Raw genomic sequence first — 69863 nt, 5'->3', positions numbered from 1 at the left:
ACCCTCTACAGTAGCGACCACGCCGCTCGCTGGAACTATAAGGACGCCGGCGCGATCTCCGCAAGGCCAAGGACGACGCCCAGGGCGACGGCCACGCCAGGCACCATACCCCACAGTGTACTTTTCACAGTGCCCGACCATTGCACCCCCGCGATTCGGGGAGAAGACGACGACTTCTACGATTTCCTGTGCATGTACACTGCCCCTCCTTGTGCCTACAAAAGGAGGAGGCGGGCTTTCCCTTAGGGATGAGTTCATCCAGCACAACACCCAACACTACTCACAGAGCACACACGCTCTTCTGATTCCCGATATTGGCATTTGCCTCAATCAACTCCTCCTCCAGCAGAGACCTGGGAGCTTCCCTCCCTCTCTCGCCTCGCTTGTACCCCCTACTACAAGCACCCCCGGTGCAAGACAGTACAGTGCTCTCGCACACCCCCTTTGCTGGACGTACGGCCCCGCGGCCGGTACCAGGATAAACTCGTGCGTGACTGTGTTGCCTCTTGCATCAATCATCTAGGACGAGGAACACGCAGCATCATTACTAGTTGGGTCCAGACCGCAGGGTCAGGACACCGACAGTTGGCGCGCCAGGTAGGGGCCTCCGCTGCGTGGCATTTTCTCTTTTGTTCCCATTTGATCTCCAGGGATGGCGAGCAGATCCAACCCATTTCCCATGGGCGCCTCGGATCCGCTCCCAGCGGGATACGTGATTTGGTTCGGGAGTCTTGAGTTCTGGGCAACCGGCAACGGTTACCTCATGGAGCTCCTCTAGCCCAGACGCAACCCCGACGCTCCAACTTCACCAGCCCGGCGCAACAGGCGCTCGGGCCAGCACTCGCGACAAGCGCGTATGGAGTGGCGCAGGGCGGCACGCCTCAGCCCCCCACGTGGGTTGAGGTTGGCATGTCACAGCTCAGCGTCGCGGCCAACGGGGCCACCGCTTCGTCATCACATGCCCCGGCGTCATCTGCGCCGGCACCATCATTGACTGTAGCCCCAGTGCCTTCCAGGGGGCACGACTGTGCCATCGCCCTTTCCCTTCGGGATGAGCAATGCTGCCACCTATGCCTTTTCATCCAGCACCAACTTCACCGAGTATGAGGATCTGCCGGGTCATCACCTCCTATCGATCCGCAACCTCATCGCATCATCTCCTGATGACTCCTACCCCGAGACGGTGAGCTCAATCGCCGACGACATCAACTTCTTCATGAACAACTTCACGGCCGAGGAGGCCGAGGACTACTCCGGGGTCTGTGACCCCGACGCCTTCCGTTCGTTTCAGCTCGCGGCGGTTTACTACCTCACCTGCTCCGAAGACTCTAGCGAGGGGGATTACAATCCTACTCGGGAGTGCTTCATAGCCGAGCTCGCGGACGGGCAAAACGACAACGCCCCTGGCAATGACGGGAACGGCGGGGCAGACGCGGAGGCAAATCAAGAGGTGGTGCCTGTCACGACCCCTTCTTCTTCGTCAAGCTCGGCGGCGCGGCAGGCACAGCTGGCGCAACTCAAGGAGTTTCAAGCCAAGCTCGATGAGCAGCGTCGGCAGACACAGGAGCTACGCACCGCACTCGAGCAGCAGCGCACCACGCGTGGCGCACGTGCCCAAGCGGCGGGACGCGCTGCCGGGAGCGGATCCTAGCCGATGACAATGTCGACAAACCTCCGAAAATGAAAACGGCCGGAGAAAAACTCGTCGCTGCAGCCTACCTACTCCAATCAATGCCCAAGCCATCGACGACTTCGGGTCGCAACCTGCACCGCGAGGCACAGGTGCTCATCGAACAGGCTGCTATGCAGCAGACCGAGAGCTCTGCATCTCGCATGCGCTCGACAGCACCGAAGCCCAGAGGTACAGCACGTCAGGGCCACGAGGCCTCAATGCACACTCCACCATGAGGGAGGGGAAAGGCAGCCGCAGCAGACGGTGTGAAAGCACCCTCGGTGCATGACCGCATCGGAAAGACTCCCGCAAGGGAGTGACTCCACAACACGCGCGGACACGCCGGCGACGGCGACGCCTGCAACATCATTAATGGCAGGAAGTACACCCCTCAACGGGGTGGCCACTTCGACTCCGAGCACGACAGGGGCAAATCACCGGAGCCTTCGGGCACCTGTGTGTTCAGCCGGGAGATTCGTACCGCTCCCTTTCCCCCGCGATTCCGACAGCCCACCACCCTCGTCAAGTACTCGGGAGAGACCGATCCCGCGGTCTGGCTCAACGACTATCGCCTAGCATGTCAGCTGGGCGGTGCGATGGACGACACGGTCATTATCCGCAACCTCCCCCCTTCACCTCGCTGATGCCACACGAACGTGGCTCGAACACTTGCCCGCGGATCAGATCCACGACTGGGCCGACCTAGTCAAGATCTTCGTGGGCAACTTTCAAGGCACTTATGTGCGCCCTGGGAACTCCTGGGACCTCAAAGGGTGTCGGCAGAAGCCCAATGAGTCCCTGCGCCACTACGTGCGGCACTTCTCCAAGTAATGCACTGAGCTTCCCAGCGTCATCCACGTCGAGGTCATCAACGCCTTTCTCGAGGGCACGATGTGCAGGAACCTGGTGCACCCAGCGTCACCCACGTCGAGGTCATCAACGCCTTTCTCGAGGGCACGACGTGCAGGAACCTGGTGCACGAGCTTGCACGAAGCCGTCCCACCAATACTAACGAACTGTTCGATGCCGCCACCAACTACGCCGCCGGCGAGGAGGCAGTTGGTGCCATCTTTGACGGCAAAGCGAACAAGCGCAAGGAAGATGCGCCCGCAGAGGGCAGCAACGCCAAGACCAATGCCCCCACCAAGAAACAAAAGCGGGGGAAGAAAGAAAAGAAGTCGGCCCCACCGAACCAGCACGGATCGGGACAGGCGGAGGACTCCGACGAGGCCATCGTTGCTGCTTCGAACCGTAAAGGACCTCGAGGGCCCCCTCGAGGTGGTGGCAGCCTGTTCGATGATATGCTCAAGAAGCCATGCCCTTACCACAAGGGCTCGGTCAACCACACCCTCGAGCAGTGCGAGATGCTCCGGAAGTACTACAATCGTGTCGCGCATCGCGACAAGGACAAAAAGAAGGATGCTAGCGACAAAGGTGGAGACGACGAGTTCCCCCCGGTGGAGAACGCCTTCTTCATCTTCGGAGGGCCGACGACGAACATGACCTCTCGGTAGCGCAAGCGTGAGCGCCGGGAAGTCTTGTCCATCACCAAGGCCACGCCATCCTACCTCGACTGGTTGGAGGATACCATTTCCTTTGGCCGCAAGGACCACCCCGACTACGTCCCGCACCCGGGACGGTATCCACTTGTTATCGACCCCATCATCGGCAACACCCGCTTCTCCAAGGTGCTCATGGACGGAGGCAGCAGCCTCAACATCATGTACGCCCACACCTTGGAGCTCATGGGGATCGGATTGGACAAGCTCCGTCCCAGCAAGTCGCCATTCCATGGTGTTGCACCGGGGAAGCGAGTCCAAAACCCTCGGCCAGATCGACCTACCCGTCTGCTTCGGCACGGCAGCCAACTTCCGCAAGGAAGTGTTCACCTTTGAGGTTGTGGGGTTTCGGGGAGCCTACCACACCATCCTTGGCCGTCCCTACTACGCCAAGTTTATGGCCATCCCCAACTACACCTATCTCAAGCTGAAGATGTCGGGTCCAAAGGGTGTCATCACCGTCGGCTCCTCGTTCGAGCACGCCTACGAGTGCGATGTCGAGTAAGTCGAGCACGCGGAGGATCAAGCAGAGGACGAGGCCCTCACAGCCACCCTCGACAAGATGGCAAGCAAGGCCTTGGACTCCACGCACCGGCACGTGGGTAGCTTCAAACCCGCCGAGGGTGTCAAGAAGGTGCCCCTCGACCCGAATCACCCCGGCGACAAGGCATTGCATGTCAGCGCCACCCTCGACAGCAAATAGAAAGTGGTGCTCATCGAGTTTCTCTGCACCAACATAGACATCTTTGCGTGGAGCCCCTCGGACATGCCTGGCATACCGAGGGAGGTCACCGAGCACTCCCTTGACATCCGCCCCAACTCCAAGCCGGTGAAGCAGCGCCTGCGATGCTTCGACGAGCTCAAGCGCCGGGCGATCGGCGAGGAGCTGCAGAAACTTCTGGCGGCCGGATTCATCAAGGAGGTATTCCATCCCGAGTGGCTAGCTAATCCTGTATTAGTAAAGAAAAAGAATGGAAATTGGAGGATGTGCGTAGACTACACTAGTTTAAACAAAGCATGTCCGAAGGTTCCCTTTCCTTTGCCGCGTATTGATCAAATCGTTGATTCAACTGCGGGATGCGAACTTTTATCCTTTCTTGATGCTTATTCTGGTTACCACCAAATCAAAATGAAAGAGTCCGACCAGCTCGCGATCTCTTTTATCACACCTTTTGGCATGTACTGCTAAGCCACGATGCCTTTTGCCCTCAGAAACGTCGGAGCTACATATCAGCGGTGTATGCTCCACGTATTCGGGGACCATCTCAGGTGGAACATAGAGGCATATGTCGACGACATCATTGTAAAATCCAGGAAGGCGGACGACCTGGTCGCCGATCTCAGGATCGCATTCGATTGCCTAACGGCTAAGGGGGTAAAACTCAACCCCGAGAAGTGCGTGTTCGGAGTCCCTTGAGGCATGCTTCTGGGCTTCATTGTCCCTCAGCGGGGCATTGAACCCAACCCTGAGAAAGTCTCGGCCATCACTCGGATGGGACCGATCCGGGACCTAAAGGAGGTACAGAGGGTCATGGGATGCCTAGCGTCCCTCAGTCGATTCATCTCGCGCCTCGGCTAGAAAGGCTTGCCTCTGTATCGGCTCACAAGGAAGTCCGAACACTTCTCGTGGACCCCCGAAGCTCAAGAAGCCCTCGACAGACTGAAGGCATCACTCACTCATGCCCCCATTCTCACACCACCCATAGACAGCGAGCCCCTCTATCTGCACGTAGCTACGACGACCCAAGTGGTCAGCGCGGTGATCGTTTTCGAAAGACAAGAGGAGGGCCATGCTCTGCCTGTCCAACGGCCGGTGTACTACATCAGCGAAGTGTTGTCCGAAACCAAGACACGCTATCCGTAGATCCAGAAGCTGCTATACGCGGTGGTCTTGGCTCGGCGCAAGCTGCGCCACTACTTCGAGGCACATCCCGTCACTGTGGTCTCGTCTTTCCCTCTGGGAGAGATAGTCCGCAACATGGAAGCTGAGGGTATAATTGCCAAGTGGTCCATGGAGCTAATGGGAGAAACTCTCACCTACGCCTCTCGCAAGGCGGTCAAGTCCCAAATCTTGGCCGACTTCATCGCTGAGTGGACGGACACTCAGCTGCCCCCGCCGCAAATCCAAGCTGAATGCTGGACCATGTACTTCGACGGGTCGGTGATGAAAACCAGCGCCGGCGCCAGCCTCCTCTTCATCTCACCCCTCGGAGAACACATGCGCTACGTAATACACCTACACTTCCCTGTGTCCAACAACATGGCGGAGTACGAGGCCTTCCTCAGTGGCCTCCGCATCGCCATCGAGCTCGCCGTCAAGTGCCTCGACGTACGCGTACGCGGTGACTCTCAGCTAGTCATCGACCAAGTGCAACGTAGTACGCCGCCTCGAAGACAAGTTCGACAGCCTAGAACTCAACCATGTCCCGCGCAAGTACAACGAGGATGCCGATGAACTAGCCAAGATCGCGTCGGGGCGGACCACCGTCCCCCCGAACATCTTTGCTCGCGACATCACCAAGCCCTCCATCGATTTCAAGGATCTAGCAGAACCGGGCCCCTCAAACACCGAGCCCCCTGGGGGGAACACCTCGGCGGATGAGGCCGAGCCCATGGACACTGACTTCGAAACCTCCTCCATGGACGAGGCCGAAGCAATGGAGATCGACGAGGCCCCGCTTCTGCGAGACTGGCGCACCCAGTACCACGACTGGATGATTCGAGGGATCCTACCCTCGGACCGCGCTCAGGCGCGGCGCCTCGCTAGGCGGGCCAAGTCTTTCATCGTGATCGACAGAGAGCTATACAAACGCAGTCCCTCGGGCGTCTTGCAATGCTGCATCCCGATCCCCGAGGGCAAGGAGCTAATCCGTGACATCCAAGCTGGCATCTGCGGTCACCACGCCGCGCCGCGCACCCTCGTGGGTAATGTGTTTCGACAAGGCTTTTACTGGCCCACCGCGGTCGTCGACGCCACCGACGTCATGCGGACCTGCGAGGGTTGCCAGTTCTACGCTCGAAAGACGCACCTCCCGGCCCACGCTCTATAGACCATCCCCATCATCTGGCCGTTTGCGGTGTGGGGATTGGACCTTGTTGGCCCGCTGCAGAAGGCGCCTGGGGGCCTCACCCACTTGTTGGTGGCAATCGACAAATTCTCCAAGTGGATCGAGACTCGACCCATCGGCAAGATCAAGTCTGAGCAAGCTGTTATGTTCTTTACTAACATTGTCTTCAAGTTCGAGGTCCCGAATTCGATCATCACCGACAAAGGCACCCAGTTCACGGGCAAGAAATTCTTGGCGTTCTGCGACAGCTACCACATACACGTGGACTGTGTGGCACACCCGCAGACGAATAGGCAAGTGGAGCATGCCAATGGCATGATCCTCCAAGGCCTCAAGCCAAGGATCTTCAACAAGCTAAACAAGTTTGGCCGGAGGTGGCTCACGGAGCTACCCTCGATTATCTGGAGCCTGAGGACGACCACAAGTAGTGCCACGGGCTTTACCCCATTCTTCCTCGTCTATGGCGTCGAGGCCATGCTCCCCACGGACTTGGAGTATGGGTCACCAAGGCTCCAGGCATATCAAGAGCAGCAGAACCGGCAAGCCCTCAAGGACTCGCTAGATCTAGTGGATGAAGCTCGAGACGTGGCGCTCCTAAACTCTGCGCGCTATCAGCAGTCCCTGCGAAGATACAAAGCGAAGAGGGTTCGACACCGAGACCTCAACAAGGGCGACCTGGTGCTGAGGATTCGACAGGACAACAGGGGCCGCCATAAGCTTTCACCACTGTGGGAAGGCCCATATATCATCGCCGAGGTGCTCAAGCCCGGCACGTACAAGCTGGCAAACGAAAACGGCAAAGTCTTCACCAATGCTTGGAACATACAGCAGCTATGTTGCTTCTATCATTAGAGTTCCAAGCTATTTGTACATCGTTTGTACTCGTATTTATGATTTCTCGAAATAATAAAGGAGTATGCTTTACTTGTTATTTTTTGGGAACCTTCTGGACCCTCGGGGGCTCGGATGTGCACGAACACTGAGATACGCCTGGCTTTACCCTCGGCAAAGCCAAGCCTCCCTCGGGGGCTACTACGGGGGGAACCCCCGAATGTCCCCAAAAATCGCCAATGTTTTTTTAAAAAAAATTCCGTTTCTAAGTTTTCTTGTACACTTGGAAAAACAGACGCGAGTCATAAGCAACTATGGTACGGGGCTGGCCGAGTTGCGGGACCGCCTACGCCTCCGGGATATGACATCCCCCTCACCACCCTATGCCTAAGTCGCTTATGAATACGAAATTCCTCGCAGAAGTTTATCTAGCTCGCATACGAGAACACGGAAATAGAGTAAAGAAAACGAGGGCTCGAACGCACAAGGCCTCGAGGGGCCACACTGTCGATTTACGATAACGGATTTCTTAATCCAAAAGTACTGTTATGATAAAGTATTAACTTATTTACATGGGCTCCGAGGCCCAGACTTCCTATAGGTTATCATTCCCCCCTTGTGGGTCTTCAACAGCATCAAATTCGGCTATGGGGGGATGTCGGCTTCAAGCTTCCCGGCCAGAATGGTGGCGAACCCCTCGACGGTGGCGTTGGCGTCATCCATGATGGCCGACGCGGTGTCCGGGCTGGCGTCATTTGGGACCACGTACCCCGACGACACTCTCTGGAGGTCCATGATGTAGTGCGTCGAGGCCACGGCGAGGGCTCGTAGGACACCGAGGCGGAAGGTGCTCTTGGCGTGCTCGGCGATCCGGCCACCTAGTGCTCGCAGGCAGCTGATCACCGAGCTACCAGACACGGTGCCGTCCCCCTCGAGCTCCTGGCACATGCTCACAGCGGTCCGCTCCAAGTCAGCGTAATTAGCCTGCGCCGCCATGAGCGCGGTGTTGACAGCTTCCTTCGCCGTAGCCTCGTCCGCCGCTTTCTGCCTCAGCTCTGATCAGAGGAACCGAGATAAGCCGCGATAAATTAGAATCAAACGACAGCGAAATCTCGAGTACTTACCCGCGATTGACCTTTGCGCCTCCTCCTGCTGGGTCCGTGCGGCATCCTGGTGCGCGGACAGGGAGTCCTCTTTCTCCTTGAGGGCGGTCTCGGCGTTACGCACTGCCGTTTCCTTATCCTCGAGGGCTTTGCTCTTCTCCTCGAGGGTCCCGGTCAGCATGGCGATGGTCGCCTTCTCGCACTGGAGTTCGACCTCCTTTCCTTGGAGCTCGGCCTTCTTGCGCTAAAGCTCAACCTCTTTCTGCTCGAGCGCAGTCCTAATGCGCTGCAGCTCGGCAGTCTGCGCCTCGGCCTCCTGAGCCTTCTGCTCCGCCGCGTCCCTCTGGACGTCGCGCTCGCTGACAGTCCGTGCCAGCTCCTCCTCTAGCATGCGCTAGCGTACTCCCAGACTGGTCAACTGGGTGTTGGCGTCGATATTTTGGAGCACCAAATCGGCGTTGTACTGCCCAAGCCAGCTCATTTGGGAGTACAACCGGGTCAACTCGGCGCTCTTTCTACACGAAATGTCCCTCAGCCGCTGCAAGCGGAAGAGCGTGAGTAAAGCACACGAAAACAAAACCGAACACAAGCGATTCCCAGGGAAAAGCGCTTACATTGCTGATCTGGAAATCTGTCATTCTATGGAGCTCCAAGGCGCGATCGAGGTGGTCCATAATCTGAGAGCCGACCTCAATCTGCACCTTCCAGACCGCTTCCTCCTCCTGCTCATTGTGGAGAAACTCTAAGGGGACCCCGGACTGGGTGATCGCCCCTTGACGGGGCCCCTCGGACGTCCCCGCGCTAAGCACCTCTTCGGAGGCCGACACGAACTCGGCGAACCAGTCGGCGGCGCTGGCCGCAGCAGCAGGGTCGATGTCCCTCGAGTCCCCAAACTCGTCGCTACTCTCCGGCAGCTGCACCACCGGCACCACGTTCTTCGGCGCCGTTTGCGCCATCGCCGCTGCAACAGTACCCTCGTCCCCGGCCCTTGCAGGCCCCGGGGCGCGGGTTTCCTCCACTTCTGGCGCCCTTGGCGCCGACCCCTCCTCCGTAGCACTCTCGACCCCAGCCCTCGGGGGCTCGAGGACGAGGGTCTCCACCTCTCTTTGGCTGGCGGGGCACTCCTGCGCGCCCCCACCAGTTTCTCCTCCTACGACCGGCTGGGCAGCGCTGTCCGCGTCGCCCCGAACGGCCTCGATTTTGACGTTCGGCCGAGTGGCGTCATTTGCGCCGTCCCGGCCGACCTCTCCCTCGACGTCAGCCTGAGCGGTTGTCACAACGCTGCTCTGGCCGGTGTCGCCCCCACTCTCCGGCGCTCGAGCCTGTTGGGCCTTCTGAGCCCCTCGGGCCATCGCCTCTTGGAGCTTCGCGGCCTCCACCACTATGTCCACCACGGGCAGGGGCTGCGGCGCCGAGTGCGGCATTGCGCGCGCCCCGGTCTTGAGGGCCTTCGTCGGCGCAAGCTGGGCCGCATCCCTGGCAATAGCCCTGGTGCTGGGTAGTCGGAGAAGAAACGCTGGAGTCAGCAGGATTGAGGCTGTCGAGTAAACAAATGCGAAGGATAAAATTAAGATCACTTACTCCAACCGGGCGCTCATGCTGCGCTTGCCCGAGCCGCTCCTCAGGGCCCGCGGCATGCTGACGCCTCCCGATGACTGGCCCGAGGGCGCCACCCTCGGGTCAGCCTGGCGCCTCGAGATCATCTGCGCGGGCATCTCTGCACTCACCGCGGACCCTCCGCCGCCACCCTTCGACACCGCGGGCACAGGTGTCCTCCTACCCGTCGCCGGCGGGGAAGACCTCTGCCCCGTCACGGGTGTGGACGATCTCCTGCCCGTTGCCGGCGGGGGCGACCTTCATCCCGCCGCCGGTGCGGGCAACCTCCGCTCTGTCCCCGCAGGGGGTGGATCCACCAATGACCCTGATGTGAGCCTCGCCTCACCCAGTGTCACTGGCATATCCTCGTCGCCAGCCCCTCAATAGACCGGCGGGGAACCCGCGCCTGTCGCCCCCTCGTCGTCGTCCGAGAAGTTGAGCTCGGCGTCCGAGGATTCCTCCTCCTCCTCCTCGGTGGACTCGGGTGTGGCGGGCCGCGGCTTTCCCACCGTGTGTGCAATCTTGCACGCCTTCTCATGCTTTTCCTTCCTCTAACTCTTCCTGGTGGCGACCGCCTCTGCCGCGTCCTTCTGCTTCATCACCGCCTCTGCGTGTAGGCGGTTGACTTCACGTTCCTCCGGGACCGGGGGCTTCGAGGTGTAACCCTTGCGGCTCACCCCCTGCAAATGCAACCAAGTCAGGATTGAGGAGTGGGGAAAGAAGTAGCACAAGTCGACAACAAATTGAAACCTATACTCACAACAGAAAGGTACCCCGCCTCGGGACGCATCTTGATCGGGGTTGTCGGGGAACTCCGCCACCGCGTTCTTCGCCCTCCGGGAAGCAACGTCACGGGGGAGCAGCACGTACGACGTCCTCGAGCCCGAGCTCGGGGCCTCGTAGGTGAGCTCAAAAAATTGGCAGGCTCCTCTCCGTGAGAGGAATCACCCTCTGCCGATGAAAGTTTGTGATGACGGCTGCCGCCGTCAACCCCTTCCTCGCTAGATGTCGTAATGCGTCGGTGAGCACCTCGAGCCTAGCCTGATACGGTGGGGGCGATACCCCCTAGTCCCACTTCTCCGGCCTCTCCCGGAGCACCTTGTTGGTGAACACCGGGTGCCGGGTGCCGGTTGCCGAAGTTGCGCCGGTAAAACCACCCTCGGATCCACCCGGCGTTGTTCGTCGTCATCCTGTTGGGGATGTACAAATTCTTCCGGGATGGGCGCAAGTGGAGCATCAGACCGCCGGCACGAGCGTACCACTTTGGTTGGCCCCGCACGTTCTCGACGAAGAGCTCACCGCGGAATAGATGGATCCATAGATCCCAGTGTGCTTCAATCCCCAGGTAACCCTCGCAGAGGGCGACGAAGACCGCCGCCTGCGAGATGGAGTTGGGGCCGAAGTTGTGCAACTCCACTCCGTAGTAGTGGCACAGCGCCCGCATGAATCTGCCGACGGGGATGCCGAATCCCCGCTCGTGGAGCCGCACGAGGCTCACGACGTAGCCTTCGGGGGGATTCGGTTCGGTCTCCTCCGGCCGCGGGGGAATCCACGCTGGCCGCTCCATGTCGTGGTTAATCCGAAGCAGCCTCTCTGCGGCTAGCTGCTCCAAAACCGCCGCGGTGGTGGTGGACCTCCCCCACGGCAACGGCTCCTGGGCTTCCGACATCGCTTTGAATCACCGGGGAACGCGGAGAAGTAAGCTCGACGGTGGCTAAGGTGCGCCCTCACTCTCTCCTTCTTCCTCTCTCGCTCGTGGCTCTGGGTTCCGGATGCAGGGGAGGTGGAGAAGGCAGGGGAGACGAAGGCAAATGGCCAGGTGAGCCCAAATAATCCCCCCTTCCTCGCTTTTATTCATCGAAACGGGCGGGTTCGCCGCCGTGGCCCGAACCCCCCGCATTGAATGCGGTAGATTTCGCTGTCGCCAATGGCTGGGCCCCACGACCGCGGAGTCCCCCACGCATGCACTTGGCAATAATTACGGCGCGGTAACCGACGGGCGCGGCGTGACTGTAGCACTGTTCCATCCGTCAGCCGCCGCCCATGTCTCTTCGCCTACCCGAGGCAGACGCTTGAAAAGGCGCGACCGCACTGCACCGCACGTACTGGGCCACATCGCCCACGACCGACGGAAGACCCGCGCGCACGACCCGCAACTCCGCGCCGTTTGCAAACTGTGACAGAATATTCCCTTCGGGGGTTCTTCACCCTCGAAGGAACCTTATTCCGAGGCCTTACTGATCAGGGGTTCGAAGCCTGGCCCGTCGAGGATTCGACAGGTGCCCCAGATCACCAGAGTCAGGGACTGCATGGATGTGCCGTACAAGCTACACTCGAACACGGAGTTCGAGACATCCTACGCAGTGTTCATGGCCAGTCGAGGGTGCCTAGCAGGGGGATCCCATCGAGGGAGAGCATCGAGCCCTCGGACCCTATCGAACGGGTCCGAGCCCCGCCTAGCGAACCTTTGCGAGCGCTTTATGTGACGTGTCCACGGACCACGAGCCGGCCCTTATCGAACGGGGCACGGACGTCCACTTGAACCACCCGATAACAGCTCACCGAAGCAGCCATAGCTCGCGGCCCGGGCATGGGTAGCATGGTGCGCTTTACCCCTCCTCCCTGCGGAAGGGCGAGGAGGGTCATAATAAAAGTCGAGGGTCCCCTGAATGCCTTCACGTAGGCCAGGGCCCGGGGGCTCCTCGCACACCGCGGCTCAGGCCGCACCCTCGAGTGGATCGACAAACGTCAGCTGTGAAGTTCCGCGTGTCTAGCCAAAACCCCCACTCTTAACGTGCGCCCGCCAGATGGTTCAACAGGACCCCGAGTCGCTGCACCAGCATGAAAAAATGCCGAGGCCGGCTGAAAGGAACGTCGGTGCTGGCTGAAAAGGAAGAGGAGCAGCCTCCCCAGTAAAGCAACCAAGCAGGGCGACGTTTATAGCCCTTGGACGAGTGCAAACACTCCTCCAAGGCCTCAGGGGCTACACCCGCGGGTGCGCTGACATGCCCCCATGGAGGAAACTTCACACATTCGAGGATCAGAACCCTCTGCAGGCCAGCTCGAATGCCCTCAGCAGCACGACGGCGACATGCCCAGCGGCGGCACCATGGTGCACGAGGCGACTATGATCTGCATAGGCAACTCGGAGTGGCCACCTCACTGCTTGTCCAGCGACAAACCCCGACCCTGGATCGGACTCCTCCAACAATGCTCCCCGAAGCTCCGTTGTGCCCCCGCCGGGCAAGCCAAGGCTACCGCGGTTAGTACCCGAGTCACACCCTCGAAGGGCTAAGCCTCTGCAGGGCCGTTGCTCGCCTTTACACCCTCGGTCACCCTCTTCGCGTAGAAATAGCAGATTTTATTGCTCTTTGCAAACAAAGATTACAAAGGATTACCGGCTTGAAGCCGTCGAAAAGTACAAACGCATTGCCACCTGCGTGGCAGTTTTCCCTGTCTTGGGGAGGAGCGAGCGCCGATGAAGAGCACCGAGTCCTTGGCCGACATTACGGTCAGGCTGCTCGGGATTGCGAGGGGTAGCCCCCAAGCCACATGGGTCCGACGGGATGACCTTCTCGCAAGCTTTCTTCTAGCGTCTCCTCCACCGAAGACCCTGCGGGGGGGCAAGCTGGCGGACAGCACCCTTTGCACCATCTCCCCGAGAGCGACGTTGTCGCCAAGAGGGACGATGCAAAGAACGGCCACCAAACCTGGCACCGACGCCATGGTCAGGCGTCTCAACGCCCATTCAGGCTGAAGGACATCGCAGAAGCAGGACCCCACAGGCCCAATGGTCTTCTGCTAATCCCACTGAAGCTGAGGGACGATAAGCACGCCCTCTCCAGCTTTTCCCCGCTGCTAGCAAGCATTCTTCTAGCCACAAAGCCTAAAGAAGCCAGGCCACCCCGTCTGGGGGCCGGCCATGAAAGGCAAAGGGAAACATTAATAAACTTAGGCGAAGCTAGAAGTAAGAGCAGAGAAGTTGGAGAGGAAAGGGAGTCCCACGACCCCTATTTATAGCTGCGTCAGGCGCCAAGCTTCAAGCCTGTCGCAGGGGGAAGACTTGGACCGCCCGTGACGGCGCGGCACCCCACGAGCGAAAGATGCCCTCGGTTACCGTGCCGAGACGTGACCGGACAAAGCAAAGCCGAGCAACTGGACGCTGAGCGGCGCAGCATCGACACTGGCCGACCGCCCTCGAACAACGCATCGCAAGGCAACTAGGGAAAGTAGGGCTGAGACCCTGCATGCGGGACAGTGCGGCATTAGCTCCGGCTGCAGAGCAGCAGGCGCCATCATGACCCTGGCCCGCTCAGCACACTGACGCATCTCGTCACCGAAACAAACAAGAAGGGGCGCGTGCCTCGGAGTACTTTCTCTGCAGGCGCACTACCCCGACTGGCGAGTTGTCACGTCCACCAGGCGAGCGCCCGGACGCGCCTGGCGGGAAGGCAACGCCGATCGATCACATCAAGAAGTAAAATTACCAAAATACCCTTTGGCCGAATCCCGTGACTCGACCAAAGGCTCGGGGGCTACTGTCGGGTACCATGATTAGGGGCACCCTAACCATGGGACTAAAATTGCTCTAAAAAGCGCAAACGCATGTTAGGTAACCGGGCCCACGAAGGCCTACAGTCTCCTTCCAATCCGGAAGAAAGGAAAGGACTCAAAGAAGTCCAATACACGGCCCACATAAACAGTGCGGCCCATCCACACTCCCCACTCGAACCCGCGGGGTGATCTCCGCCTCGCTCGAGGGCTCCCCGCCGAGACCCTCGACGGCACCCCGTGTCTCCGCCTCGCTTGAGGGTAGCGAACCTACCCTCGGGGGAGTGGATCATCTCTGCCTCGCTCGAGGGTAGCGAACCCACATTCGGGGGAGCGGATCATCTCCACCTCGCTCGAGGGTAGAAAGCCTACCCTCGGGAGAGCGGATCATCTCCGCCTCGCTCGAGGCCACCCCTCGACGGAAAGGACGAACGGCCCTTCCGCTCACCCGCCCACCGTACGGAGGCATTAAACGCCAACCAGTCCTCCAACAGCGCCCGGGTCAGACGGCGTCAGGCCGCCATTCCTCACAGTGGCTGTGACCGGCGTCCCATCCGCCAACTCCGGTCACTACTCCGCCATCCCGGACGCTGTGGCGATACTTTAGGAACCTGCGACGCAGTGCGAGACATGCTCAGCACTGCTCCAGCCACTGTGCTGCCAACTCCCCATACCTCATCCAAACTTTTCCCTCCCCGGAGCCATCGGATGGCATGGGCACGACCCTCGGAAGCGGCTCCGGCCTTGACCGGGACAAGACCTTGGCCTGCAGGACCCTCGGAACGTCGCCACGCCACGCCTGGAGGACGGTACCCTCTACAGCAGCGACCACGCCGCTCGCTGGAACTACAAGGACGCCGGCGCGATCTCCGCAAGGCCAAGGACGATGCCCAGGGCGACGGCCACGCCAGGCACCATACCCCACAGTGTACTTTCCACAGTGCCCGACCACTGCACCCCCGCGATTCGAGGAGAAGACGACGATTTCTACAATTTCCTGTGCATGTACACTGCCCCTCCTTGTGCCTATAAAAGGAGGAGGCGGGCTTTCCCTTAGGGATGAGTTCATCCAGCACAACACCCAACACTACTCACAGAGCACACACGCTCTTCTGAGTCCCGATATTGGCATTCGCCTCAATCAACTCCTCCTCCAGCAGAGACCTGGGAGCTTCCCTCCCTCTCTCGCCTCGCTTGTACCCCCTACTACAAGCACCCCCGGTGCAAGACAGTACAGTGCTCTCGCACACCCCTTTGCTAGACGTACGGCCCCGCGGCCGGAACCAGGATAAATCTGTGCGTGACTGTGTTGCCTCTTGCATCAATCATCTGGGACAAGGAACACGCGGCATCATTACTAGTTGAGTCCGGACCGCCGGGTCAGGACACCGACAACCATATACTCCCTCCGTTCCAAATTATAAGTCATTCCAAGAATCTTGAAGAGTCAAAGTTTATCAAGTTTGACTAAATTTATATGACAAGATAATAACATTTATGATACCAATTAAGTATCATTAGATTTTTTGTTAGCTATATTTTCATAGTGCATCTATTTGATGTCATAAATTTTTATATTTCTCTCTATAATTTTGGTCAAATTTTGAAATGGTTTAACTCTCCAAGATTCATAATGCACCTATTTGATCATTCATCTTGCTCGGGAAGATTTCTAGATGGTTGATCACCATATATAGTTTTTTAGAAAAAAAAAAGAAACATGTTTGTCGTTCGATGATCGCGGAATGATTGAGGTGTGCCCTAACTACTAGTTAGTAATAATTTGCGCGCAGATCGGAAACGGGCCGAGAAAGAGCAGCAGATCGAGGCAGGAATCCAGGCCCAGGGTCTACGGCCCAGATCTGCGCCCGCGCCGTGATCGAACCGCCCGCCGCCCGCCAGCCGCCGGCTTCCAACGACGGCGCATCGTCACCGGCGACGTCGTCGCTGCGTCGTTTGGTTCGGTTTGTTTTTCCAGGCGGAGGCGGTGGTGGGTGGCACGCGCACATCGATCGCATGGAAAATCAACTACTACCAGTAGAGAGCAAGTATCAAAGGAGTATCTTGTTTTTCTTTTCGTTTTTTTTTTCTTGGTTCATCGACCCGTCGTACGTCCACCGTACCGGATCTTTTTTAAAAAGAAAAGAGAACTCGCTATTTTTGAAATTTATCATTATCATGGAGTGTCATTGAGGTGCATAAAACTTTGGATCCCATGCCTATGTCTCTGAACTGCTTGCTGAGTTCTTCCTCTGCCCTTAAATATACGACGCTTAGGACAAGGTAATTAGTTAGGAGTACTACCACAATTTCGGAATACTCCCTCCGTTCAAAATTGTAAGCCGTCTTGTGATAAAAGAAAATTTGAAACCAACCCATAAAAGATCTGCCCTGTTATATTAAAATGCGGGCAGAGCCTGATGGGCCAAAGTATAGAAGTGGAAAACGACCAAAAAAGACAAACAACAAACTTAACGAACACGAAAGAATTAAACGGTGTTCACTAGAAGGCCCAAGTGCGCTTTCGCCTGCCAAGCTCCAAATCGTTTGGACAAATCTACATACATAATTTTTACTAACGATCTACAGTTTGGAATGGGCCAACTACTTGTTATTTAGCAATTAGGCTGAAATTGGATAGAAAAGCATTTCGAATGGATGCTCTCTCGATCTTCAAATATAAAGCGCACAAGATTTGAAGGATCCGAACTTCATGGCTTTTCCCTAACTAGCAAATATACACATACTCTTATGTTGCTACGAAAAATCATATAAATATATTGATTAGTATATAAAAGTATATATATTGTATACATGTTGGTTGAGTATTTCAGTTTTTCTCTATTTTACTCGTTCAAAAGCTAATTCTAAATGATCTCATATCCTTAACTCAACATAAGGTTACCCGGATTCCAATTAAAACTCCGATTGACAGGCTAGAAATCATTGCTTGCTTTAGCAATAGTAGAGGTAGAGATAATCAGCGGACGTGATGTAAACTTTTCTATGGGAATAATATCATTGGAATAACATCTCAAATGATTTTCTACTGTTACGATTTTCGTTGCTACAAACGTTCCAGAACGTACGAGGGAAATAATAAAAGAGTTTCCAAGACGAAGCTACTAGTAGAAATCAGCGCCGAGGCCGTACGCCAGCTCAGCAATCCTCAGCTGTCCCAATGCAAGTCCCAACCCAGCCGTGTCACTCTCCGCTCGCGTTCCACGGGCGTGGCGACCGTCGTGCGTCATCATGACGCCTCCCTGAGCTCACCACCATCGATCCTGGCTGAATTATTGGCGGCCCCGCCTTCCTTCTCCCTTCACCACTCACTCGCCCGGCCGGCCGGTCCCCAACCCCACCACGGCACCCGCCGCCTTATAAACCCCGGCCACCACCACACGTCCCCCAGCCAACCCACCACCACCGGATCAGCTGCTAGCTTCCTCCTCCCACATCAGGCGGCGCCAGCCGAGGACACCGTCGGAGCCCACAACCACCCACCCGAATAAGGCACCCGCACACCCCACCTCCGGCCGGCCGGAAACACCGCGCGCCCGGAATGGAGAACGGCAACGGCGCGTCGCCGTGCTGCAACGGCAACGGCAACGGCGCGGCGGCGGCGGCGGCGCCGCCGCACGTGGCGATGCTGGTGACGCCGGGGATGGGCCACCTGATCCCGCTGGCGGAGCTGGCCAAGCGGCTGGCGCGGCGGCACGGCGCGGCGGCGACGCTCCTCACGTTCGCGTCGGCGGCGTCGGCCACGCAGCGCGCGTTCCTGGCGTCGCTGCCGCCCGCCGTCACCTCCCTGGCGCTCCCGCCCGTCGACCTCTCCGACCTGCCCCGCGGCGCCGCCATCGAGACGCTCATGTCCGAGGAGTGCGCGCGCAGCGTACCGGCGCTCACCGACATCCTCCGGGACCTGCGGCGGCGCACCCGCCTCGTCGCCTTCGTCGCCGACCTCTTCGGCGCCGACTCGTTCGACGCCGCGCGCGCCGCGGGGGTCGCCCGGCTGTACCTCTTCTTCCCCAGCAACCTCCACGCGCTCACGCTATTCCTCCACCTCCCGGAGCTCGACGCCGCCGTGCCCGGCGAGTTCCGCGACCTCGCCGAGCCGCTGCGCCTCCCCGGGTGCGTGCCCATCCCGGGGCCCGACGTGCTCATGCCGCTGCAGGACAAGTCCAACCCCTGCTACAGGTGGATGGTCCACCACGGCGCCAAGTACCGCGAGGCCGACGCCATCCTCGTCAACTCCTTCGACGCCGCCGAGCCGGGCCCCGCCAAGATCCTCCGGCAGCCGGCGCCCGGGCGCCCCGCCGTGTTCCCCGTCGGCCCGCTCATCCAGGCCGACCGCGGCGGCAGCGACGGGCCGTGCCCGTGCCTCGAGTGGCTCGACCGGCAGCCGGCCCGGTCGGTCATCTTCGTCTCCTTCGGCTCCGGCGGCGCGCTGCCGGCCGAGCAGATGCGGGAGCTCGCGCTCGGGCTGGAGCTCAGCGGGCAGCGCTTCCTGTGGGTGGTGCGGAGCCCCAGCGACGAGGGCGCCGTCAACGACAACTACTACGACGCCGAGAGCAAGAAGGACCCCTTCGCGTACCTGCCCGAGGGCTTCGTCGACCGGACCCGCGACGTGGGCCTCGTGGTGCCCTCGTGGGCCCCGCAGATAAAGGTCCTGGCCCACGGGGCCACCGGCGGGTTCTTGACGCACTGCGGGTGGAACTCGGTGCTGGAGAGCCTCGTGTACGGCGTGCCCATGGTGGCGTGGCCGCTCTACGCCGAGCAGCGGCAGAACGCGGTGATGCTGTCGGAGGGGGTCGGCGCCGCGATCCGCGTCCCCGAGTCCAAGGGGCGGGAGAAGATCGCGGCGGCGGTGCGGGAGGTGATGGAGGGTGAGGGCAGAGGCGCCACAGTGCGGGCCAAGGTGGCGGAGCTGCAGAAGGCCGCGGCGGAGGGGCTCCAGGAAGGCGGCGCCGCCGCGGCGGCGCTCGCCGAGGTGGTGGAGAAGTGGACGTGCGAGGAGAACTAGAGATGATGCTGAGCTGAGTGTGCAGCTGCCAATCCATCCCATTCCCAGCTACTACCCTCCCCCTCCAGCACTACCATCTTTGGGGCCTGGCCGGCCCCATGGTTTGTCCGTTTGTAAATTATTCCAAACTTTTGATTTGTATTTTGTAACTTATTATACAACCTGTAACTATCCATGCATGTCCTTACTCCATTGGTAGGTAGGAGTAACTAATAAGGTAGCTTTGTGTGTACCAAGATGCTATTCTATTTCGCCACTTTTATTATTTAAAATCTAGGATTTGGATAGACGAATACAATCACGTATGAAACTGGGTGCAAGCGTGGCACGCACGCCGCCGTATCCCAATATTCTGAAGATTGGGAGAATATCAGGAGAATATTAGCTGGACGCATCCGTCCTTATCCTACGACCTCGCCATGATCCGTGCTGATCAAGCAGAAACTTTGTGATTAAAAGTGTCATGTGCTTGTTCTTTGTTGCCTGCACCTGCTGGTGCTGCCGCGGTGTCCAATTTTCAGAGCAGTTTGACATTTGCGAACCGTGAGCCTGAGAGAGAGAGAGCACTAGCTGCGTGTGGCTTCTTCTCCGGCGTGATGGGGGGATGCTTGTCGAGTTGTGTGCCGCCGCCTGCTCGTCGGTATAAATAAACAAGAGTTGCGTCGGCATCAGGGTTCAGGGTACAGGGCCCTTTCGGGTATCTTGTTCTGTTCCTACCGATCTTGGCATCTTGTACTGTATAAGTATGTGCTTCTGTCGAGCGTACGAGATCACACATTGTTACTGTAACACGAAGCATGGTCACGAGAGCACATTGTTTTTTTTTCTGATCGAGTTCACGGGAGCACAGGGTCATGGATGCATGATGAGTGTTTGCCTACATTTGGGCTTTGGCTTAGCGAGATATATCTGAGGATGCGAGGTAATCAAGGTCCGTTTCTCCGGCGTGTTGACGCTAAAACACACACGAGCACGTCACCTGCAACTCGCAGAGGGCTCCTTGCAGCACCTCTAAGAGATCTGGTCAGACCGGTTTGGTGGCCGGTTAGATCGATTTCGCCGAGCAGCACGACAAAGATCCAAGGAACGTTCGTCCAGGAGAGACCCATCAGGTTAGGTGCAACTTAGGTTGCCCTAGGCTCGGCAGGCCAGCTAGGGCGCCCCCTCACGTCATAGAGACGAGAGATGAACAACACATAGGGTTGGAAGAGCTTATGGTAAAGAGAAAAAAAAGTAAAAAAGATAAAAGATGTGTATTTGATCGATTGGATATCCTCAATCGGCCATTACCCTTTATATTTATAGGAAGAGATAGTCTTACCCCATTAGGAGTCGAAACCCTAATTAAATTTGTGTCAAAATATAACTCATAACTCGGATTGGGCATTCCGGACCGGTCTGACCGCCCTAGCCAACCGGTCTGATCGGTTCGGGCCTAAGTCAATTCTTCCCGGAGTCATAACTCTCTCATCCAAAGTCCAAATTGAACATTTCGTATATGCATTTTGATCCTCTAGACGAGAGCTACGCAATGGTGAACTCAAATATGCATTTTGACAAAGTCACCTTTATCGGTATGACCGGTCTATGCATACTGGGCAGACCGGTACGCCCAGTCATGCCAATTTTGATCATCAACACAGAGCTAGCAGGCTCACTGCGTGCACTTATCCGGCTAATGATGTTGTTGTTACTACATATTCGTTATTAGCACGTTTTAAGCGATGCTAATGATGTTGTTGTTACTACATGGGGTATATATTAATTGATCATTAGCACATTTGAAACGATGGTAATTAATATGTATATCCCTATAATATAGCCGCCGCAGCCGGATCGGACCCCAGATCCACGGACCGGTCGGTTCTGCCCTGTCGCGCGAGGACAAGGGCAGCGTGTCGCTGGCGGGGCGTGTGGCGCCACCGCCACCTACCGCACCCCGGCCGCGGCCGTTTCCCAGCGTCCGTGACTGGGCGTGAGCGCGGCGGCGGCGACGACGACGACAAGCAGCAAGCCGGGCACGCGCACGCACAGCAATGCAAGCGGCCAGGCCAGGCCATCACTGTGTGTGTCATGTCGTGACGGCGAGCACGGATGGCGTGAGCAACGCATCAGGAGGACGTACGCCGGGTGTGGTGCGTGGCGGCAACAACTGACTTGGTTTTCTAAGATGGAGTGATGATGAGATCATGGACATTTATTTGGTTCGAGAGGTTAGAGGAGAGAGGATGGAAGTTAGGTGCAGTGGCACAGCCATGGATGATCGATGCGGTAGCTAGGGTTTCGTTTTCACTGACGAGAGAGAGGTTGACGTCGGACGCCGGGTAAAAAAAAAAGTGGGTGTCTTGTTAATAATGGAATAATCCTCCCTTAAGTGAGAGGTTTTCTACTTTCTAGAACGTTTGGCTTCTACTAGAATCGTTTCATCAGTGTTACATCGATCAATTTGTGTCCAAATTAAAGTGATTGGATTTGGAGTGATCTTTCAAACCCTAGACGCGGATGGCGAAGGTTTTAGTGCGTGAACGTGAATATGGGGCATGATCTTTCGTTGCAGAGATGTCTTGGATCCAAATGTGTCACCGTACTCTGCTTAAAAAAAAAAGTGTCACCGTATCGTGGATGCATTTTTGGTGTCACACGGAGCTAAGAACATGACATGTTGTGTAACGCAGGTGTGCTAGGTAAGTAACACATAAAGGTTGTGTACCTCCTTTCTTGTACTTGCAAAAAATAAAAACAAGAAGAAGAAATGTCGCTTAATATTTTTCTTGTGACGCGCACGAGAGAAACGCCTAGACTATTTATGAATTATTTGAATCAATATTTTAAATAGAAGGCTATTTTATGGCATCCAACTAACGGTAAAATAGGGGTAAACATTGTCTCCATTTTGGAGAAGCAGTGGTAAAATCGTACAATAAAAAAAGATGGGGGTTGACATCACCATTGACACTAAAAACAGGGTAAGAACGCCAAAGTTTTCGTGCCGTACACGTACGCATGATGGCGAAGACCTCCATAACGCAGAACCGGCTGTAACAAAGGCCCAATTTTGTCCAAGAAACGGAGAGGCACCAGCATAGCAGCTCTTCCCTTGTCCCAAGCATCTCAGCAAGCTAGGTGGCAACAACAATGGTGAAACCATTAAGGCGCCAGGCGAGCATGGCGATGTTGCAGGACCCTTGTTTCCTTCGCAGGCGATCGATCAACGAGGAGGAAGGGGATGCCGCTGCTGACGCCCGTGCACACGCGTGCACGACGTGTGCTACCCGATTATATTGAGACCCTAGTTCCTGGCATGGATGCATGGACGGACATATAATTAAAAAAGAAAAGCAGGCAGCTAAATAAAGCTTGTTTGGTTGGTGCAGCATCCTGGATCGCTGACATAGGCCGAACGAAACTTCTGGATCTCAAATTGCTTAATTATTATTATCTTTCTATTTTTATTAATTTGTGTTATCACGTACTTGATGTCGACTGAAGTGTGTTGTTGTTGTTGATGCAGCCGTACCACGAATGTTGGTTTCCTGATTAAAAATGAGGAGATTAAGTCTTTGGTCTTGGTCATCGAGGCACTAGTTATTTCTCAGGAACATTGTTTTACTAATTCTCAACACTAGCTACAGAGAAAAAGATTACCATTCCGCTACGGTCAAACCAGTAACGATGACTAATCCAGCCGGCACAAGAAAAAAAAAACTATTATTTAATTTATTGTTTCATACCCAACCAGAATTTTACAAATAAAAGGTCGCAACAATGGTTTTCATAAAGGACAGAAGGAAGAGGACTGTGGCTAGTGTCGCTTTCACAGGGTTCAGTGCTACAAACCCTTTAGAACTGACCACACATCTTCTAGAAGCTAAGGTATAGCATTAATTTCAGAAAGTAGTTTTGACATTGGCTCCGTTTGTGATTTTTGCATTCTCCAACTTCTTAAGATTGAGCTGAGACGGGCCGCGTCAGTTTATTTTTGCTGTGCCCATACGGCTGTGTTCAAACAGGCTATCAAAGGGTGTTCTAGAAGAAAAGTAGGGGAAAAAAATTAAAACCCATCAGCAATAGGAGGATGTCCCAAGTAACCACGTGCATGTTAAATATGTTTTTTCAAGGTGCCCCTTGACTTGTGCCTAATAACCTTGCCAAAATGTTTTCTTCAGTCCAGCACATTTGCTAAAAAGTTTTTTTTTTGCAAATTTCCTAGGAAAAAAAGGCAATCAAATTTATATCTACATCTATACCTATCACTAAAGCGAGTAAGATTTTCACCTTATTTTTTGATTTACTCAGCTCGGTTTGGTTCGCTCGTATCATTGACAGGTGGACCTTAGTCTATTCCATATGCGAGTCAGACGAACCCCTATGTTCACGATTCGATAACGTAAATCCCCATAAATTATTGCATGAGCACCAATACGAATCCGATACTTATACTACGCTGTCTGTCGCAACGCACGGCCATTATTGCCTAGTCAAAATTAAAGCGAAGGAAAAGGGAAGCAAGGACGGGGAAGAAAGAAGCATATATGTGCAGAAACGCCGAGAGCCATCCACATGTCTTATTCCCATCAGGAAGCTGTTTGGTTGTTATATGGGAGAGGGGGCCCGCGCGGCGGAGGAGAGCATCCCTGTCTCGCTCTCGCGCCTTCCCTGTTGTCGACTGTCAAGCGGTCAAGCCCCTGCCCCTGATTGGAGTGGTGAGGTCCCACACATGTACACCTCTGCCCGTCAGCGTCACTGCTTTATTTTCTTCTAATTGAGAGAGAGAGAGAGACGTTGCTCTGCGTGGATCGGCAAGCTTCGACGACGTGCCTACGGTCTGCCACACGTTGGGTTGTCCAAGGCTCCAAAGCTAGCTGTTGTGAATTGTGAGTCGTCACAACACTTCCAAGCTAGCTGTGTTCGATGGAGCTAAACTGCTAAAGAGAGCCTGGCCAGAACCCTGCCCGAACCAAGACCCAGAATCTTGTACGGTATACTTTTTTCTTTTCGAAATAAGTAAGTGTACGTGCAATAAAAGAATTGGAGCAAAGAAGAGTGAAACACAGCTAACACAGCTATTTGTAATTGTTATCTATCTATACTATAAAAATCGAAAATTTTGAAAACCTTTTTCATCCAAATGGGACTCACTCTACTCCTCACGCCGGACCCGCGTATCAACGCCGAGGGAGGTGGGAGGGGGTGGAGACCCATAAAAATCGCATGTTGGAGAGCGTTTCTGCCAAAAACAAATTATTTTTTTTCACCTTGCAATTTCTACACCCGTCGCCGTACCCGCCTTAATATTTCCGCACGGGACTTCTCTTCCGCGCAGCCGCGTCGCGGCATCTGACGAGAACCCCCGCAAATGCCGAGTCCCCGAGCCGCATCTGGCAGTCCACGACGGAGCGCGCCTACACTGGAAGCCGTTGTCGTCGGGGACCAGCGGCGCTGCTTTACCAATGGTCGTGCCCTTCCTCTTCTTCTTCAGCAGCTCCGTCTCGACGCCCTCGAACTCCCCGTCGAGCCCCTACGACTCCGTGGAGTATTCGGTCGCGGCAGTGGGGAGGCTGCTATCGCCGCTTTCTCGGCAGCCTGGGCGACCGTATCCACTCAACCGCCGACAACCTCTTCCACTGCCACGGTTGATAGGTATTGATTTACGCACTGCCATGGTGGAGGAGGATTCTTATCTTTGGGCATGCCTCTGGGATAGGAGGCAGCCGCGGTGGCACGAGGGTTGAAGGGGAGCGAGTAGAAGAGCCCACGATGGAGGTAAAAAAGAGGAATGTTTTATATTTTTACATTTGTCGTCCTAGCCATGATGAGATTGTTTTGATTTACTTGCTTTCTGGATGTTGATTTATAGATTAAAAAATAGAGGATCTCATTGGGTTTTTAGGTGTGGAGTGGATTGAGATTTAGCGTCGCAGTTTACACCCATTTAGCATAGAGCTTCAGTTGCTTCAATTTGCTTATCTCGGTAGTGAAGTACTGTTTGTTAAGCATTTGCATTTATACAAAAGTTGTGCTGGATTTATAACTATTCGTGCTTGTTGGTAGATATTTTTTCTCATGCCGAATTTTATTCATAGCTACTAATCCCGTGAGGTAGCTATTATCAATTTTAGAAAAATATGATTTTTGTGCATGTTTTTTTTGTATACAAGAAATGAGATATTTTCGCATGCTTTTTAATCAAGGTGATATTAATAAAGGTGACATTTTTGGCCGAGGTAAACTATTCCACTTATTCTTTTTCTTTGTATATGCCTAGCAATGCTATAAACAATGAGATATTGAAATATTAAACTATGTAGGAGAGATATCAAATAAAAATTTAATACTACTACATGTATTCTATGAATATAACATATGTGATCAATAGTTTTTTTAAAACATGTGCGTGCCGCACGTGCTTCTCTGCTAGTTGGAACAAAAGAAAAAAGAAAAAAAAATCATCAGTACTCTGGTAAGTGCTTTGGGCCGGCGGGTTTGCCGATGGGCCATGCTCTGCTTCCTCGGCCTGGAAGCCCAACCTTTCGCCTCTGCCGCCTGCCTGCTAATTGCTTTCTTTTTTTATATATAGTTTTTCACTACACAACAACTCCAAAATGACAATGGGCGAACAGTCGGTATAAGCCATTATACCGTTATATGTACACCGACAGTGGCGGGTCTAGGGCCTGGCAACCCTGGGTTATGGTCTAGGCTCCTCTACTTTGTTTCCATTAGTCCCATATAATTAGTAGGCTATATATATTATAAAGGTTAGGCATAATTTATAGCTTACTCTACTAAATAGCCCAAGCTTCTAAAATTTTCTGGATCCGCCATTGTACACTGATGGGTAGTTACTAGGCAGAGCTTGAGTTAACGATGGACGGTTTGCGTCAATCTTATACCGACGGACGGCTCGTCAGCTATTATTGATTTTTAGCGACTGATGTCAATTGTTAATTTAGTGTTGTGGTGTAGTGTTCATGGACCTTAGCATTAAGTTTTTTTAATATTATGTTGTTTCGTTCTAAATTATAGATTGTTATTCCTTTTCTAGATACATAATTTTATTATGTTGTTTATTATGTATCTAGACGTAGTGTTTATCTAGATGCATAATAAAATATGTTTACCTAGAAAAGCCAAAATAACTTGCAATTTGAAATGAAAGCAGTATGTCAATTAAAAATATTTTGTTGTTTGTCAAACTCGCGTGTCTCGCTTGCACGAGAAATACGCAGAAGCCTCTTATGAATGATCGGTAGAATAAAACGATGCGTCTAGACACATGATCGGCAGCACCAAGGTGCCGGTGCGTGCATCCTCTCCTGCACATGCAAAAATAAAAAGGGAAAAAAAGTGGACAGAGTGCTTGCTCAGTCAACCATTGCATTATTATAAAAAAAAACATGACATCGAAGAATTCCCCCCATGCTCCATTCCTTCTGACGTCTGCCTGCCCTTGTGCCCTGCATGACAGAACAAACACCTACTTACTGCTGATTAAGCTCCTTATTAGGACGATCTAATCATGATTGGTAAGGGTCTAGAAGCAACATTGGCTCGCTTGGTCGTTGGCTCATCAGCTCATCATCACTCTCTTCTCCTATTATTACTTGCCCTCCTCGCCGCTCAAAATCTCGCGCCGGCGGCGAGTAGGCGACGGCGATGGCCGAGCCGCTCGGTCGCTCGCCGGGATGCACCGGGACGCATAGCCGGCCGGCGCAGGAACAATCGGGGAGGGGTCAAAGAATTCCATTTCCATCCGTGAGGCACGGAGTGGCGGTGGCGACGTATAGGCAAATCGTTGGCGGCAGACACCTTGATCCTTTCCGCTGCTTGTGCAAACGTATGCGTGACGTGTGCTTCTAGGGCCTAGCATTTGACCAAATATATATTTTTTGCAGAATATATATCTTGACTAGACCTGGGCATGGGCTGCCCGACCCGACGGACCCGACCCAACCCGCCCGAAAATAGCCCGACCCGACCCGACCCGAAGAGTTTGATGGGCGGGCTCGGGTCAAAAATTTTGACCCGGTATGACTGACGGGCCGGGCACGGGCTAAAAATTTTGACCCGAAACCCGAAAAACCTGAAGGAACCCGACATTTTACATAGGCCCGGCCCGACCCGACCCGACTAGCTGTCGGGTCGGGTGCGGGCTTAATTTTACGGCCCGGCCACCGGGTCGGGTCGGGCACGGGCCACTAGAAAAAACACCGGGCTTTTTTTGGCCCGACCCGAACCCGACCCGGCCCGGAGGATGCCCAGGTCTAATCTTGACTGACACGATGAAGCCCAAACATTTGGACTTGTATTTGTTTTTTTTTGGGGGGGGGAGTCTGATTTACGCTCTCGAACTATCGCAAAAATTTGATTTTCAACCTTCAACTAGAAAACTGGATAATATAGGTCATCCAACTGTCGAAACTGGGCAAATTTGACCCTTGAGGTGGTTTTGAAGGTGGTTTACATTTCTTTAAAAATAAAAAATCTAATAAGATCTAAAAAATCAAAACTATTTTATTTTAAATCAGAAAACTATGAAGTAGTACCAAAATTTTTCTAAAAGTGTAACATATCTATTATTGCTCCATTTGAATCTTAGTTATTCAAAAATAATAGGCATATTAACAAGCAACGAAATATTATGAACAAAAAAAATTAGATTTGAATAGCTGACAAGTATTGTGCCAATAGATAGGTTATATTTTTAGAAAATTTTGATACCTATTTCGTAATTTTTTGACTTAAAATGAATTACTTATGTTTAGTTTAAAATTAAATATTTTAATTCTCACAAAATAGAAAATCACCTTCAAAACCACCTAACAAGCTAAATTTGCTCAATTTCAATAGTTGGATGGCTTTTTATCCGTAGTTGAAGGTTGAAAATCAAACTGTTTGTGTAATAGTTCGAGGGTGTAAACTGAATTTTTTTTCCTATGATGCCGACTCTCAAGTAGTCTTTGGCGGTAGAGGAGCTACGGATGTACAGGCGTACTTGACTACTTGTACTACCTGCATCAAGTCAAGTCTTTCAGTGATGCGTGCTGTACCAGGTCATGGGTACCGTACCTTGCTTTGCGAAATTGACACTTGTGACCTGTCAATAAGATAGATTATGTGTCATCAGACATCAGTCTTGTACGCCAGAAAATGGTGTTATATATTTCGCTTTGGACAAATGAAAACCACAGAAGGTGACGACGTATGGATGCTAATTATTGTACGATACCTGCACGGGGCCAGTTCAACTCATCATCATCGATGTAGCCAACGTGAAAAAAAATGGTGAATGAAAAACATCCCAGTAATAAGAAATAGGTATTCGTGCATTATGGGTACAAACTGGTCAGAGCTTCTTCTTTTTTGCGAAAGGAGCGAGTTGTATTAAACCATAGGGGAACAGTACAACCCAATCCTTTTACAGAAAAGACCATTAAGAAACTAGAAATTACAACCTCCACACCAAGTTTCAGAGTCTTCACGTCTTCTTCCTCGATTCCAAACGTCCGCTGGAGCCAAAGGCTATAGCCACCGTCTGCATCAACGACGAAGTCCACAAGGTGGAGACCGCAGAGGAGGCCTTACTGCTAGGCGACGAAGCCGAGTAAATGGCCTCCGAATCACATCGGCCATCCCCGCCATCAGTGAAGACCGGCAAGACTGTCCAGCAACGACCAGCAACAGCCCACTGTCTGCCACCGCCGGCAAAGCACCCGACGGCCAGAATCCAACTCCCACAGACGGGGAAGACTGGAAGCTCCCATCCCATCACAGGGATAAAGCAAAGGGACCTCACAACACCAGCTCCGACGCCTACACAGATGCCGAAACTAATATGGAGGACAGACAAGCTCACCTGCTGAACGCCGGAGAAAAGGCCACCATGGCCACATCCACCGGAGAAGAAGAAGGTGAGCACAAAAGTGCGGAGCGAGAGCTTGATCATGTAAATCAGATCAGATATGACCATTCCTATTCCTCAATTTTAAATTTTAATAGCATGCAATGCTCTGTTGGAAAAGAAAGATTATATTCACCTTCTAGCTAGGAAAACTACTATATATTTTCCTACCTTGAAATATATATGAAAAACTCAACCCACCAAGGTAAGATCTTATGCTTTGACGTGGAGCGGACGAGAGGATTTTTTTTTCAACGCACAGATAATAAACTGCGCCACCTGACCAATAAATCCGCTCCCGTGGAGATCGAACTCTGGCCGAGAGGGCGTCAAGCGCACAGGTAGACCTGGGAATAAAAACACGATTTCATTTATAATCATCACCGAATATGATCAGACCAAGACATGAAATGTATAAAGGAGAGAGAGAGAGACCCGTTGAGTTGTGCATCACTATGTTGTGTTAGCGGCAAGCTCTTGGACACGCCACTCTCGTGCCGTGCCTGCCACACACATTGGCCCCAACTAGAAAATTAGGGCCTGAGATGAAAGTGGTGGCGTGCACCCACACACAACTGTTCGATCTGGATATCTGGATAATGCCTAATGCCTCTCACGTTATTGATTTTTTGCTCGATCCCTTTTTCTTTTCTGGAGAAACGACGTGACATGCTGTTACGAACTTATCCAAGGTGGCAGTTACCGGTTGCGGTGCCGTGTGTTAGCGGTGTACCTTCCATATTGCACCTCTCATGACCTGCCTGCCACACATTGGATGATAGGCTCCACGCTCCAACCGCCGTCGCGAACCGTGTAACACTTCCAGGCTAAATTTGCTACATACTTCCTCCATCTGAAAACATATACTCCTTCCGTTCCAAATTATAAAACATTCCAACAATCTTTAAGAGTAAAAAATTTTTATGTTTGACCAAATTTATATAATAGAATAATAACATTATTATATAAATATATAAACTAATTAAGTACCATTAGCGAAAGGGCCTGTAGCCTAGTGGTTACAAGAGCCTTGGTAGCACCTGAGGTCCTGGGTTCGACTCCATATGGGAACAAATATTCTGAGATTTAACGGCCTTTGTGCATTTAATGGTAGGCGACGTTCCGGTCGACAGTGAGGCGCATGTGACAGTCTTCGAAGATGCTCATAATAGGGGTGAGGTTGGCTCAGTCTTCGAAGATGCTCATAGTATAATCTTGGTCAAATCATATAGTACATCAATTTGATATCATAAATCTTTATATTTATATTTCTCTCTATAATCTTGGTCAAATTTGATATTGCTTTGACTCTCCAAAATTCTTGGGATGTCTTATAATTTAGAACGGAGTGAGTATATTTTAGTTTTAGTTTGTACATATACATACATGCTCTAGATCAAACCCTCTCCAAATTTACTAATCTTATAGGGAAAAAAAGTACAACGTTTATGATATTGAATTGGCATTATTAGATCCATACTCTTCTACAAACAACTTTGCCAAATATTTAATATATTTTGATTTGTCATAAAATTAGAAATGCTATATTTTGGGATATATATATATAGAGAGAGAGAGAGATATATAATTTGGGGAAAATGTATTTTGGGGGAAATTCGGAAAAAGTTCCGAGACTGTGTGCGTGCCTTTTTTTTTAATAACGTGTGGGCTCTTTCTGATTCGCTCGGCCCGCCAGCCCACCCGCAACTGGCCGCACCAAGGGAAACGGCCCGACGGGCCGCGCGGGCCAAAACGGCCCAGAGCTTACTTCCAGGCCCAACACCGGTGGCCGGCACGTAAAGCCCACTCCGTGGCCCAGCCTCACCACCTGCCCTATAATAACCCTCACCACCTGCCCTTCGCCTCTCCCCTCTTCTCCCGGCGGCGCTTCTAGGGTTCAAGCTCCTCCTCTCCGGCGGCGGTGCGCGCGCATCGACCGATCCCACCCCCAGCCCGGAAGGCGGCGGCGTGACCCGAGGTGAGCGCCCGATCCTCCACCCCCGCCCTCGCGTGACCGATCGATCCATGGATTCTCTGCTTGTTCGCGTGCGCCGTCGTAGCTGAGGCGGCGGGCTACTCGGGAGGGACGTTTGGTTCAGGAGCTCTTGTGGTGAGATCGCACCTGTGGGCGCTAGGCTGTTGGGGTTCTACTGGTGGGATCCCTCGCCTTAGCGTTCGTTTCGGTTGCGGTTTCTGGATTGCTCGGCCTGAATTTGCGAGCCTGTCCCGGATTTATTTGGCGCTATTCGCAGAAATGCTGCAAGGTCACACTGCTTGTTAGCTGTATTGTTTGTTGGTCACACGAGCCTGGAGCTTATGTGGCGTTGATTGACTAGTGCTCCCATTTCAGCCCCGTGTAGGACATCTCTGGGTATGCCACTGCCAAGACTGTGTAGCGGTGTCTAGAGCTTTTGCTTTGTTGAACCCACCGGATTGGCTCACTAACAGTCACACCACTAAAACCCATGCTGTCTGAATTACATTTTTGGAACAAGCACCACTATATTCCAGTTAATTACTGTTGCTTTGTTTGCCGAATAAAATTGGAACTCCTGAAATTTTTCAAATTTGTTAGTTATGGTTGGGTCTTGTGCACTAATTTGCGTACAATTCTCTGTGTTAGTGTTGCATGTATGCTAGGTGAGCCTGTCCTATTGGTGTAGATGCGATAATATGTCTAAGTTACCCTTTTTGAAGCAGACCAACTTAGTCAGTTTTCTTACTGTTAATATTTTGGCGAGACCAAAATGGGAATGTTGAAATGTTTACTGTTTTTCAAAGATGTAGTTATGCCTGGGATTATTAATCTGGTTTAAGTAAAACTCAAATGTGTCACTGGTGCATCTCCACCGGATGAATTCAACCTACTGGTGCACATATGATTTATTTTTGGTTTTCCCTAAATCTTCCAGATCCCCCCTTCTGTATTTTCTATTTCTTTGTGCTGTTTGGTTGCTATGCTCTGCTCACTGCCATCTGCCCATCTGTTCTGTTTTGTATAAACAAACTTTTGCTCTGTTAGTAGTCTTGTTTCAACTATTCTCCTTCAGGGTAACTATGATTGTTGCTGTGTTGTCGTGGTGCCTTGTCAAAACCAGAGGCATCGAGCTATGCTGGTGCTTAATACTTGGAACACATAACTCAATTTGATGAGGTCATAATTATGTTGTTATCTGCGTTTCTTGACCTTTTCTTGATTGTCTTTTAGATACTAGCTAATTTTAATTTGTTTGTCGGAGCGCTCTTCTGTTTGCAGTGGTAATTTGTACAGTACATGCTACACCTTTACTTGTTCCATCTTTTGCTTCCACAGTTTGTATATGCTGTTTTGATGTATTTTTCATTGTTTACAGTCTTGACTTCCATGTAATTTGTTACCATGGATTGATGTTTACCATGCAGGTGCATCGATGTGATTGTGAAGTCCACTATCTAATTTGTATATTATTAGACATTGAAATTGTTGCGCGGTGCTTTGATTGTTGTTTTTTATAGCAGGCCTGGATGAGTTCCATTTCCATCTGTCAATTGCAGATGCTTGCTTATGTGTACTAGTCTGTTTACTGGCTACCTATTAGTTATTCTTATCTGGAGATTGATTTCTTTGTTTATCTGACCATTGATTTCTTTGTGAATTTTGAAAGTTCTCTGATTTGGGCTTTTTGCACTGTCTATGTAGAAAGTCGTGTCATGAGTAGATTGTGCACCACATGCTGTATCATTGCTCCATTGTATGTTTATTTCTCCAACATTTCACACGCTGTCTTAAGCATTTAGCTGTGTACTAGTGTACTACTGATTGTGATTTAGAGGCTTATTGGTCATAGCAGATTCATCCGCTGATTTTGATGTAATGCATAGTTTTCTGCATGTTGTATGGACTGTAATTTCCCTGCAATTTGAAAAATGCTACTTTTTTTTTTTCATTTGACTGCCATTCAAATTCCTAGGTTACCACTATTCCCTATATAACTGACCTTATTGTTTTGCAACGTATGTTCATCTTACCAGTTTTTTTTTGTACACATCCGCAGGCTAGGCAAAGATGGTGAGAGTCAGCGTCCTTAATGATGCGTTGAAGAGTATGTACAACGCAGAGAAGCGTGGGAAGAGGCAAGTCATGATCCGGCCCTCTTCAAAAGTGATCATCAAGTTCCTCATCGTCATGCAGCGCCATGGTTAGTTTGTCTTTCACCTGTAATTTGTTTGGTAATATTTGAGAGCATGGATTCATGACTACTGATCTCTTCTGTAGGCTACATTGGTGAGTTTGAGTACGTTGATGACCATCGGGCTGGTAAGATCGTGGTTGAGCTGAACGGGAGGCTCAACAAGTGCGGGGTGATCAGCCCTCGCTTCGATGTTGGCGTGAAGGAGATCGAGGGGTGGACTGCCCGGCTGCTCCCATCTCGTCAGGTCCCTTTCTTCACCTTAACTGGTTTCAATGTTCTCAGCAAAAACTAGTTTTCCTATTTGCATCAGGTTAGATTTTCTTATTTGCATCAGTTTAGATTTATGTCACCATAGTCTAATCAGCTTTCATTGTTTGACATGCAGTTTGGGTACATTGTCCTGACAACCTCTGCTGGCATCATGGACCACGAGGAAGCCAGGAGGAAGAATGTTGGTGGCAAAGTGCTCGGCTTCTTCTATTGAATGAAAGTTTTGTGAAAGCATTCTCGATCGATGTATCCTGCCTATTCCTTCTTGATTACCGAAAGCACTTAGAGGGATATTTGAGCTGTTTTGGTAGTTCTGATGAATTATGCCGTTGCAAATTTTATTTCCAAATGTTATCATGTGCCACTTGGTGGATCTTGCTTGTATTGGCTGTTGTCGAATTTGCCTGATAGTATGTCCCGTTTGAAGTGGAGGAGATGTTGCTCTCGGTTCCTGACTCAGTGTGCTTGCTGCTGCGCATTAGTTGAATCGAGAGTGTTGATAACCAATATGGTGCGTTAGCTTCAGTTGAGCTTCAGATTCTGGCTGTGTACAGAGCTTACTTAGTCCTATAAATCTATGCAGTTGCTTAAGAATTCACAGTGAATTTCAGCGTGTTGTTGCACCTGTCGCGTGGATGACAAATTCTGCAGGAGTGCTTTCGAAATATGTCAATTCACATCCGTTTACTTTGTATAATTTGATTTGATCAAATTTAAAATTGTTTGACTCCCTGTGAGTTTTTTTTTTTTTTTGAGTCGGAGGGAGTAAGCCTTATCATTTTTCAGCATCATGGCATGGCACTTTGGGATGCAAGTCCCACCTTTTTTTGGGTCATTGGGTTGGCTCTGAACTAGAATGGCATATTGCGTAATTAGTTTGGGAAAGAAAATGAACTAAAATGACAAATTTAAAAAACATCAATGGGTACCCACTTGCATCCCTAATGGCATTGCCCGATCATTGTCGGCATAGAATTCTAAAGAGAGTGAGAGAGGCGGTCGATGACATCCTCCAATTTGAGCACAAGGCCTGAATATAAAGGAACGTAATGGAGTGGTAACTAATGGTCTTTTCACAGCCCACCATGACCCTTAAATATTTTAGCTCAAAATTATATAGAATTAGAGCCTGGCTCTTTTAAGACTTGGCTCTTAGATTCTCTAGACCAAATTGCAAGGTCCTTTACCACCCCTAACGAGACATCCTCGGCTTCTCGCTTGACCTGCTGGTAAACTGATTTGATTTAATTCCAGACCTGTCGATAAAGGTTTATCATTTGGAACATGGAGTATGAACTGCATAATGTTTCTACGACAACTTCTAACAATTTAGGCAGGAGGCTAAAGGAATCACACGACCCATGCGTCCACACAACCATACATCTGATGAATGTACCCCATCTCAACCTAAACCATACTCCACAGTATCCTGCTGTTGTTTAAACTATAACCTACAATTTGGTGAGAAGCCCTGTTTTTCCTACACCATCCTTTCAGTACTGTTGGCCAATTTGGGCACTTGAGCCGGCACCAGAAGTTGCGATGGAGCTGTCAGAACTCTGGATCGATCTGCAAGTTCTCCAGCTTCACGTCAAGGTCATTCCCGGTTTCCGCGATGCTGGTTGCTGGGTCTGACATGATGGTCACCGTGGCCTCAGAACTCTCACCTTCAACCTGAACCTCACTACAACAATAGCGAGTACGGTGAGCTTAGTAGATGCTAACACAACAAGTGGTAGGGAACGTGAAAACTTCTAAACTAAACCAGCAAATGGTTATTGCATAATCAGATGATGAAACAAGAACTGCATTGGGAGCACATGGTGAGATGTAGTGGGTGTTCGGCTTCACAAGATCAGAGTATCAGACTTTGAATGTGGTCAACAGCAAAAGTATTCAGCAGTATTCCAGTAAACCAAATATAGCAACTGCTAAAAAGCTAGTAACATTCAGAGTTGCACATCAAACATCTTATCTGGTAATTGGTACTGAAGCTTATTGATGAGTTAAACTTCCCATGTTAATGCTATTTTAATATGTTCTTTCTTCTACTTTTAACTCTTCAGGGTGTAACTTGGCAACACTAGGATAAACAACCTTTTTAGATCCGGCACTATAAACCCATACATTACAGCACGCTTACATGGACAGCAACCAGCCGACCACACATTACACTCCCAATATTAGACATCAGTTTTACAATCAACTTTAACATGTGAATCCATATACAGATTCATCTTGTACTTGTGAACTAGAACAGTAATCAATCGTGTTAACTGTTTTAAGAAAGTTGTGCACAAGACAATTTGTTGAACTACTTAGACATTTGACAAGCAAGTTCCTCCCAGAAAAAAAAACAGCAATCTATTGAACTGCTAGAAATTTGACAACATCAATCAATACTAGATACAGGACATCAAGTACGCAACTTTGCAAAAGTTATAAAGCAGATAGGAAGAAATAAAACAGAATAAAATGAGAGCATTATTACCTTTCTTGATTATTCTCACTGATCTTTGGATCAATATCCAACTTATCCAATGTTGCATCTAGGTCATTCCTTCTTTCAGCCTGGTTACCAGATCTGTTGATTCTGTATTGTTTGCTGGGGTCTCAAAACTCTCACCATGTTCAATGCAAACCTTGCTGCAACAATAACCAAACTTGTGAGTTGAGAAGACAGAAAGAAAAGGAAATTCAGTGACAGGGGACTATTTGAATATCGCAATGAAATTTCAAGAAATGAAATCAGTGACAGGGGGGTGGTGGGGCCCGGTGGCGGGCGGTGGTGGCCGCCGCGGTGAGCTGGGAACGAGATTTGGGGAGGACGACGAGGGGTTGGTGTGGGTGGGCCCGGGCCCAAGGGGTTTGGATCAGGGTTAACCGAACCGACCGGTCCGGTCAAACCGCCGCCCTCCGGTAGCGGTTTACCGGACCGGTTTGACCGGTAACCGGTGGAAACCGGTTGAATTCAAATCTAAATTCAAATAAATTCAAAAAATCCCGTGCAACCGGTTCCGACCGGTTTACCGGTCGATTTAACCAGTTTACCAGCCAGTTTTACCGGTTTACCGGTCGGTTTGACCGGTTTGAATTCAAATTCAAATTCAAAAGCTCCCGTGCAACCGGTTTACCGGCCGGTTTTACCGGTTTACCGACCGGTTTGACCGGTTTACCGGCTGGTTTGACCGGTTTGACCGGTGGGCTTTAATGGGCCGGCCCATTTTTTTCTTTTTTCTTTTTTGATTTAACTTTAAATCCCCGCAAACTATACTAAATGAACGATTTTTTGAGAAAATTTGACACTATTAGATTCATTGCACCTTGAAGTATTTTTAGGAATTTTTTGGAAATTTTTCATTTTTTGAATTTAAATTTAAATTTTGAATTTTGGCCGGTTGGGTACCGGACCAAACCGGAACCGGGCCGGTCCGGTTTGACCGGTAACCGGTCAAACCGGACCGGTTCCCACCGGTTTGGTGAACCTTGGTTTGGATGGTGTGGTTCTCTTGGGCCCACCAGTCAGCCAGAGTACTTCTTTTGCTAGGCTGAAGACCCTGAAGCTCTTGGAGTTGGGACCACCGGTCAGTGGGGCAGGCCTTGATGCTACTGCCTTCGTATCGTTGGAATGTGTTTGATTTTTTTTTGCAAAAAGGAATGTGTTTTGATTTGATATCTATAGTTTACAAAATACCGTGATACAAACCTCGTGATGCTCTTAAAAGTTTTGGAATTCACGTGGTACATCCATCCATTGTGCAGCTGTTGCCTGACCTATCCTCCTCTGCGCGCGATTGTCATGTAGCCTGTCAATTGTTTCTGTTGGCACCCAAAAAACCAACCACAATCATTTGCGCTCGTCTCGATTCCTGCGCTGCCTGAGCTGTACAGTGTAATGCTTGGACGAGTCTTCCTGCCGTCTGCCCTGAAAATTGACTAGGCCCACGCGCCCGACCTAACCTCAGGGGGACGGACGTCAGAGGAACCGTTTCCGTCGTGCTTTGGTAGTGCTAAAATTGTATGATCATACTAGAATTTGGTAGGTAATTAATGGCCAGCGAATCTTTTGAGGGTTATCAGATTTTTGGAGGCGTTCAGTGAGGAACGAAGCAAACACGAAATGTTCGCCTATCATGGAGTGTATGTATGTAATGCCTCTATGTTTTTAGGCACATTTCATGAGTGGCATCATATTCATTTTTTGCTTGCCTGATTTTCCGCATTGCCTAGGCCTCATAATGGGGCTTTGGTAGCGAAGATTGGGTGGGCACATTAAAATTTGGTATAGAATTAAACAGTAGACAAATCTCAAGAGTGTTATCAACTTTTGCTAAGAGTTCTTATGAGAAATGAAGCAAATACAAATTATTCACCCTATGTAAAATTTGGTGAGGTTCGATCATATATTCATTTTGGTTTCCACACATTCCGATGTATACCAAATAAACCAAATGATAGGTTTCACATATATATGTATAGTTAGTACTCTACTTAATAATAACATGTTCTTTCTTCTATTGTCTATACATCACATGATATTCTCATAGATGAATTATTTGTGCTCGTTATTATTAAAATGTGTTTACCAGGAGAAGAAGCACCTACTCCATTTAGGCACATTTCATGAGTGGCATCATATTCATTTTTTGCTTGCCTGATTTTCCGCATTGCTAGGCCTCATAATGGGGCTTTGGTAGCGAAGATTGGGTGGGGCACATTAAAATTTGGTATAGAATTAAACAGTAGACAAATCTCAAGAGTGTTATCAACTTTTGCTAAGAGTTCTTATGAGAAATGAAGCAAATACAAATTATTCACCTACTATGTAAAATTTGGTGAGGTTCGATCATATATTCATTTTGGTTTCCACACATTCCGATGTATACCAAATAAACCAAATGATAGGTTTCACATATATATGTATAGTTAGTACTCTACTTAATAATAACATGTTCTTTCTTCTATTGTCTATACATCACATGATATTCTCATAGATGAATTATTTGTGCTCGTTATTATTAAAATGTGTTTACCAGGAGAAGAAGCACCTACTCCAAAATGACTTCATTTTTTAAGAATCCAGAATTAATATTCTTCTCTGGCTTCATTTTTACCCTTTCCTTTTTATTTGAGTAAGTTTTACTAACGGTATGAATTGAAAATGCAAGGACCTGTTTGGAACCCAAAACTATGGAGATTGGGAACCATATGGTGGCAGCCAACAAACCCAACAACGTGATCAGAAGTCATTGTTGCTTCTTTGCAGCAGGGGAGCCCATTTCCTTGCACAAAGCAGTATATTTTCATGGAACTGATATCTTAGCTTCTCAAGAAACTGCGCTATAAAGCTAAATAATATGAACCAAGTTTTGGCTAAATGGCTAAATATCTAATCAAGACTAGACAAGGATGTACAAAAGGCTGTGGCACCAAATTGGCTTTGCATCTATCCATGTGAATGCTACCGTAATCAAATGAGAAAATAACTTCAGCAGCAGTGATCAACGAATACTGCTATATCTGACGCAGTCAAAGAAAAGTATTTGGGGTCGGAGACTTCTATGGCGATACCGATGGAGCAAACTCTCCCAAGAATCTGCAAACTGCAAATACAAACAAAGATCATGAGCATTACAAGGTAGAACAAAAAAAGTAAAAGATTATCAAGAACTCATGCCTCTATTGTCTTGCTTCCATATATGATCCATTTTCCCTCTTTCCAGGCAAAGCAGAGATGTTCCTCCTCAACACAACATACCTGATTACAAAGTAAAGTTGTGTGCTTATCATAAACTGGTCCGTACATGAACAGGCGTACAACTCCACCAGTAGGTTGAAATGAAACTATGAAGCATGGAGGCCAACATTCCAGTTTACTATACAGAACTATACACAATTAACTTAATACTCCCTCCGTTCCAAAGATATGTATCTAGAAAAGCCAAAATGACCTATAATTTAGAACGGAGGGAGTAAATGTTAAGAGTTGGCAAGACATTTGCAATTTCTCTTGTGCTCTCCCTATAGAACTCACAATCTAAAGTGCATATAGCATATATACTGAAGGTGAACATCGCAGATGTGAGTATTCATGAACAAAGAAATTAAGGAACAAGTATAAAAAATCAGGAGATTATATTAGAACATACAGCTGTAGCCAGAGTATACTCTTCTCGATGCAGGACTTCATAAAGTACATCAAACTGCAACGGTGTGGTTATGTTCATCAGTACTTCTGACATGTCTATGTGGCTTTCCTTATCAATCGCCCAGTTAAACACTGCAACAATGGTACACATAGATAGATCAAGTTTATGATGCAAAATAAAAAATTATTGCCGAGAATGGATGTTGTCTCGTTAAATTTAATGATGGTGGTAACAGAAACACAAGTTTGGTGTAGAACTGTTCTGATTATATGATAGTGACGTTTTATAGTGGGGCTACAGTATTTGAAGTTTTGAACACAGCAACAAATGCACTAATCTTGTATAGTTTCTTGCTTTGTGTTTCCTTCTTCCCTTCTTAACATAAAAAAATTATGCATGGAACAAGCAACTGTACCAACAGCAAAAACAGGAGGTGCAGATTGAAGAGAACGCTCAGTTTTATTCCCACATGGGCAGTTCTCAGAGTCATACTGATTCTGCTTGTCCGCATCTCTCAGGAGCTGACCAAATGATTTCAACTGAACAATCAACAAAATACAGTACTGCAATTAGTATTTTCCACATGAGGACATTAAATAAGTAAGGCAAAAATGCTGTTTACCTCCATTATTTGAATTGCACTGACATCAACGCTATGGAAAAATGTAGTGTAGTCCTTCGCTTCGGAGGATTCATTCAGACAGTTGCATTTCTTTTGTTCTCTAATGAGCAAACCAAAAACAATTATGTGCTAGACATGCGAAATCGAGAAATCTCGTAGCGCTTAGTGCTTTGTGTTCAAATGCTGGATTGTCAGAATGCAGAGAAGCATGTGACTTGTGCAACGCCTCAAAGATTATTGATACAGTTTCTGATACAATGTTCACACCTTCCTACAACAACAAAAAAATCAATTTGTCTAGTTAGTTACAATCAGAATCACCAATGGACCAAACGAAGTACATCATTTTTACTTTGATCATAACCTGTTCCAGGTATCTGTCTGGTGGTCAGCACCTAAGAAATGATGTATCACATATTCTTTTGCATAGGCTCCACTTAGGAGTTAGGAATAACAGAAGTAGACAAATAAATGTGAATGGAACAGACCTTCCCGAAAAGATTCTGATCATTCAAAATATCACTGAAAGCAATTCTTACATCACTTGGAAAAGTAGTGACTTCGTGGTCTTTCTCATTGTCCCATGTATTAAATAATTTTCGCAAAATACAGACAATGCAGTGGACTTCAACTGTAAAATGAGGCAGTACTAGTGGCATATTCACAAACCTATCATGGAATTCTCTTGAATGCCACAATGCCTGCAGTAATATTAGAAATCTTTTTAAGTAGAAAACATCTAAATAATGAATATTGTGACAGATGAATGAAAATAATTCATTACCCCGAGCGTCACATTCAATATCTGCAGATCGTCAGCAGTAATGTGAAGTACAGTGGCCACTCCACTGTCGATGGAAAAACTTTCAGTTTCGACGGTAGAAAAGTTAGAGCCGTCTGTTTGCAATGTTTTCAGCCAGTCAAATAAATACTTCATGAGTTTATGGCAAAAGAATTGAATAACATGATAGTTGCCATTTAGATAACCAAGACTAATATTTCTTTACGGTCATCACATGGCCGAATAAAATATTTATATAACTTGCTCCTATGGTCTTGCACAATTGATGCAATGCTACTCAGAAGTCCTTTTCTGTTTGTTGTTTGGATCTCATTGAAATAAGCTGATCAGAAAATAAAAACAAATTAAGAGAGATATTTGCAGTTTTACCTGATTGTGAGAGCGAGGAGTTTTCACATTCATCTGTCCTGCTGATCGTAAATTGCACATCTGAATCAGTGTCTAGAATTTTATCATCGAATAAAGATTCACCATGCAGGCTGTCAAAACCATCTTCATTGTCGACCACACGTTTATCAACCCCATCCCTCAAGTCTTCTCCTGGAGAATTATTCAACTTATCCTGTGGAACGTGAATACAAGCATTCAAGCAATAACAATATGATAGAAGATATGGGATAATTGTCAAAGTGAGATAAGAACTACACTAACCCATATATAGGCCCTAATAATAGGCAAAATGGCAGCACTGTAATCAAAAGTACAAACTTCCACGAGCTTGTTCTTTAAATAGCCCACTTCATGATCCAATAGCAGCATCTCAACATCTATAGAATCCGCCTGCATGTTTGCCAGGAAAAATCTGAACATTAATCAACAAGCATTGTGGAAAGTGAGACACTGAGATGCATTCCCTCAGTTTACTAGCAATATAAATCGAACTTCCATCTACTCTACAGATCCTAAAAGAGAGAACTTCCCCATGTTTTGATTGCATGCAACCCACAGTGAGTTGTAAATCGAAACATAAGTACCATTAAAATGCAAAGTAAGGACCTCCGTCAGGGAAAAACCCCTATGATTTTTCTCCTTTCCAGCACACTTCAGATTTGATTGCCTCAGCAATGAATCTGATACTTCATATATCCTTTCCAGTACTTCATTGCCATGATGAACACACTTCTGCCTCAAGCTGGCCCATGGCATCGCTACCTCTTCCAGAGAATTTAACAGCCATCTAAACAATGCATCCTCCTCTCAAATGCCATCCTTTTTTCTTGTAACAATCTTCTCAGCGTCCAAAGATAATACTAGGCTCCCATCTTGAACCAGAGATTTGATCTCAGAACGACCCTCACTCTTCCCTTGGTTACCCAAAGTCCTCACAAATTCCCAGCCTCTGGACAAATGATTACGAAGCTGGTCCAATGGTTTCAAAAGCCTCTGAAGTTCCCTGGGATCCAACGAGGCGGCACAGGAAGGAATGCAATATGGCAATGGTTTCTTGGACCCGCCCCTCGCTAACTTGATAACCTTGTCCATAAGGCCAACAGGGAGAGCCTTGAATGTATCGAGACAAGAAAAGGACTCCTTGATCTTGTCCAAGTTCCTTCTTCGCTTGGGGTCTTCTCCCAGCTCAAATGGCGTCCACTTCAAGGAATACTGAAACTCGTCGGCATCCAAGGCTGCTCTTTTGGGCATCAATGGCTGCAATTCCTGGAGCTCATGAATGTACTCGCCCTCACCGTGTGACCAGGGTTTACAAAACCGGTGGGAACCGGTCCGGTTTGACCGGTTACCGGTCAAATCGGTCTGGCCCGGTTCCGGTTTAGTCCGGTACCAAATCGGATCAAATTCAAAATTCAAATTTGAATTCAAAAAAATGAAAAATTCCCAAAAAATTCCTAAAAATACTTCAAGGTGCGACGAATCTAATGGTGTCAAATTTTCTCAAAAATTCGTTCATTTAGTATAGTTGGCGGAATTTAGAAGTTAAATAAAAAAAAGAAAAAAGCGACGGCCCATTAAGGCCCACGGCGCTCTGCATGCATAGATAGGGTTCAGGATAGCCTGAGCCGGGGGGTCGCGCGACCCCAGAACCCTGTCCGCCGCCCGCAGCCGGGAAGCCGCCCTCCGTGCCCGGCTAGCCAGCCGGTTAGTCCGGTAAGCCGGCTCGGGCTCGGATCAGGTCTCCGACCGGCGCGCTAGGGCGGTTAGCCAGCCGGTACGAGCGGCTAGCCGACCGGTATCGCCGGTAAGCCGGTGCGACCGGGAGAGAAGGTAAGAAGTGAATTTTTTTTAATAGAATGATTGGTTAGATGTATGATTTAGAATATTAGATGATTTGTTTTAGGATTTAGGTTAGAGTTAGGTGTATGGCTGATATGTTTTAGGTTTTAGGTAAGATTTAGGTGTAGGAATTAGGATTTAGGTAAGATTTAGGTGTAGGATTTAGAATTTTATTTATGTGATTGATATGTTTTTGTTGTCCATGTATGCAGATAGACAATGGCAGGCAGAGATGTTGTATGGGAACACAGTGAAAATCTTTATCCCGGATGGCGATGCAACTATTGTCATACGCAGAAAGGAGGAGGTGGTGCGACTAGATTGAAACAACATTTGGCTGGGCGCGGGGCAGAGGTGGTCCATTGTAGGAATGTGCCACCTGATGTGCGGGACTTCTTTCAGCGTGAGATTGATAGGGCAAAGAAGGCAACTGTTGACTGGGCCCGAGAGAGGTTGAGACGGGAGAAGGCTGCAACGGAGGGAAACTATCCCGGTGATGAAGAAGATGAGGAGGCTCAGGTATAGCGTGCCATGGATCTATCGAGAGCGGAAGCAGAGTTCCGACGGGGGAGGGGGGGTGGAACAGAGAGGAGGTGCATATGAGCGTGGAGGGGGTAGTGATTCGACGAAGGGGAATGTTATGCAGAGGATGTTTCGAAGGACCACTTTGCGAGGGAGAGTCCTATGGTGGAGGACTATAACTTGGCAGCTGGTGGGAGAAGATGAATGACGCAACCAAGGATTGATACAGGCTCCTAGACGCAGAAGGGTAAAAATGCAAAAGAAGCTATTGGTAAAGCTTGGTCAAAGTTTTTTCATATTGCAGGAGTATCTGGAAGACAGACTGACAGTCCATACTTTGTCAGCACGGTCAGGGAGACACAGAAGTGAGGTAAGTTTACTTTCATTGGAATGACACCTATGAGCTTACATTCTTGTATCTCATGATTTTCATATGGTTGCAGGTGAAGGTATCGCATCACCCACTGGACGGGATATTGATAGCAAGTACCTTGATCAGAACGAGCAAGACTTGAAGACGAGATACGTAAAGTTTCAGAAAGACTGGCCTTTATTTGGCGTCACGTTGATGTGTGATTCATGGACTGGCCCGACGAGGATGAGTGTCATCAACTTTTTGATATATTGCAATGGGGTCATGTGAAAGAACTAAGTGAGGTGTATGAACACATAGCTTGGACACCTTGTCTAGCACACACCATCAATTTGATGTTGAAGGATATAGCTCGAAGGCCTGAACATGGTGTTATGATCAAGCAGTGCAAGCGAATTTCAAATTGGTTACACAATCATGGTCAGTTGAATACAATGATGAGGGACGCAATCAGTGGTGAGTTGGTCAAGTGGAATGCCACTCGATTTGGAACCAACTACATGTTCCTAGAGAGCATCTATCGGAAACGTGATCGTTTCATACAGTGGATGGCATATACTGAGTTCCAACACAGCAAATGGGCGAATATCGAAGATGGTAGATTTACTCATGCAAGTTTTGCAAGTATGGAGTGGTGGGATGCATTGAAATATATCATCGACACGGTTCAACCAATATACAAGTTCCTCCGCTTCGCTGATCAGGACAAGAAGCCGAACATTTGCGAAGTCGTGATGGCCTACCAGACTACGAAACAGGAGCTGCGGTCTTTCTTTGGAACAAATGTTTCCACACTGAAGGAGTATATTCAGGTGATGGACGAGAGGTTAGGTGACGTGTTCATAGGCACGTATGTGGGTCTAGGTAAGCACACACGAGTCATCTATTTTTAAGTTCTATTGACCTGATGCTTATTTGAAGTGATTTATATTTTGCAGCTGCTGTCCTAAATCCGAGGTATGCATATACGATGGATCCCACTCAACAAATGTTTTGTGGACTCAAGGATACATTTCAGCGCATGACGGATCTCCAGAGCGCCGTGCAGGCATTGCAGGAGTTTGACGTGTTTCGGTAGAAGGTTGGCGAGTATGACAGTGTAATGGCAATGCGGATGGCGATGGATCCAAAGACATCCCCATGTAAGAGTTACTCCATACGAATATTGTTGTTTTCTCTATTCAAATATATTACTTACATATTCGGTTGCACATGCAGCGTCCTGGTGGATGATGTTCGGATCAAGCACTCCAAAGCTGCAGTACCTTGCCATGAGGCTTGTTTCACAATGTTGTTCATCCAGTGGATGCGAGCGGAACTGGAGTACTTTTGCCTTGCTGCATACAAAGGTTCGCAATCGGTTGTCGCACAAGAAACTTAACAAGCTTGTCTATGTCAACTACAACCTTCGTTTCCGACTTGAGGAGGTCTCCGGCCCAGCGATGCGTGAAGAATGTGATTTCATTGACCAGCTGGCCCATCTTTCTTTCGATGATGAGAATAATCCGGTGCGGGAATGGATAGAATATGGTAGATCTAACCGGGCTCCAGTTCTGGACGAAGATAATGATGACGGCGACATCCCTCTCCCGTCCCATATTGTCAGAGATCAAATAAACATGTTAGATCTATGTGAGGCTACGGGGGATGATTCCATCAGCAATTGGGCACGTAAAAATATGGGTGACACTCACCTAGGGAAGAGGAAGTTGCAGAAGGGACCTACGAAGGGTCACCCGAAGCGTCGAAAAGGCAAAGGAACAGCAAAACCAGTGAGCAGCGACACCGAGACTGATGATGGCGAAGGTGAGCGTAGTCCTCCGTATCAGGAGTCCAAGGATAGCAGCTCGGCCGATGATGATGATGATAGTGACGGTGCTGATGCTGGTGGTGGTGTTGGTGGTAGTGGTAGTGGTGCTGGTGGTGCTGGTGGTGGTAGTGGTGGTGCTCGTGGTGTTCGTTTCACAGGTATACATTGCACATATAAATGCACACATATTTGTTTTAGGATTTAGGTGTATGACTTAGGTATATTTAGAATGTAGGTAAAATTTATTTGTATTAGATGATTTTTTGCACTATGTAGTAGGTTTTAGGTAGATTTGATTTAGTATTGACTACTAATTATGATATATGGTTGATTGCAGGGGAGACTCAGTTCACACATACTACTCAGGACACCGACCATGGAGCACCGCATTCGCAGAGGAGAACAGGTGGACCGACGGACTCCGACACTCCATGGTACTCTTCTTCCTCTTACAGCGATTCCAGGCACTCTTTTCACTACCCCATTCCTGACATCAGCATGCAGCCACCGACTCGATGGGTGTACGAGTGGGAAGACCCCCATTTTTACACTATGTTAGTTCAGGAATGGCAGACAACATCGGCGTGGATGGGCAAAACTTGGCAACACTGTAAGGCTGAGCTGCTTAAAGTGCGATGTATCGCTTTGATGTCCACCGCCGAATATCAAATCGTGTCCCAAATGGGGGTCTTCCCATTCCTACGTTGAACTTTTATTTGATGTGTATAAGTGTATGCCTCCGTATTTGTATGCACACTTATTACTATTGTATTTGTATGCATGATTATAAATTGTTGCTTTGGTGTGGTCATTTATATTAATATTTGCATAGCTCATGCCAAAATTTCCTTTTATTTCACACCGGGGATCTATTTTTTAATTGTCGGAAAATTTCTTTAAATCACCGGTATACCGGCCAAACCGGCTGGTATACCGGTACGAACTGATTGAACTGAGATTTTTGAATTCAAATTTGACTTCGACCGGTACCGACCAGTTCTCGGCCAAACCGGACTGGTATACCGGTATCGGACCCCGGCGGTTTGGCGGGTTCGGTCGGTAAATTAAACCCTGCGTGTGACAAAAGCGAGTTGGCGTCCAAGAATACACTGTCGCAGACAGGCCACAGCCAGTACGCCCACGCCTTGGTGGCCTTGGCAAACTCCACTGCCCTGGTGAGCAGGTGCACGCTGCCCGTTTGGTCGCAGTGCGCCGCCAGGTCGTCGAAGCTCACCGTGAGAAAGCCGCGCAGGTCGTCGTCGGCCACCGCGCTCCGCTTGGTGGCGTGGCGGCAACAGCAGGACATCTTCGTCGGCGCCATCACCGGCTGCAGCGGCGCCGCGGCGGAACCCCGTGGCCTCCAGGGCCTCCGCGTCGGCGCGGACCCCGAGGAGCCGCTCCCGCGACGCCGCGACGCGCGCCTGGGGGCTCGGCGCCGTGAGGCCGCCGCGGCGGGAGGCGGCGGCGTGCAGGGCCGGGTCGGTAGGGTCCGCCACGGCGAGCGCGCGCGCGCACTCCGCGAGGGCCTCGCCGAGCCGGCGCGCGTAGAGGAGCGCGGAGGCCCGCGGGGCGAGCTCCGCGGCGCGGCGGAGCGCCGGGACCGCGTCGCCCGCCTGCGCGGCCGAGGCGCGCGCGTGCCGAGGACGTGGTGCGCGAGGGGCGACGACGGGTGGCGCTCCGCGAGGCGGGCCGCCGTCGGACAGGGCGCGGATCGCGGACTCGGCCTCCTTCCTGAATGCGGCGGTGGAGTCGTCCCAGTCCGCGTTGGTCGGCGGCGCGCCCAGCGCGGGACGGGGCGGCTTCCGGCCGCCGACCTTCTTGCTCTTGCGGCCCATCGGGGGTGTCCGAGTGCGGGGCCAATGCGTTGCCGCTGGCAGGGCGCTCGGGGCAGTGCCGCCGACGGCGCAGATCACCACGCACGACGGCGGCGAGAAGCAGCGGAGTCGGCACGACTCGAGGGTTGAGGGGGACTGCAGGCGTGGGACCCACTCGTCAGCGTGACATGAATTTTGATCTCGGTCTTGTGCTGTAACCGTATACGTTCACGTAGCCATACGTGCTGACCTAGTATCCTTTTCCTTTGGGAAAATAGAGTGTGTCTTCGTCGTTCAACTATTCTCGAGGATAGAGTCCTCCAAGTTTCAATTTTTTTTGAAGCAACTCCCAGTTTCAATTGGATGAATTCAATTCTTCAACTTCTATTTTAAGATTTAATCTTATACTTTTATCTTATCTAGGCATCCATATAGACGTACTATCTTGAAGCTAGGATGGTCCTGTAGACCCTATCCTAGAGCACTCGCTTGAAGCGCGTTGTCTGTAACAAATTTTCTACCTTAATCACAACGATGCACAAATCTTTTGCGTATTCGATAAAAAATACGTCACCATGTAGTGTGTTATGCTTAGGCCATTCTAAATGCAAGATTTCATTATGTGATTTTCAAGAGTGCCTTATCATATATTGATAATTGAGTAGATGAATGAAACTAGATCTTTTAATGCAAAGTATCACTTCACGGTTTCATATGTTAGTATATTATTTAAATGTTTTCATCTAAGTGACCAATAAAAGTTGATGAATATGTGCAGATGAAACTCAAATCATCTCGATGATTTTTCATTATAGTTTTTCCCACGAAAAAATATTCTTCTCTTTCCTAATAAATTGCATACTACATCATCATTTTTGCCTATATGGCAAGGGTGGATTCAGCGGTGGGTCTAGGGGGCTCCAGCCCTTCTAGATCTCGACAGACAATGGAGCCCCCCCCCCCCCCCCCCTCCATTTTTGAGCCCCCTAGATCTCCACAGACAATGGAGCCTCCCTCCATTTTTGAGGAGAAAGGAGGAAGAACAAAGAAAGAGAAGAAAAATCAACCCCCTTAATCTATTTCTGGATCCGCCACTACTATGTGGCACGCCATTTAATAAGAATGAAACTCATATGACACTTGCATTGAGAATAACCTCATTTATAGCACCACAGTTTATTATATCTCGTTTACATCCCTCTCTTTCATACTGCCATCCCCGTGGAACGGAACAGAGAAAGGGAGATAAAGCCTCGTGCGTGCGCGCGATATGATGAAGAATAAAGCCTTGTGTGTGTGTGTGTATATATATATATATATATATATATATATATATATATATATATATATGCCATTTTCCATTCACTTTCAACATGCGTAGGTACAACCCTATCTCACTTAGGGTGAGCGCGAATATATGCCATTTTCCATTCACTTACCTAACAAAACTATATATATACTTAGATTATTTTTTTATTATTTTTTCGAGACAAGGCCCGACCCTGTTTTCATTACTCAAATGGAAATTCATGCATACCCCCTCTAGTTTTTTTTACATATCACATTAGGATTGTCCTACGTCAAATCTGTTCAACTTTGACTAAGTTTATAAAAAAATATAACAACATAAATACTTATCAAATATATGCGCATTATTAAAATTAGAATATATATCATGATGGATTCAATGAAACAAATTTAGTTAAAGCTGGACAAATTTGACTTAGAACAAAGCTGATATACGACATGTAAAAAAAATGGATGGAGTACATGATAATGGAGAGAGAGAGAGCATGCAAATATATGACTTAGAACAAGAGTTTAGTTATACCGTGATGGATTCAATAAAACAAATTTAGTTAAAGCTGGATAAATTTGACTTAGAACAAAGCTGATACGGCATTAAAAAAATAAATGGAGTACATGACAATGGAGATCTAAGGCCTTCTCGAGCGGGCCACGCTAATTTACGGTCAACCGTAGGGATCCCTTCCCTACGGTCGATATTCCGACCGTTGCTTCTTTTTCGTTTATAGAAACTTTTTTGTTGTTTTTTGATTAAAAAATTTTAAAAAAATACAAGAAAAATTTTGGAGACCAAAAAACATTTCAAGCAAAATAGGAGAGCAGAAAAAAATTTCAAGAAAAAAAATTGGAGAGCAGAAAAATTTCAAGAAATTTTTTTGCATCATTAAAAAAATATTCATCCAAAAATCAAAGGAATTCAAAAAAATTTGTTGAAAAATTTTTGCAAAAAAAAAACTGGATCTGGCGCGGCCGGTGCTGGTGGCGAGCACGGCGCCTCCCGCGACCCACCGCCGGCGCCGGGGGCGAGCGCCGGCCCTGCCGCGCCTCTGGCCGCCGGACCCGCCGCGCCTCCCGCTTCCGGCCGCCGGCCCCGCCGCGCTTCCCGCCTCCCGCCGCCGGTCCCGCCGTGCCTCCCGCCGGCGGCGGCGCCAAGCCTCCCGCCGCTGGCCGCCATGGAGAGATTAAGCAGAGGGGAGAGAGGGAGGGGGGAGGAAGCCACGCCCGCGGTCGGATGCAGAGAAAGGAAAACGTGAAGGGGAAAGGAGAGGAGTGAAGAGGAGGAGAGATAGTGGGTTCCGTGCACGTGGATAAAAATCGACCGGTGGAGGAGAAAGTTACGGTCGACTGTAATCTCAGCATTGGGTTCTCGAGCGGTGGGTGCGGTGCATGCAGTTTCCGAGGAAAGATTCTGCTTTTGGAAACTGGCTCCTCCGCCTCCAACGGCTGCACCTTCCTTCTCCCTTTTCTCTCACATCGCGGTTCCTTTTTATCTCACAGGCAATTTTTTTAGGAGTAAAATGCACTGTGGGTACATGAACTTGTAGTGTTGTGTCAAATAAGTCCATAAACTTAGAAACCGGACATCTAGCCCCTCGAACTTGCGAACCCGTTCACCCCAGGTCTAGTCCGGTTTTGCATGGCTTGCATGGCACTGTGCGCCCGCGATTTGCTACAGTAAACCCGGATTTGCTACAGTTACCGCGGTTTTGTTTTTCCTTTTCTAATTTATTTCGGCTGAATCTTTGAAAAATCATAATTCTTCGATACAACATCGGATGAAGATGATTTTTATATGAAAATTGTAGCCCTCGAAGAGATCTACAACTTTCTAGTTTTAAGTTTTTTCATTTGATGAAGTTAAGTTGGCCAAAAAAATTATACAAAAATACAGCACCATAATAATCACGTACTTCTGCTTGTCGCACTAGAAAATTAATATATTTTTCTGTTTGTTGTCAAATGAAGACACTTGTACACTAAAATTTTAGTACTCTAAAAGATCTAGATTCTTAGAGTTTTAAGTTTTTATATTTGAAGTTGTTAAAATATCGATAAAACAGTATAAAGCAGCATATTAAGTACGCAAAAGACATTGAGGCTTTATACTATTTTATCAACATCTTAACAACTTTAAATGTAAAAACTCAAAACTACAAGAATCTAGATTGTTAAAAGTGTTAAAATTTTGGTATACAAAGTGTCTTCATTTGACAATAAACAGAAAAATATATTAATTTTATAGTGCGACAAGCAGAAGTACGTGATTATTATAGTGCTGTACTTTTGTATAATTTTTTTGGGCAACTTAACTTCATCAAATGAAAAAACTCAAAACTAGAAAGTTGTAGATCTCGTCGAGGGCTACAATTTTCATATAAAAATCATCTTCATCTGATGTTGTATCGAAGAGTTATGATTTTTCAAAGATTCAGCCGAAATAAATTAGAAAAGAAAAAACAAAACCGCGGCAACTGTAGCAAATCCGGGTTTACTGTAGCAAATCGCGGGCGCACAGTGCCATGCAAGCCATGCAAAACCGGACTGGACCTGGGGTGAACGGGTTCGCAAGTTCGAGGGGCTAGATGTCCGGTTTCTAAGTTTATGGACTTATTTGACACAGCACTACAAGTTCATGTACCCACAGTACATTTTACTCTTTTTTTTAGTCTCGAATCCAAAATGGGCTTGGATGCTTCTCTCTTTTCTTGAAGGTGCGCTTGCTCCAGTCATTGCCTCGGTTCCTCCCTTTGCCACCTGGGATGTGGGTGCAATCACTGGAGAAGGCCTAAGACTAAGCTAAGAGAACCATTTCTTCACTATAAGAAGTATTATGGCTGGCTGTAAACCGGCTGAATCACCTATGGCAGAGAGAGAAGAGAAGAGAGAGTGCGGAGTGGGCGTCTCGCGAAACGGCAACCTAAGGCGGGCGGATATGCGTGCACTACACTCCTATTGGTTGCTCCGTTGCTGGCTCCCTCCGTATTGGTTGCATGTGCTGCTGCAGAGCTGTCAGATGCTGCTGATGCATTAATTGTAAGCCCCACTGGAGCTTATTTCACCGACGAGCAGGCTATATCATTGCTCTTGCTCTAACAACTTGCTCAAACTGGGCACGGATTATATTCAAATTGAAGCGGTGCGTTCGAGATCAAAAGTGAACTGCATGGTTGCGCCTTCCTGACGTGGCATCCACGCCTCACCTCCAGTGTGGATATAGATTTCCAAATGGGCCGTCCGGCCCTAGCCGGGCACTAGCCCGATTTGGCCTGGCCCGATGCGCCCTAGCACTATCAGGCCCGATAAATTCTTCGTGCCGGGCCGTGTCGGGCGTCGTGCCTCACTCACGGCCCAAGCCCGACGCTAAGGCCTCTTTTTCGTGCCGGGCCGGCCCGATGGCACGACTGGTCCATCATGTTGTGGCCGGCCCATCGTGCTTGGCCGACCCGGCGTCAGGTGCGGCAGCAGCACAGGAAGGTTGGCGCCGCTCCGCCGCGGAGGCAGCCGTGCGCTCCCCACTTGAAGGAGGTAGGGAGGGAGGGGCAGCGGCCGGCGTAGGAGGGGCCGATGGGGCGGGACGGCTCCCGGTGAGCAGACGGCGGCAGTGGCTGGCACGGCTCCACCTCACCGTGCGCGTCCAGGGAGGGTGGCGCCCGGCGAGAAGGCGTCGGTGGCCGGCGCGGGCGCGGGCACGTTCATGGAGGGGCGGCTGGCGTAGGCGCGTGAGCCAGGGGGCAGGGGCGGGGGCGGAGGCGACATGCGCCACTGAGGAAAAGGGGCGGGCATCGAGGTGGGCGGGCCACTGGTTAGAGAGAGGGGGGTGGAGGAGAATGAGAGGATAAGACTAGAGTTTCTATTTTAATGGACCATGTGTTGGTAGATGGTGGGAGTATATATTTTTTATGGAGCTGCTATCGGGCCGGCCCAAAATCGTGTCGTGCTTCGGGCCGGCACTATAAGCCGGGGTGGCGGCCCAAGCACTAACGATCCATTAGGCCGGGCCAGCCCGTGGCCCGATCAGTCGTGCCTAGGGCCGGGTTATGGTTGTGCTTTATAGTGCCGTGCTCGCGCAGCCCATCGGGCCCCGCCCATTTGGAAATCTTTAAGCGTGGACGGTTCCCTGCGAAAAGATCATCCGTGGCAATGCGGTAGTGGCGCAGTGCCACAGGAGCAGGGAGCTGCAGGTGCAGCATGCAATTCGTCCTTGTGAGCCTTGACGCGAGGATGGCACTGCGCACTGCTCACCACTGTACAACTCCTGTGGCTTCTTCCAAGGTGCCGCTGCCATTACTGATGGCCTGGCCTAGCAGGCTCGCGCTAGCCTACCTCCGGAGTTTTCTTGGTTAGCATGTTATTATCGTTGATTTGTACCGGATTTTTTAAAAATTGCTAGACCCATGATTAAATTACTCAAGAAAGGCCTACCTTGCAAGGTTAAATCGAATCAATTCGCCGTCTCTCGCGGTTACGAGGGTCTTGATCTCTTTGCTGCATCGTAGCAAAATATTAGAATGTGAGCTATCTGTATATAGTGTCGAACATATTGAATTATTTTGATTGCACCACCATGTTTGTTATAGTTGGTTCGTGCAAATATTAGATTAGAGTTAATTTATATATAGAATTTGGGGCTAAAATAATGAAAGTAAGGAATTACTTTAGTTGCTTTTCTGCAAAACAACCATCAGCTAAAAGCCTTGCATGTCTAGATATGTGGGCTAAATTATACCCACTGGTCAGGTAAGTCTTGCTGAGTATTAGTTGCTCAGGGTTTGTTGCCACCAATTTTTGTTACAGAACACCCGGACGTTGACTTCTGTCCCTGTTGCATCAAATTCATCCACAGAGATGCAGAGGGGTGGGAAGTGGTGGATAGAAACCCTTAGATTAGGGATTTGGCGGGTTGCACACTTGAGGGCAGGGTGTGCAGCTCTCAGTTTTGTTTCGACCGGTCTGACTGGTGGTTGCTTAGGCCAGGTAGCACCGGTCTGACAGGTGAGATGTACCGGTCTGACCGGTGGTGTTAGAACTGAACCAGTGAAGTAATGTAGTTGTATGTTTTCTTTTCCATTTGAGTTCGGCTACGCTATACAAAATTTGTAAATTATGTAATTTATGTAAATTACGTGAGCTTGTGTTTTGAACTAAATTTGTAAAACTCTCGTTATCGGTTGTCATCCTTGTATATTTTCAAATATTTTGTCGTGCTTGTACCATCTGCGCCCGCCTTCGCGTGGGACTTCCTGTGTTGTTTCGATCGGGCCGTGGTTTGAGAAAGGATCGTCAAATTAAGCCATTAAGTTAATGCGCCAGATGTGTTCAAATGACGGCCATTACGCTTAATTTGGAGTTTTAACTTGGCGGTTCCGTCATAGGCCGTGTTTAGTTGCGTCTCGTAAAGTTTTTGAAAAGGCATCTTTCTACATTTAAAGTACTAAATATAGACTAATCACAAAAATAATTACAGAACTCGTCTGTAAATCGCTAGACGAATCTAATGAGCCTAATTAATCCATTATTAGATGTTGTTTACTGTAGCATTAATGTAGTAATTTAGCTTCTAATTACAGTCTAATTAGGTTCATTAGATTCGTCTCGTGATTTACATGTAGCCGTCGCAATGCGTTTTTTATTTTGTTTAGATTTAAATGTGTGTTGGAAAAAAATTGGAATTTTGATTTTTGGAACTAAACACGGCGCTGACTGCATTGTCCCCGGACGAGACGGCGAGCTGCGCGCGGGACTGCGGGAGCGGGAGGCAGCGGCGTAAATGCTGGCAGGGCAGCTAGCCGTGCTCCAGCGAGTCCAACCGTCCCGTCGGCCGGTCACCCGCCGGGCGGACTGCCGGACGGACGGGACGCGAGTGTGAGTTGCGTCGCGTCGGCGTCGGCCGTCGCGCGCCGCCCGTCCCGGCGCCATCATTGCCCGCGCCATGCGCCGCCGCCCTCCCGAGGCGAGGCGGAGGCGCGCGCGCGTCGCGGTCGATCACGTCGGCCCGTCGTCCGGCTCTCCGCTCCCCGGGCCCCCGCTGGATCGGAGGAGAGGATCGGCGACCGCAACTGGAATGGCACAGTGCCCCCGGTGCCTCGTCTGGCGCCAGCGCGCGCACGTCATTGCCGTCAGCGGCGGCAGGCGCGTCGCGTCGGCGCCGGAGCTGGCCGTGGTGACGGTGCGCAGGCGCCCCTTTTCGGGATGGATCCGATGGATGGATGGCGCCCCGGTGCCCAGCTCGCCGGGCGCGGACGTCACGCGCGCCAGGCTCTGTCCCCTCTCTCCGTGCTCTGCTCCAGCCTCAGGTACCGAGGAGGAGGAGGACTGGGCGTCTGGGCGCCTGACTGCCGACTGAGAGCAAGGATTATAGATGCGCCTGTTAGCCGGCGACATGTGCTCCAACTCAGCAATAACGCACAGCTTGGGCCATGTTTGGTTAGGAGTCACATCACAATTTCAAAAAATACGAATGTTTGCATGAAGTACTAAATAAAATTTATTTGCAAAATCTTTTCAGCGATGGGTGTAAGTTTTCGAGACGAATCTAATGACTCAAGTTTCATCATTATTGGCTACAGTGACCGCGCTCAATTATTCACTAATCATATGGTCAAAGGCCTCATTAGTTAGAGTAACTGCTACAGTACTATAGTTGTGGAGTTAATTTTATAATTAGACTTTATTTAATACCCTTAATTGGTGGTAAAAGTACCAAAAAAAATTTCCTCACACCTCATCCAAACATGGCCTTGTAGTGGCTGGATCCACAAGCTTTTAATGTGCTGCGCCCCTCAGCAGCAACGCGCAGCCAATAGCAGACCCGGGAAGCACGTATGCACCCGCTTACGCCGGCGTCTCAATATTCGCTCGCCTCCTTCTCTCTTCCCTTCTCTCTCCGCCCATAAAATTTTTTGCTGACATGTCCAGCAACTCGCCCGCCTACGCAGGCTTAGGCCGTGTTTAGTTCGAGCTAAATTTTTTTTTATTGAAATCTTACTAATTTGATGTACTAAATAAAGTATATTTACAAAACTTTTTTCACAGATGAGTTGTAAATCGCGAGACTAATCTAATGATGCTAATTAATCCATAATTAATCAATAATTAGCAGATAGTTACTGTAATATCACTGTTGCAAAATCATGGATTAAGTAGGCTCATTAGATTCATCTCGCGATTTACAGCTCATCTATGTTAAAAATTTTATAAATAAACTTCATTTAGTACTCTATACATGTATCGAAACATTTGATGTGATGGTTTTTTTATGTTTACGGGGTTTATCGGTAAAAATCTAAACATGGACTTATAATACCTGCTCTGACACTCATCCATCGAGCCACCACGAGCACGCCAAGAACACTGGCGACTGACACTCCTGGCTGTACTCCTCCTGGTCCTAGGGCTAGCTTCTCTACTACTTCACAACTTGCATGCCACACATCGAGGCCGTTCCGGTGGCGCCCTGGTTTGCTCTTCTTGCAGCTGCAGGAGTACCAAAATTCAGCTGCGCAGTGACCCTGCATACGGGTGACTGAGGGGGTGCTGGTTTCCAATGGCTACACTTACTCTTATCATATTACGAGAATCTTGTTATTTAAAAGTACTAAATAAAATCTAACTATAAAATTAATCGCACAACCTCAGGACTAATTCGCGAGACGAGTTCATTAAGAGTAATCAATCCATGTTTAACTATAAAATTAATTGCAGAACCTCAGGATTAATTCGCGAGATGAGTTCATTAAGAGCAATCAATCGATGTTTAAAGATTCATCAGATTCGTCTGGTGAATTGGCACCTATCGGTGCAAAAAAAAAGTTTTAGACTTTATTCAATATTTTTAAATAGCAACATTCTCTTTGATGTGACAGGGCCCATGGAAACCAAACGGACCTAAGTTGAGCCAACAAAAACTTGTTTTGGGATGGTGAGAGGGCCAATATGCTGCAATGCATTTACGCGTGTATCTAATATGTACAATACATCTTCAGATTCTTGGCCAAAATATTTACTTGGGAATTCAAGACTTCCAGACTACTAGCCATTTTGTCTAAATGTATGATATACTTTAGATCTCTCGTAGGCGCGTATTAGTTGAAAAATGGCAATGCAAAATAAACCAATTATTATATGAAAGCAACCTGCTGTCAATCTGGTGGAGTCGTCCGATCTTTTGTCGAGATTCGGACCAAGGTTAGTTTAGAGGCATATTAATTAGTACATGATTACTAGGTGTGAGAATAAATTACTTTTTAATTAAAATAGCTGTAGGCCATGGAACTAGTGAAGTGTTTCGAGCAGCATCATGAAATGTTTAAGGTGAGCGTCATAACAGCTGTTACATGTTTTATTTATTTACTAACAACTGAATTTTACAAGACAACACGAGCTAGATGGAGGATAAAGATTACATACATCTCTCTCCCCTTGATCGAGCACCATGCAAAGCGAGCTAGATGGAGGATAAAACACAAACACCATCATCATCATCGTTCGTCCCATCTGGCTGCACACAGTACTTTGATTCTTCCTTTTTGTTTGCACATGCATGATCGAGTGCATGCAGCCATGCACGGCCAGCTTTCTCGAACCAAGCTGTGAACTGTATACGCTGGAGCTGCTCTGAGAGACTGTCTCTCTTTCTCCCCCTCTGTCAGTCTCTCTCTCTGCCCTCGCACGTCAGAGCAAGCAAAAGATGCGGTCATCGTCAGTCCCCTTTCCCCGCTGACCGCGCACTGGATCCGCAGGCAGGATCTCCACTCCAGTGCTCTCCTGCTCCACCTCCAGTCCCCCACTTGCTAGCTCCCTTTTCCCAGAACAAAGAAGCAAGCCACGGTAAAATTTCTTGACGCGACGGCAGGCGTCTCGTCACGCCTTAACTACTCAAAATTTACTTACCCCCGTCACCGTTTCGATCCGGGTTTTACTCTCCAGTTTTCTTCACTTCGGGGGTGTGTTTAGTTCCCACCAAATTTCCAAACTTTCTATCACATCCATCACATCTCCTATCACATCGATACATTAAATATAGTAAATAATTCATACATGAAGTACTAAATGTAGTTAAATAAAAAAACTAATTGCATAATTTTGATGTACGTTGCGAGACGAATCTTTTGAGCCTAGTTAGGTCATGATAGGACAATATTTACCACAAACAAACGAAAAGTACTACAGTGTGCTACAGTGACTGATGTGACTTTTTCTTCCCTTTTCACCTCATCTAAACACAGCCTTCCTGGTTCCTAGTTCCTGCAAGGCAGCAGTACAAACTGGTAAACTCTGCATCTATAAGTAGCCCTCTCTCTCTATCTATGCCCAGAGGAGGCCCGGAACAAGCACAAGTCCCATGTTTATTTTGGGCTTGGAGTTACTGCACCACTGCTAGTCCAGTAGTTCTTCAGGACAGGTTGTGTGCCCTCTGGTTTTTACACCCTGGGTTCCATCTTCTTCCAGCTCCACTGCTCCAACAGGCCATGACACTACGGTTCCTCCTCCTGTGCTTGGCGGCGGCAGCCTGCTGCTGCCTCGCGTTGCTGGTTCCTCCGGCGCAGGGGCGCATTGCCATTGGTATTTACCTTTTGCTTAAACCTCTCTCTCTCTCTCTCTCTCTCTCTCTCTCCAAAACTCTTTTCCTCTGCATCTTCTTTGTTGCGCTCGTGAGATATCCCCGTGACCGGTCTCAGACTCTTAATTTCTCTGCTCTCTTGATCTTCAGGTCTGGCCGCCGGTGGATTTGGTGCGACGAACCGGCGGGCCTCGTCGGAGCAGCAGCGCGGCACGGCAGCGAAGGCGGCCGCGTCGACGGCGTGGTCATCGTCGTGGACAGCGGCGGCGGCGGCTGGGAGGGTGAGGCCGGAGCTGCGGTCGGTGCCGGGGGGCCCGGACCCGCTGCACCACCACGGCAGCCCGCGGCGGCCGGAGCTGGAGCCGACCGCCCCCTGAGCACAGAATCTCTGCCGGCTCCGCGATGCTTTTTGGTCGCCTGCTCTTGCTCCTGCATGCTCGATCGCCTCGTACTCGTGGCAGCTAGCTACCTAGTACCAGGATCATGCCGGGCATTCATGTACAAAATGTTTTCTTGTGTCCTCTGCTATATTATTGGATCTTCGTGCAAGTTCAGTCGTTGTTGCCACTGTGAATCTGTTTACATTCGAATGTAACGTTGAGCCAAACTCGACACGCAAACAGCTCTCATGTGCGCATCTTCGAAAAAAAGAAAGAAAAAGGATAGAGGAGAAGGTGCAAGCATGCGGCCCTGTTTAGATCCAAAAACTTTATACCCAAAAACATCACATCAAATGTTTGGACATATACATAAAGTACTAAATAAAATCTAATTTTTTGCACGGATGGGTTTGGACACATGCATAAAGTACTAAATAAATCTATTTACAAAAACTTTTTGCACGGATGTGTTTAAATTACGGGATGTGTTGTAAATTGCGAGATGAATCTAATAAACCTACTAAATTCATAATTTGCAAGAGTGATGCTACAATAACTATCTGCTAATTATGGATTAATCATTAATTAATTAGACTCATTAGATTCATCTCGCGATTTACAACCCATCCGTGCAAAAAAATTTGCAAATAGATTTTATTTATTACTTCAAAATAGCAAGATTCTCTTTCAATTTTTTTTTGCCAAATAATCTAAACACGGCCGCATTTCGTAGGAACAAACGATTCTGCCGCAGAAACATCCACCAACAGCACGCGGATTATTTTGTACAGGGCCCTAGAGGCTTGCCGCATTGCACACAGCAGCAACCACGCCCAGCGTTTCAGCAACTGAACATCAACCGCCACTAGTTCTCATTCTCAAGTTGCGGGAGTGCTGAAACAGTTCTGCAATCAGAAGTATGTACAGAATGCAGTCTCACACGGCATGCTTATGAGGGGGCCGATTCGGCTCCATCATGGATGGCGCAGCACACGGTGGCCTTGTGGTGGCCCTGGTACACCCGGATGGCCTCTCCGGTCGACATCGTCCACAGCCTCGCCGTGGTGTCAGAAGATGCTGCAACAGAGAAGGAGAACAGGCATTTCATCTGGTTAACTCTGATGGTTGTTGGGAAGCCGGGGCGAGGTAAGGTGCAGTTCGTACCAGTTATGAGATAAGCGCCATCGACGGAGAACACACAGTCCCAAACCCAGCGTTGATAGCCTGGTAAAGTTGATTGTCCAAAGAGTTTCAGGATATCATTCGGAACATGAGGCGAATCTGGGATGGAATGTTGTGTAAAGAAGATTCATTTTGAACATTACCGACTAGAGTTCTTTCCAACTTGAAGCCATCGACATTCCAAATCTTTACAGTGTGGTCAGATGATGCTGTGGCAAGATACCTAAAAAAGTCCCAAAATATGATGCATGACCGAAAATGACACAATAACACTGGATGAAAATGAAACATGAAAATAAGTCTTTTAGACCACTACATTACCTGTTAGGGTCGCAAAATTCTGGTGAAAGCAGGCATTTCAGAATGTAGCCATCATAGGCTTGCAGTTTGTGTAGAGGTTCAAAGCAGGTAATTGTCTACACAGCAGAATTTACCAACTTGAAAAATTCAGAAATCACAAATTCTATATTTAGTAACATGTAGGTCAGCAGAATCGACTGACCTGAGTACCCTTGAGCAGGCGCCAAACGTAACATGTCCCACGGTTATTTGCAGCAACCACCATACTCCCATCCCACATAACTGTCAGAGATTTTACAGCAGTATCAACCTCGGGTACCTACATAAGTGGATCCAACACATCAATTGTGTTCTTGAATTTCCCTTGCCACAATAGTGCCACAAAACTGGAATGTGACTCACCAGTTCACAGCTGCAAGAGTTCGCAGCTAAATCCCACACACGTATGTTTCCATTCTGATCACCAGATATCAGTTCTTTCTGAAAAATTAAAGATACAAATGTTATTAAATTTGGTGGAAATAAACAGACAGAAGTAACAGGGGCGAATTGGCAAAACATAGCTATCTTAAATCATCCATCAAGGCTGGAACACTAATACTGCTATTTAGTGAGATATAAGAAAATGAAGTTTAACAGGATTCTTTTAAAAAACAAAGACAGTGTACATAGGCCTAGTTCAGCATAGTGGCATCTTTTGGCTGCAATTTTTTACTGCAGACTAAACACGCAGCCAGCAAGCATCTCTGCAGTTTGTGATGAAGGCAAGTCATATAAAAGTCCAATTTACTCTCCCAAGTTGATTCTGACAAGGGTACCCACGACATTATTGAAACATCTGAATTTATAAAGAAATGGCGAAGGATTAAATACCAAACAATCTCCTAAAAAAGAAGCAAGGCACAAATGCCCTAGCTAGCCAACAGGTTTATAGCGAACTGTAACTTAATCAATATTGTATTTGAATGATGAAATTTGCAATCAGTTAAACCACTTAAGGACACACAAATAGAAAAGGGAGAAAAATGAATGTAACCTGATTTGGGTGTAGGACTACAGTGTTGACAGCTGCACGACTCTCGTATTCTCGCTGACAAGTGCCAGTTCTGAAACCATACATCACAAATAATTTTTTTTTTGTGTGAAGGGAATCATAGAAGGAATATAATATGGTAATCGAAGTACATAATTAGGATGCTATTATCAAACATTCTAATTCACACCATCTAGTGGTGCTACCACACAAACTCTCATGTATGAAATTGTATGAGATTTAAAGGGATCAGATAGTCAGATTTTCATAACATTGGTGCGTCAGGATTCTTTAGAGATGAATTATCAATTTGTGAGGTGGTTATTTTCAAAACATTCATATGTGTAGCCTTTGAAGTTTCCTTATACCCTAGTCCATTTAAAATAAACCCAGCGGACCATAACATGAGTTCGCATGATAGAACCTGGAGCTGTATCAGCACTGGATTGTCCCCTAGTTAAGAATAATTTTTCAAGTTTTCAGTAGAACTGCAGGTCAAGCAAATAGGCTTGCAACTTAAGTAATAATATACAAGATATTAGGTTCAAAAGCTCACCGTAAATCCCAGATTCTCACAGTACCATCCCCAGAGCCAGAGTACATCCAGTTACCATCACAATGGAATCCCACAGCCATCACATTACTAGTATGTGAATCATAGCTGATTACCTGTTAGGAGTATTCTCCTCAAATAAGGAAAAACCAACGTGATGATTCATACTGGTTGTTGTCAAAAACATGTATGTGTACCGGTTGAGGGCTATTTGAATTGACGTCAAAAAGGCGGATATGAGGATTGCCGGCAGCAGCTAAGAATCCCTTGTCTGGGGTTATCTCAAGACGATTAACTTGCTGCAGATAAAAAGTTACAGGAGACAAACATTATGTAAGATTTCTGCTAAACTAGATAGCTCTGTTTCAATATTTCAAATTTCAAAAAGAAAAAAAAGATAGCTCTGTTCATGACGCCAATAGTAAGTACTTACAGAGTCAGGGTATTGAATTGTACGATAACAGCGACCACTCTTGGCTTCCCAAAATCTGATTGTGTGATCATAGCTTGCAGTTGCAAGAATGACAGAAGGTTGAGCCATTTTGCAGCATATATCCTGCCATACATCAAGACATGCTCTCAGACTGAAATGCATAGACATGGACAAATGATGGCGTATCGTGAGAAATCCATAAGCTTTGGCGCTACACCTTACAAACAAACCATTTTATCCTACGATTGAGCATTAGCTCCTGTCCTTACGGTTACGGAACGGAGCCAATGGGCCATTAGTTGGTACACTTTTTTTTTTCTTAAAACCATATTGCACACAACTACTTATAAGCCATTGCGATGTGTGTAGCCTGCTGATTCTAAAGCTCCGAGAGATTTTAGTAGCAGTCCGAGGTTTCCTTTCCGCGCATTTTTTCGGTTGTAATTCAGTGCCGTATACTCCGCTAATCAATGTCAAGGTCGAGGTGTGCGTGCTCCCTTAAGGCTGGCGTTGTAATTGCTATTATTATATTTCTTCTTAATGCAATGTTACGCAGCTCTCCTGCGTATTCTTGAAAAAAAAAGCAGCCCGAGGTTTCCATTTCTGCAACTGTCTCTACGGGCCATACGCGGGCTGGGGTTTCGGGTGGCGGCGCGTCAACCAGCAAAACCTCGGGCGACAGCGGCCGGTGCCACTCGGCAGGTCGGCGGGTCTTCCGAGAGGACCAGAGATCCGAGGCAGGCTAGACGAAGCCGGCGGCGGCGATCTAGGTTGCTGCCGCCGCCGAAGGAGGAGGGAGAGGACGGGGACGGGGAGGAGGGCGTACCTTCTGGACCGTGGAGACGCCATCAACCGGGACGCGCCCTGCGGCCTCGTGTGCGCGCCCGGCGACGGCGGCGGGGAGGCGCCTGGCGGCGGAGGAGACGCCGGGTCGCACAGTCTCGATGGGCTTCGGGGGGCCCGGGCTTAGGTTTGCGCATTCCAATTCCATATGGGCCCTAAACGGGCTGATCAGATCGTCGAAACGAGGCCCCATGATCCAATTTTGGCCCAGGAGGAACAAAGCGGGCCGTCTAAAGCAAAATGCTGGCGCTAGGAGCGAATCCTATATATCTTCCGGTAGATTTTTTTCTTCTTCATCTTCTACTGTTTGAGATTCGTGCAAAACAACCACAGCCCTTAGATCCAACTCAAACCCTAACTTCCTCTCTCTCATAACCTTCTCTCTCCCGCACCCCGCCGCCGTCCGCTCGCGCGTTGCGTTGCTACCGCCGCCCGCGCCCCGCGTGCCGCGCCCTCTCCTCATGCTGCGCCGCCGCCGCCCGCGCCCCGTACGCTGCCGTCGCCCACGCCCCCACGCGCCGCCCCGCGGCCGCGCACCGCCGCCGCCCGCGCCCCTGTGCGCTGCCTCGCCGCCGCTGCTGCGTGCTGCCCTGCTCCGCGCGCCGCCCGCGCCGGCGCTGGAGAAGAAGACGCCCCGGTCGCCGGAGAAAGGTGCCCTATTCAACTTTCAATTGTAGTATTTTTCAACATTCCGTGACTCCAATTTCAACATCCCGTCTCTACTGTTTCAACAATTCGAAGTTAAATGTTGAACATATTTATGAAAAATATTGAGGTGATTCTATTGAAATGTTGAACATATCTACAACAACTAATTGGGCTAAATGGGCTTTAAAGATAAATAGCTTATCTATCTTATAGAGCCCCCCGGCGCTAGGCCGGTAGGCCCGTTGAAGTAGGGCAGTGGGCTGGATCGGGTGGGTGAATACCAGTCCATTTTGGATAGACGAGTTAGCGCGTCTGAACTGAACTCTGAAGATAGAACGATCACACTAGAATAACAGTCCTTGATTTCTCATACAAAGGTCATGGGCTGTCAACAAAACAAAAGAGATCATATAGCAGCGACAAGCCGGCTATAATTATTGTAAAATGGGTACAATTTCACGAATAAACAACACAGAGTTTCTACTGTGATAAAAGGTGACCTATACGGCATATTTACTTTTATTTCATCTGTAGTCTGCAGTCTGCAGAGACTCTCCAAACTTGAAATGATGTGTTGTTTCGGCCACCATCGAGGCTCTGTTCAACTCGTTGCCCAAGACGACTTCAATCAAAGTTTGGACTCAATATTTCTTCCATGCGAATGTCTGGGAGGTAGGTTCAATTCTTCCCATTGTGGATCATCAATTTTGGAGAAATATTGTTCAACTGCCTCCTCATGCACTTGGTGCAAACTTGGAGGCATCCACTGCAAGTACCCGCATGAAAAAGATCACCACCATCAAAAGGTTATTTTAGATGAAATACGCCATCAGAAGTAAATTTTGATTGAAATGTGCCAAATATAAAATTATCTGAACCTTTGGGTTTTGATCTTTCTCTATCAGTATTGCTCTACATCCCTGCAACAACAGGAATTGGATGTTAGGTATAGAAACCTTGCCCCGCAAGACGAGAATGTAGAGAGATCTTGAATGAAAATGAGCAGTGTTGAATATGTAGATACTTACTTCAAAGAAGTCTCTGCTGAAGTCACCCCGGACGACATGGCAAACCATTCTATACTCCCGACGTAAACAATCCCCAACAGTTTGTGTTCTCCCTTCTCTTATCTGAAATTCCAGTTAAAAACAAACAATGGAACAACTATATTCTCATGGACAGAACTGAGGCTCTAGATTAATATTATAGATATGAGGCTGTTTTTGAGGGATACCGATCTTAGGGTGATTTTCAGACTAGTAGGAGAAGCCTTTTTCAAGGACTGGATTGTTGCAGTAACCCATTGATCAGCCACATTTGAGGCCACTTGCTCCTGATAAGAGGCACATTAATTAATTCTGCAGGTCAGAATAGGTGAACCTATAGAAAAGCTGCAGTCGTTACTATATCAAACTCACAAGAGCGGATATAATTTCTTCAATTGTCCTTTTGGAAAAACATTTGTTGATGATTTCCAACCTGCTAGGGAGCACCAGAGAATCAAGTTAAGGAAATATGAATTTGGGCATATTTCAGTCATTCAACTGGAAACACTCTTACCTCTTCAAAGAACTGTTCTCTTTCAGTGATGGATGTTCAGCAAATTGATCGATAATACCACAAATAACAAAAGTATTGGAAGTATCCACCTTTTTAAGCGATTCTTCCAGCAATGGCAGCCTCTGGGGAACAAAGAGTATTTACTAGGAGCTATAGACTGATATAGTACATACGCAACACGTTAATGATGGAGACGAATAAAAATTGAAAGCACGCAAACATTATATCAATGATGTCAGGATTTATGTAGCATGTTCCATACAGCTTTAGTGTTCGGGGTTTTTTTTTGCAATGCATAGAAAAGGGTGCTTGGTGATGCAATCGCTAAAAATTGAAGTTACAAGCAAGTGAACCTACATTTGACCTGACAAAATGAGTAGCCAGACCACATGCAAGCATTTCCGCGCCGTCCAATCTAGCACCAGCAAGAGCAACATACTCTCCTGGACAAATACATGGTAACAGTTTAGTGAACAAGATCTCACATGCCACCTTTAATTTTGCCATCAACTAGAAGGCTGACCATACTCTACAAATATCTAACCTTATGGAACCAACAAACCAAATAGAAAACCGGTAATTAGGTCACTCTTTGTTTCTTTATATATTGTTATATCTCCAAAATTAATTCCATTGATAATTTACACAAGAAGCACAATTGCTAAAAATCAATTAAGCACATGGTGATTCTAAAATTGCAAAGGAGAGTATGAGGATGCATAATATTTTTCAGGACTATGAATAATATCCAGGAATATTAAATAGATAGCAATGGCATGGCTACATGTGCTTGAACTGAATTAAGAAGGGAGATATATGGTAACCATAGAACCCAGGTAGCCGAGATAGAAAATATGAGGCTCCTACATCTGGAAAGAGACCCAGAGCTGTTTCTGGCATTGCAAATACCTGCATGAATATTCGAAATGTAAATGATAAAGATTTTGGCACTTGAAACTATTCTGATTTTCCAATAAAAAAGCAATCAAGATTCTCCATATTATTCCAAATGAGTGGACTAGCAACGATCAAGCTCACAAAAAGGGATGCTTGTAGCATGTACCGTCTTATCAGTGACAACTCGGAATCTTCCATGTAAAGAAATACCAGCACCTCCACCCATGACAATTCCAGTTAGAAGAGAAACCTATAGTCACATTATGCCTTTAGCGGCAAGGAATAGATAAATGAATAAGTACAATTAATAACTACGAAGGAATGCAGCTCACCTGAGGTTTGATACTAGTTGCAATTATATAATTTAGAAAATACTGATTTCCGAAGAAATCAGCACCCCATTTCCAGCCAACTGATTTAAGAATTAAACGCACAGCACAGTGAACAAACACATCGAAAAAAATTAGACCCATATGATATGTAACATGTATCATGAGTATTAAGTCAGGTAACAGAAGACACCACAAATTATGCAACCAAATCAGCTTTTAACAGTATTGGACACCGCTGAGACAAGCTAATTAAAGCTGTAATATAATTACCATCAAGTACAGCCTGGGAACCTACAGCAGCATCACCTCCAGCGCAAAATGCTCTCCCTTTCCCCTGGAAGAGTGACGATTCAATAAAATGACAAAACATAAGATCAATAGATGGCAATAAAGGGATCGTGACTATCAAGTCAATCTAAAGGACCTTATAGAAGGAAATGAGAAAGAAACTGAACTGAAGGGAAAAGAAACAGCAAGTTAGAATCAACATATAAACAAGCAGTTACATTTATAAATACCGCTCCCTTCCTTTTTGCAGACCTTAGCATGGCAACAGGCATTATTAGTACCTCATATAAGTTCAATACAAATCACACGGTTAAAATTAGATAAGAGTAAATAATTGCTATGGGAGATGCTTGGGTAACTCATGTTCCCCATCACTACCTTGCTACTTGGTTAATTCTGTTGGAACTCTGTCTCTCTAATTATTTGAGTTTATGCAACAACTAATTCAAACCAAAAGTCTACAATTTTTTTTGGGTGGGTGGGGGTGGGGGTGGGGAGTAGCCTATTCACTTATACTTCAACACTAAAAGACATCTAAAATCTAAGTTAGACTACCTCAAAGGAGATACCTTCATAATCAACAGTTTAACTCCATCGTCTTTTTGGTAAGCAATGAAACACCTCAGGAGTTCCTTAATCTGCAACACGAAAGAACAATCATCCTGTACCCACTATTCTAAAAGTAATAAATCTGGGTACTGTAATACTAGTGAACTCTTAGCATACCATTGTGGAGGAAAGTGCATTAAGCTGCTTTGGCCTGTTCAAAATTAGTGTCCGGGTAGAGTCATTTGCTTCTACCAAAAGCTGCCAAACAGAGTATAGGAAAAAAATGCTTTCAGTTCTGGTAACAACCACCAAACGTTTCTAGTACAGCAAGTTGAGCATGTTGTTGACTACATCTCAGTGTACAATTGTCCAATACATATTGCGAAAATGTACTACTCACGGGAGCATGCACATGTTCGTCTCACAATTCGCATGTAACAGCTTCGGAAACCTCACTAACCTGCTGATTGGTCCGATTAGATCTCAGAATCAAGTATGGGTAGGGGTGGGCAAATTTAACCAATAACCGAACCGAAATACTCGGTTCTGAGATTGCTTGGAACCGATCGGTTTCTAATTTTTAGGAACCAAATTTTTTCAAAAAACTGAGAAACCAAACTGAACCGAACTGAAGAACCGAATACCCACCCTGAAGTATGGCATCACAATACGACTCGCTGACTGATGGCCATTTTGCCATCGTAGCAGGATTTTTTAAATCATCGAAGCCTAACTATTCATTCTTCCCAGATTACTACAGCTAGTTCACGCAAAAGATCAAGCAACTAGCAAAAAATCAATCCAGCAGAAGCTACAAAAAGGAGAGAGTGAGCTAGGGGAAGATCATGAATCATCAGGTAGACCTGGTTTTTCCTTACCAGCAGAGGAAAATTATGGGAGCTCACCGATCAATAAACGAGATTATCGGCTTTACCGGAATTCTATCAGAGGTAGACAATTTTTTTGCTCAAAAATCAAAGAAAAATAGCTTGTTTTCTCTAAAATTATTCAAACTACCTCCAAACCATTTAACATAAATAACTGCACACACGTACATAACAACGCCGGACCTGGTCTGAGTCAACCCCACCAGCAGTGCAGCCGGAATAATGCGGCGACGCCATCTCTTCCTTCCCCCGGGCAGGCATGCAAGCAAGCGTCTCGAGGCCGCGCCGGAGGCTCCCGAATCGGACGTTGGAAGTACTGTGCCTCTCAATCTCACCACTGATCATGTACAGAACTCACGCCGGATACCAGTAGCACTCTCGCACTCACTGACGCTGAAATACACCCGTACAGAGGAGAGGAGAGGAGAGAATGCTTGCTTGTGCTGGACTGGGTGCCTTTCCTCAGGCTTTCATTCCTATATTTATAGGAGAAGCAAAGGTGTGGTCTTGCTATGTACACGCACAACACTAACTGTCATATAGTATTGGGCTATCGGCTAGTACTGCTACTATTTCGTTCACTTACTAATAACAAGGCAGAGCTTGAAGTAACGATGGATGGTTTGCATCAATCTTATACCAACGGATGGCTCGTCGGCTATTATTGATTTTTAGCAGTCGCTAATTTGGTATTGTGGTGTAGTTACTGAAACCGAAATTTCCCTATGTGCCGGCATCCTCGTCGCCTTCTCCAATTTGGTGGGTGCAGAGCAAACCCGAATAAAGGTTCCTTCTCTCCCTCTTCTTCTTCCATTTGCTTCGCCCGACCAAATCTCCTCCCCTCTCCTCCATTTTCTCGGTCCCATGGTTTGGGTCCTCCACTTCCACTTCCTCCTCCTCTCTCCCTCCTCTTTTCTTCCTCCTCTTGCTTCCATGTTTCTACCTGAATCTGCTTGTTTTAGTTTTTATTTTGGTTAGAGTTACCGTAGATCTGCTTGCTAGCTCGTGTTGTGGATTTTGCGTTGGTCTTCACCAAAGGGATCT

At 48.5% G+C, this 69863-nt stretch overlaps 5 protein-coding genes and 2 long non-coding RNA genes across 10 annotated transcripts; 4 read left to right on the top strand and 3 right to left on the bottom strand.

Moving 5' to 3' along the window:
* Positions 1–17748: 17748 nt before the first annotated feature.
* Positions 17749–19668, top strand: LOC120644822 (hydroquinone glucosyltransferase-like). Its single transcript, XM_039921541.1, has one exon. It carries the CDS (start codon positions 17943–17945, stop codon positions 19401–19403), a length of 1461 nt encoding a protein of 486 aa, XP_039777475.1. The 5' UTR covers positions 17749–17942; the 3' UTR covers positions 19404–19668.
* Positions 19669–24696: 5028 nt separating this feature from the next.
* LOC120644821 lies at positions 24697–26447 on the top strand. The gene is made up of 2 exons (XR_005663960.1): positions 24697–25043; positions 25108–26447. It is a non-coding gene; the product is annotated as an uncharacterized LOC120644821 (long non-coding RNA).
* Positions 26448–31134: 4687 nt separating this feature from the next.
* Positions 31135–34205, top strand: LOC120644820 (40S ribosomal protein S15a-1). Its single transcript, XM_039921540.1, has 4 exons — positions 31135–31282; positions 33339–33482; positions 33560–33720; positions 33862–34205. The coding sequence occupies exons 2-4, from the start codon at positions 33350–33352 to the stop codon at positions 33958–33960; spliced, it is 393 nt and encodes a 130-aa protein (XP_039777474.1). The 5' UTR covers positions 31135–31282; positions 33339–33349; the 3' UTR covers positions 33961–34205.
* Positions 34206–57697: 23492 nt separating this feature from the next.
* Positions 57698–58313, bottom strand: LOC120644819. The gene is made up of 2 exons (XR_005663959.1): positions 58265–58313; positions 57698–58172 (listed from the first exon to the last, which is right to left on the bottom strand). It is a non-coding gene; the product is annotated as an uncharacterized LOC120644819 (long non-coding RNA).
* A 529-nt stretch (positions 58314–58842) lies between these two features.
* On the top strand, positions 58843–59311 carry LOC120645795 (protein FLORAL ORGAN NUMBER2-like). The gene is made up of 2 exons (XM_039922534.1): positions 58843–58936; positions 59085–59311. Exons 1-2 carry the CDS (start codon positions 58843–58845, stop codon positions 59309–59311), a joined length of 321 nt encoding a protein of 106 aa, XP_039778468.1.
* Positions 59312–59954: 643 nt separating this feature from the next.
* LOC120644818 (target of rapamycin complex subunit LST8-like) lies at positions 59955–63772 on the bottom strand. 2 transcript variants are annotated; one of them, XM_039921538.1, is made up of 11 exons: positions 63642–63772; positions 62816–62938; positions 62580–62681; positions 62386–62498; positions 61833–61902; positions 61199–61276; positions 60999–61115; positions 60818–60912; positions 60640–60719; positions 60479–60538; positions 59955–60391 (listed from the first exon to the last, which is right to left on the bottom strand). In XM_039921538.1, exons 2-11 carry the CDS (start codon positions 62921–62923, stop codon positions 60264–60266), a joined length of 951 nt encoding a protein of 316 aa, XP_039777472.1. In that variant the 5' UTR covers positions 62924–62938; positions 63642–63772; the 3' UTR covers positions 59955–60263. The 2 variants fall into 2 exon arrangements, with proteins under 2 accessions (XP_039777472.1, XP_039777471.1); XM_039921537.1 differs by having other exon boundaries at positions 62816–62966; positions 63642–63756.
* Positions 63773–64631: 859 nt separating this feature from the next.
* LOC120644816 (3-hydroxyisobutyryl-CoA hydrolase 1-like) lies at positions 64632–69298 on the bottom strand. Of its 3 annotated transcripts, none has more exons than XM_039921534.1 (14): positions 68988–69298; positions 68110–68190; positions 67953–68021; positions 67366–67429; positions 67096–67175; positions 66930–67013; positions 66691–66775; positions 66224–66309; positions 65867–65988; positions 65725–65785; positions 65541–65639; positions 65335–65436; positions 65185–65226; positions 64632–65072 (listed from the first exon to the last, which is right to left on the bottom strand). In XM_039921534.1, the coding sequence occupies exons 1-14, from the start codon at positions 69162–69164 to the stop codon at positions 64935–64937; spliced, it is 1290 nt and encodes a 429-aa protein (XP_039777468.1). In that variant the 5' UTR covers positions 69165–69298; the 3' UTR covers positions 64632–64934. The 3 variants fall into 3 exon arrangements, with proteins under 3 accessions (XP_039777468.1, XP_039777469.1, XP_039777470.1); XM_039921535.1 differs by having other exon boundaries at positions 69003–69298; XM_039921536.1 differs by lacking the exons at positions 68110–68190; positions 68988–69298 and having other exon boundaries at positions 67939–67957.
* Between the last annotated feature and the right edge of the window lie 565 nt (positions 69299–69863).

This window comes from Panicum virgatum, chromosome 8K (assembly GCF_016808335.1).
Source record: "Panicum virgatum strain AP13 chromosome 8K, P.virgatum_v5, whole genome shotgun sequence".
Taxonomy (NCBI): domain Eukaryota; kingdom Viridiplantae; phylum Streptophyta; class Magnoliopsida; order Poales; family Poaceae; genus Panicum; species Panicum virgatum.
The sequence above is the reverse complement of the archived record's forward strand: the minus strand, read 5'-3'. Positions and strand labels throughout refer to the sequence as shown.

Bases quoted from the DNA above. Each gene is read 5' to 3' on its own strand.
- LOC120645795 (XM_039922534.1), top strand. From the start codon at position 58,843: ATGACACTACGGTTCCTCCTCCTGTGCTTGGCGGCGGCAGCCTGCTGC. The intron at 58,937-59,084 runs GTATTTACCTTT...CTTGATCTTCAG, and splicing joins GCAGGGGCGCATTGCCATTG to GTCTGGCCGCCGGTGGATTT.
- LOC120644816 (XM_039921534.1), bottom strand. From the start codon at position 69,164: ATGATCAGTGGTGAGATTGAGAGGCACAGTACTTCCAACGTCCGATTC. The intron at 68,191-68,987 runs GTACGTGTGTGC...TCTGTTTGGCAG, and splicing joins ACCAGGTCCGGCGTTGTTAT to CTTTTGGTAGAAGCAAATGA. The intron at 66,776-66,929 runs GTACATGCTACA...ATATTCATGCAG, and splicing joins GAGTTGTCACTGATAAGACG to GTATTTGCAATGCCAGAAAC.
- LOC120644820 (XM_039921540.1), top strand. From the start codon at position 33,350: ATGGTGAGAGTCAGCGTCCTTAATGATGCGTTGAAGAGTATGTACAAC. The intron at 33,483-33,559 runs GTTAGTTTGTCT...TCTCTTCTGTAG, and splicing joins CATCGTCATGCAGCGCCATG to GCTACATTGGTGAGTTTGAG. The intron at 33,721-33,861 runs GTCCCTTTCTTC...TTTGACATGCAG, and splicing joins GGCTGCTCCCATCTCGTCAG to TTTGGGTACATTGTCCTGAC.
- LOC120644822 (XM_039921541.1), top strand. From the start codon at position 17,943: ATGGAGAACGGCAACGGCGCGTCGCCGTGCTGCAACGGCAACGGCAAC.
- LOC120644818 (XM_039921537.1), bottom strand. From the start codon at position 63,664: ATGGCGTCTCCACGGTCCAGAAG. The intron at 62,967-63,641 runs GTACGCCCTCCT...TATGCATTTCAG, and splicing joins GCGTCTCCACGGTCCAGAAG to TCTGAGAGCATGTCTTGATG. The intron at 61,903-62,385 runs GTGAGCTTTTGA...GTATGGTTTCAG, and splicing joins GTGAGAATCTGGGATTTACG to AACTGGCACTTGTCAGCGAG.